At 52.2% G+C, this 69,847-nt stretch overlaps 10 protein-coding genes across 10 annotated transcripts; 6 read left to right on the plus strand and 4 right to left on the minus strand.

Annotated features, from left to right (window-relative positions):
• Positions 1-5,719: 5,719 nt before the first annotated feature.
• ColSpa_12028 (uncharacterized protein) lies at positions 5,720-6,251 on the plus strand (the record flags this gene model as incomplete). Its single annotated transcript, XM_049278240.1, has 2 exons — positions 5,720-6,175; positions 6,204-6,251. The coding sequence occupies 2 exons, from the start codon at positions 5,720-5,722 to the stop codon at positions 6,249-6,251; spliced, it is 504 nt and encodes a 167-aa protein (XP_049134197.1).
• Positions 6,252-19,016: 12,765 nt separating this feature from the next.
• Positions 19,017-19,345, plus strand: ColSpa_12029 (uncharacterized protein; the record flags this gene model as incomplete). The annotated part of the gene is made up of 2 exons (XM_049278241.1): positions 19,017-19,065; positions 19,101-19,345. The coding sequence occupies 2 exons, from the start codon at positions 19,017-19,019 to the stop codon at positions 19,343-19,345; spliced, it is 294 nt and encodes a 97-aa protein (XP_049134198.1).
• Positions 19,346-20,216: 871 nt separating this feature from the next.
• ColSpa_12030 (uncharacterized protein) lies at positions 20,217-20,795 on the plus strand (the record flags this gene model as incomplete). Its single annotated transcript, XM_049278242.1, has 1 exon — positions 20,217-20,795. One exon carries the CDS (start codon positions 20,217-20,219, stop codon positions 20,793-20,795), a length of 579 nt encoding a protein of 192 aa, XP_049134199.1.
• Positions 20,796-22,380: 1,585 nt separating this feature from the next.
• On the plus strand, positions 22,381-22,695 carry ColSpa_12031 (uncharacterized protein; the record flags this gene model as incomplete). The annotated part of the gene is made up of 1 exon (XM_049278243.1): positions 22,381-22,695. The coding sequence occupies one exon, from the start codon at positions 22,381-22,383 to the stop codon at positions 22,693-22,695; it is 315 nt and encodes a 104-aa protein (XP_049134200.1).
• Positions 22,696-23,562: 867 nt separating this feature from the next.
• On the plus strand, positions 23,563-24,916 carry ColSpa_12032 (uncharacterized protein; the record flags this gene model as incomplete). Its single annotated transcript, XM_049278244.1, has 3 exons — positions 23,563-23,920; positions 23,981-24,762; positions 24,800-24,916. The coding sequence occupies 3 exons, from the start codon at positions 23,563-23,565 to the stop codon at positions 24,914-24,916; spliced, it is 1,257 nt and encodes a 418-aa protein (XP_049134201.1).
• A 19,200-nt stretch (positions 24,917-44,116) lies between these two features.
• Positions 44,117-45,139, minus strand: ColSpa_12033 (ribosomal RNA small subunit methyltransferase nep1; the record flags this gene model as incomplete). The annotated part of the gene is made up of 1 exon (XM_049278245.1): positions 44,117-45,139. One exon carries the CDS (start codon positions 45,137-45,139, stop codon positions 44,117-44,119), a length of 1,023 nt encoding a protein of 340 aa, XP_049134202.1.
• A 3,873-nt stretch (positions 45,140-49,012) lies between these two features.
• On the plus strand, positions 49,013-49,466 carry ColSpa_12034 (uncharacterized protein; the record flags this gene model as incomplete). The annotated part of the gene is made up of 2 exons (XM_049278246.1): positions 49,013-49,416; positions 49,439-49,466. The coding sequence occupies 2 exons, from the start codon at positions 49,013-49,015 to the stop codon at positions 49,464-49,466; spliced, it is 432 nt and encodes a 143-aa protein (XP_049134203.1).
• Positions 49,467-56,174: 6,708 nt separating this feature from the next.
• On the minus strand, positions 56,175-57,803 carry ColSpa_12035 (baeyer-Villiger monooxygenase; the record flags this gene model as incomplete). The annotated part of the gene is made up of 1 exon (XM_049278247.1): positions 56,175-57,803. The coding sequence occupies one exon, from the start codon at positions 57,801-57,803 to the stop codon at positions 56,175-56,177; it is 1,629 nt and encodes a 542-aa protein (XP_049134204.1).
• Positions 57,804-61,954: 4,151 nt separating this feature from the next.
• Positions 61,955-64,063, minus strand: ColSpa_12036 (nephrocystin-3; the record flags this gene model as incomplete). The annotated part of the gene is made up of 1 exon (XM_049278248.1): positions 61,955-64,063. The coding sequence occupies one exon, from the start codon at positions 64,061-64,063 to the stop codon at positions 61,955-61,957; it is 2,109 nt and encodes a 702-aa protein (XP_049134205.1).
• Positions 64,064-65,570: 1,507 nt separating this feature from the next.
• On the minus strand, positions 65,571-66,513 carry ColSpa_12037 (protein SERAC1; the record flags this gene model as incomplete). Its single annotated transcript, XM_049278249.1, has 2 exons — positions 65,571-65,843; positions 65,893-66,513. The coding sequence occupies 2 exons, from the start codon at positions 66,511-66,513 to the stop codon at positions 65,571-65,573; spliced, it is 894 nt and encodes a 297-aa protein (XP_049134206.1).
• Between the last annotated feature and the right edge of the window lie 3,334 nt (positions 66,514-69,847).

Raw genomic sequence — 69,847 nt, forward strand, 5'->3', positions numbered from 1 at the left:
CGCAGTAGCCAGGATAGACTGATAGAGGCGAAGTTTGAGAGGTAGAGATAGAGAAAGAGAAAAAAAGATGAGAGTGAGCAGAAGTATGAAAATGCTGCCTTTTATCCTTCGATTTGCAGCAGAAGGGCTTTCAGAATGTTCTTACTAAGGGGTTTTCAAATATCTCAAGCCTCCTTTACCCTGCATGTACCATGGTATCTTGAGCGTGGGTATTAAGCCACAGGGATAGCAAACACCATAGCCATCGCCGCACCCAAGGTACACCGCCCCCTCCAAGACGTGGGTAGGCCTAATGACTCATGTGTCCCATCCTTGTCCATGGTTGTGTCTTCTCAGCGTGGTCTATCAGATGTCGTGAGATCATTGCTTTTCGTGGTCCCTCTGTGCCACAAATCAAGCGCTGGGCCTTGTGGCTGGCATTGATGGCCCTAATACCCTGACCCCTTGCCTTGTCCTTTATGGCGGATCAGCTGCGCAGCCTGATATGCAGCCATCGAAGTATCGTTGGCGTCTCATTTATCGTTATTGCATCTCTGTCCCTGGGACAGCTCTAGGCATCCAGTCTATGAGGCCGGCTTCGCTGGAAAACCGGGACATCACCTCCACCCTGCTAATTCTGGAACCAGAAACTTCTACCTATTTTCTCTCTGAAACCAAAGACTCAAACTGAAACTGCAGCTAGCATCTCCATTCCAAGTATTATCAGAAATATTATAGTACAAATCTTATACGGCTGTTATTTAGATAAACATTGATGAGAAAGACGCGTTTCCGATGTCCGGCGACGCTATGATCTGCTGTGCGGCCATCACGAGTACCCATCGCATGTGTAACCGAGACAAAACGCTGCTTGAAGGTCGCATATTAGTGTCATATGTACAAAAGATCCAATTTCTGCTGGGAAGACAGCCGTCAAGAAGAGAAGAGAAATGCCAGCACTTGTCGAGTTCTCTTTTGCCATAGTGCAGTGATTCCTCATCTTACAGAAAAGTACGTATCAGTTGAAGTGTGTTTGGTAGAGAGTAGTAGTACGTGTTTCGATCTCAGGTAGTATCCCGAAGACGTAACTGTGCTTGTTATGTTTTTTTTTCCACGGTGATAACACTAATGCTGTTATCCTGTTGCAATACAGTAACGTAATAATAAGGTCGTTATTTACGGAGGTAATTGGTCATGCGAAGGAGCAGCGTGCGCAGCAGGTTGGTAAGGCATCCTGCAGGCCTCTCCACAAGGTAGCTTTCAGAATCCTTTTTTACGAGATAGCCACGGTTGAAGGACAACGTATGACGAGACTACAAGAACGTCATGCCGTGGTTGGTCCTATATCGTCACGACGCAGACTAACCAACCGCTGTTAACACAACTGTTAAATCGTTTGCGGTTCATGTTTTTAACATCCGTTTGCTTGGGGTAGAAAACGGATTAGGTGGTAACAGATTGATGAAAAACTCCGAGGAATCGCCCCGATGTGGTAGACTCACGAAATTGGGTATAGGTTCGGAAATAGCCAGGCCTCGCCCATCTATATCAACTAATTGACCCAAGTTCCTTCATTTCCCCCGTCCTATGCGTTTAGGCACCGACTTCACCTAGCAATCTGTTTTCTTCCTCGACCTTAACATGGAAGATTCAACCTCAACCGAGCGCGAAAATGCGGACTTGTTACGCCGAGAGGGGCGGCGCTGGAAACGTGGTACGGCCGAGAAGCTCGACAAGTGAACCTCAGCAGCGCAGCACTCAGACCCGTCTTTCACCCGCTGGTCCCCAGTCCAGCCTAGGAGACGTACGGAGATCAACCCGGCGGTTGTTTAGGAGTCTCAGCATATGAGAACAGTACGCAGCTGGATGCGTCTGCGCGTCGTACTGCCCAGAGGGAAAGCAAAATAATTGTATGATCCAGTCTAGCTTAGGCATCAGGTGTTGTCTGGAACAGACTCCCGTTACTTGATATCTAGCCCGCAATAAGAGACCGATTCATCGCGTCCTTTTTCGCCGAAATATGCAGCCGTGGTACTCTTATCGGATAGGCCTGGGCGAGTACAAGTCTTTCGGAATGTGCTTTGAAGTCCGCGTGTGCTGGCGAGTGCCCTCGCTGCCATAAGCTGCGTCGCATCAATACTTGCATGTGGCACACAAGAGGAGTTGGATGCAATGCCGCTAAGGACCCAACAGGTGGGGAAGGCATTGGCCAAAGCACATGTAATTGGTTTAGAGTACTCCCCACCGTCCTATTTCTGACGACGAATAGGATTGCGGGTTTGCCGTCCGTTTGCTGCCCGCCAATCAGAATGCAGCTTGCCGACACCAATCCATGACCGATGCTGTTTGTCGTCAATAGATTGGAGGAATAGGAGAGGACGCAGGTTCGGCGCTCTCTGTTGACATATACTCGTGAAAGGGAACCGAGATAGTGCTAGAAGCCGTCTCCAGGGAGAAACTAAAAATATGACTACTGCCTTATAACTTACGCAGGGAGATGGGGGCTGTTGCTGGAGTTAAGCCGACGTTCCGATCTGCGTTTGTGCCGTACAGATTAGGAAAGACACTTCTTATCGGGTTCATGTGGGGAAGAAAGCGCGTGCCCTAAATAGGATGCTCAGTTTAGTCTGTCGTTTCCATTGAGTTCAGCAGTTATCACACTGTTCGTCATGATTCTTCATCTGGAAAATCTCCGTTTCTAAAGATCGAGAAATTCCTTCGAACTTTTTCGGCATCTCGGGGGCGAAGAGGAATCCGCTGAGGTTTATACGTATGATCCTCGCTTAAAGCAGGAGTAGGCTCGTTTTCTCCGTGGCTGGCTTGCCCACCATGTTTCAGGTCACCCAGATTACTATCATTAGGTCCGTGGTAGTTCGAGATGCAAGCGTTCTTCCCACCTTCTGTTGACTAATTCCTCCCATGGGGGTCCTGCTAGCTATGTGATAGTTCTGGCCCCATTCCTATGCATTAAGGTGACTGATTAATAGAAACTTATCAGCTTTGGTCGACAGTAATGGTCGCCTAGCGTGTCATTAAACCGTCTGATCACTTCCTTCGTCTTGTCCGCAATCCCAAATAACTCACACCGCGGCAAGTTCCTGCCCAACTGGGGAGGAGTGGTTGGACTCAATTCCAAGCCGGCGTTACCTTCTAAGCTCCCAGGGCGGGCTCAAGGCCACTCGTCTGCTATGTTCCGTTTTCTTGACGACTGTACTTCGCCCATGCTCGTGTCCTAAAAAGGATCCGTGAATGGTGGCCGCCTGAAGTCTTACCGTATAGATCGAACGGGCCTGTAGAGGGTTTGGACACCATGTAGAGACAGTGGCACGAGCGCGAGCTTTTGGTTTTCCGTTTGTCGTTCGTCCTTTTTAGATTAAGGGGTCTATCTAGTTTCATTATCTATATCCGTATCTAGTACTCGAGTGGATGGTTTCGGCTTGACGCCATGATTGCTTAGGTGTTACGGCCCAACCAGTTGGGGTATTGGCCGGCGTAACTATATAGTGCAGAACAGGGGATAATGGTGCAGGCGCATCATTACTGAAGCTTTTGCTTTGTGGTGCAGTTGGTTGCCCTGAGCTGCTCGTAACATTAGGTTAAGGGGGCTCCGGGTGGTTTGCGTATCTTGCTCATATGAACGATGTGCTGTTTGCTTACCTGTCTCGAAGACAATCCCGTCCCGGTCAGTCCACTAATAGTAGGCTCAACGAGCCACGCTAGAATGGACGGTGGCTTCCACATGGCTTCCACGTGGCTTTTGCATTATTACCTGGAAGGTTCATATCGTCGACATATCCTATCGTTGTAAATTTTTGTATTCACGGCAGCAAGTCTCTCGTAAAGGGTTGATATACAAACCATAAAGAGAACAGGACGAATTAGCTTTCTTGGACATCCCTACCCCGTGGTTGAATAGGTTCTGATCATTGTGTGTCAAGAAAACCTTGGTGATGTGGGCGCTGAGGAAGTTCTCCACCCAATCAAATAGTCTGGTTGTTGGAATAGCACTTGGCCTGACCGTACGCGTAGCAACCGCGTAAGGATGATCGGCGATAGTCATCGGAGTTAACCCGAGACTGGTCTCGTATCCCATTGAGTGAGGCAAGACGCCATTTTTGCCAAGACCGATAATCTCCACTTTATCCCCATTATTACCCCGCATTTAAAGGGATACATGACGATACAGTCATGTATCCCTATGCTCTTTTACCTGGCATCACCACTAAATCCACCATCTTAACCAATGCTGCGATGTCTTCTAGTGATTCTGATGATTCTGATGATTCTGTTACTTTGTCTGATGCCGAAAACTCTTGGTGGAGTTGTTTAGATAGATTATGAGGCCCGTACTGTATGGGAGCTGAAGCCACGCGGAATGCCATCCGCTGAGCCACAACAAGCCTCTTCCCGTGTGTGCTACAGCCGCACGGCCCCACCCTAATGAGTCAGCTTCCGTTGCCCCGCCAACTATCGTCACCACAGTACAGCAAACAATGCGTCGTGCATGATCGCATCATGTCAAATTCCCGCTCTTCATCCTCGAAATTGATGCAAAACAACAACCGGCGGCAGTAGCCGTAGCTGAGTATAACCCATTCACCGCCGCATATTCTCAGACTTCAGCTCAATGTGGGACTGTTCACAAGCCGCAATAGTCTCTGCCTGGCTCGAGGACGTTTGCGTCGCCAGTGAACGACAAACCTCCGTACCTCAATCTCCCAGTCCCTCGACTTGTCGAAAGCGAAAGCCGTCATCACCCAACCGAACTCGATTCAAATGCAGACTTTCGCTTTGCGACCCCGAACAGACACACATGGACGGTCCAAACACACGCAGCAGGAGTCGCAGAGGAGCCGCCGGCGGCCACGGTCATGACGTCGAACCATCAACACCACACAATACCACCAGCTCTAGCAGCCGAAGCATCGACGCGACAGAGTTGGGCCTCGGCTCGCCTACGCCCAAATTCAATGAAAGATTAGCAAAGGATGCGCGTAGAACGACGAGAAAGACGACCGGTATCGAAGCCCGCCAGGAACACGAAAACCTCGAGCTGCCCACCCGTTCGCTCTCATTCCCCCTGCCCGCATCTTCCATGTCTTCTTCCACCTCCGCCTCAACATACACGGCAGCCATCTCTCGCCGACCGAACCAGACCACGACGACCGCCACGACAAGCGTCCCGTCGCTACATCCATCCGAGTCCGGTAGCAAAAGATCGCGGAGCCCTATCAAGGGAATGGCGAGCATGGGGTGGGCCCAGCGCCCGGTCAAGATCGTCTCTTTGAAGCACGGCCAGGCACCCGACGACATCAAAACGTTGTGCGAGCAAATACAAAAAATCATCATAGGTGTTGCCGTTGTGCCCGGGTCGATACGCGAGCAGATCCATGCCTCGATGGCGGCATCGCGACCATTCGGCATACCCCTCGAAGACAAGAACTTTGATGACCGGGACCAAACGCGTAGCGCCTCCAGTCTCATTTCAGAGATGGCGGCATTGGATTGGGTGGTCAAGGATACGGAAAAGGCCATTGTGCAGAATCATTCCGAAGCGCACTGGAACGACCGCGTTCACTCACAGCTTCTCGCCATCGCCATCGAAAGAGACAGGGTGGAGGACGACTCGGACGGCGATGAAGACGAATGCCTCGTCAGCGTCTTAAACACGACACAAGCCATCATCGCTGCGGCTTGTGTACCGCAACACGTCAGTGACGGTGTCGATCTCGAGGCCAAGATGGTGGATTACTGCATGACCATCAACGATGCCGAGATCGAGCGTGCTGCCCGCAACGCCGTCAGACTCCAGAGATGGCCGGTAGACGCCACCCCCAGCAGCAGCAGCGCTGCCACATCATCGTCGGCCGCATCCTCCTCCAATGACGGCGACGTTTTCTCGTCACCAACGAAAGCGACAAGGCGGAGGAGGCTCCCTCACCCGCCCCAGTCCATCAACCAAACGGAATACGGCCCGCTGAGCATGTCGCCCATCAGCGTCAGCATCGAGACTAAGAAGAACGACGGCTCCGAGGACATGGCAAAGGCGCAACTCTCCGTCTGGGCATCCGCGCAGATCCTGCGGCTGAGACAGCTGATCGGCTCCGACGAACCGCTAGGTATCACCCTGCCTCTGGTTTTCGTCTTGGGGTCGACATGGCAGCTCCTCTTCGCCGTGGAGAGGAAAGATCGGATTGTGAGTGCACCACTTCTCCTATATAAAGGCTTTCTTTGGATCCTTGGCTAACAACTCTGCTCTCGAAAGGAACTGATTCAATCGCTGTCGTTCCGGATGGACGGAGCCTCCAATACCTTGCTTGGCTGTTATAAGATCCTGGCAATGCTGAGAGCCTTAAGGACGTGGAGTCAGACGGTATTTCGGGACTGGTTTCTTAGGACACTCCCGACTGCATAACAGAGCAAGCCTATCCTGAATACACGTAATGCTCAAAGTTTTACGTTCTGATGCATCTGATATTAAGGCAAAGCACCCACTTTTCGACCACCCCTGCCTTTCGACCACCCAAAAATGCCGCCCAGCCACCCCATTAACTACTATACCTAATTTTGTAACTATCACAACATTTTCAGTTCTTCATCAATCTTTATCATCTTTTCAGAATCTCTTCTTTATTATACAATGAAGCAGTATACCGAAAATGAGGTTATCCTGGCACTTCGGGATATAAAAAATGGTATATCTACTCGGGCTGCTGCCAGCCGATGGGGTATACCACGATCAACGCTTCTAAGCCGTAAAAAAGGCCACCAACGACGTCAAGATGCATTTGAAGACCTCCAGAGGCTATCTATAAGCCAGGAGGCCAGCCTGGCCACTTGGGTGACTGCCCAGGCAGATCTTGGGCTGCCACTAACCCATCAATAACTGAAGGACTTTGCCCAGCGTATCCTCCATGCGATGGGGGGATACCCGACCTCTAGGCAAGAGGTGGATAGATGGCTTTGATAGAAGTAATCCATTTATTCAGGTCCAGAGAAGTCAATCCATGGACTCAAGGCGCATTAATGGAGCATCTACTGAGGTTATCAGGGAATGGTTCAAGCATCTTGTGATGCCTTACATCACTGCTATTAAACCAGCCAACTGATACAATATGGATGAGACTGGTACTCTTGAGGGCAAGGGAGATAATGGGCTAGTACTGGGTAGGGCTGAGACTAAGTTAGTGAGGAAAAAGCAGCCTGGATTACAAGCCTGGGTATCTATTATTGAGTGTACTCCAGCTGAGGGCAAGGCACTTTATCTACTGGTTATATATAACGGTAAGGTAGTCCAGTAGCAGTGGTTTCCTCTGGATCTTGGCCTATATGATGGATAGGAGTTTATAGTAATAGAGAATAGCTGGACTACTGACGATACTGCTGTTGAGTGGCTAGAAAGGGTGTTTCTGCCTCAGACTGCCTGTCAGCCTTGTGAGGCAAGGCTGTTAATCCTGGATGGGCATGGGAGCCATACAGCAACTGACTTTATATGATTATGCTATACCCATAACGTTTATCTGTTATTCTTGCCGCCACATAGCTCCCATGTCCTCCAGCCACTTGATCAGTTAGTCTTCAGCCCTGTGAAATCAGCCTATCGCAAGGAGCTGGGATATCTCAGCCTCTGGAACGACTCTACTATCATCGGTAAAAGGAACTTTATTTCCTGCTATCAGAAGGCTCGCCAGGCTGGGCTGACAGAAAAGAACATCAAGAGTGGCTGGAAATACACTGGGTTATGGCCTGTTGCTATTGCAAAGCCTCTGATGAGCTCCCATCTACTACCAGATAAAACAACACCATCAACACCACTTAATAAGGCAAAAAAAGGTGGCCATATTACCGACTTTGGACGAAATATGGAGAGAAGCCAGAAAACTACGAAATCAGGGTCAGTCCATCGTATATGACGAAGTAATCTTTAACTAAGAACCTAAAAGATCACGGGTCTATCGAAAACCGCACTGAGGCAACTTCAATCGCATCATCGAGAAGATACCGTGATCTCCAAGAGAGTAGAAGCTCCTGCTGTATGAAGGTGAACGGCTCCGTTCCTAGCGAGGCCAATCATATCGAGGATCAGCCGCTGCAGCCAAGGCGATCGGCAAGGATGGCGGATCTAAAGAGATCAGATAGACCAGCATCCGAGAGTGCCTTGGAGGTTAAAAGCCAAGGGGTGGTCGAAAGCCGAGTCATGAAGCCTAATGCTAAGAAGGATCCAAATTATGGCAGAAGGGGAGCGTCGAGGAGAAGATAACTTCTATGTACATACGGTTAGTGCGGAGCCTTTACCAGTTATAATGAGGTCAACGAAGGCCTCTTTGGGGTTGATTATCACTAGCCTCTCCCAGCTGGGCCTTGCATTTGCGCCTAGCGATAGCTCTGGCTAATTCTCAAGCCTATTAGAAACCTTATGCGTACCTTCTCTTGCCGTGCCTCGTCTTAAGTGCCTGGACTGCACGACACCGCAAGACTCTCACGCTTACCGGGGATATTGCTGTAATCGACGGCTGGTCATTTGTTGTTTGAAGAAGTATATTCCACCCTCCCTTCTATAACCCCGCCCAGATAACGGGTCTTTGTGCAGGAATAGATGTGTTGCCTTTGGGAGTCTGGATGAACAGGCCTTTAGGTAAGCACGGGTCTTCTCATTATAAAGCTGTTGTTCTCAAGACCATAAGGGAAAAAGGTGCTCTTCATTGTCGAGAGAGGGCCTTGGTACCCTCGTCTTTTTATGACGGACAGGTAAATAACGGGTGCATTGCTATACAGTTGCAGATTATTCAACGGCTAGTACAAGGTATAAGACATGCGGGCAAGATAGCGTGGCAACGCGTCAATTGTATATTAGTCTCATTCCATTACGCCTTCCGATAGATCGTGACGAAAAGGCAAAAAGAAGAAAAGACAAATAACCGGCTCTCTCCGTCTCGTAGCTCCTCTGAACTATACTAACCACACGATTCCGCGTTCCAATACAAGCAAGCACTATAATAGCCGATCGGTATTACCAAGCTCCCTGTAGAGCTGATTTGGCATCTGACTGGTTTAAACCCTGGCATACACCTTCTCACTGGCGTCGATCCGGATCCTCCTGGAGAAAGAATAAAATACCTTGATGGGTGATGGAATGGGCGCTTGGGAAGAAACGGCTGACATGTTGTCCTAGTGACTCGAATAACCGAGAGTGGAACAGAGTGTGGCGGGCGTCTTGAGGGGCAGTGCCTAAGGATCGTACGGGGCAAAGCTGGCTTGCTGATGGCCGTCCGGCACGTCTTGTTTGAATCATTCTGTAGGTCCGTGGCGGGTGAACTGGCCCGTCAGGTGGCACCTGGCATGCCTTTATTATTATGCACTTCTAGACGCTAACCCTACGTTTTGTCTGTATCATGTCAGCAAGCAAACCTTTGTGACAAATTCGATGGCTATAGGTACCCGTTATTTCCTTCTCAGAGGTAAGAGCATACTCTTACCGATAGTCGCTTCACTTAAATTCGATTTGTTCTTTCTTAAGCTTATTATAATGTCATGGACGATCCCCTATGTTGGTTCACAGTCTTGGCTAGACCAAGTGTTTAAAGACACCCTCGCAAATCCTCTGCATATACTCGCCCTTATCAAAATTAGCAGTACGCCTTGCAGGTCTAAAGTCATACGTATGGTTCATATAGGGCGAAAAGACCGCATTCATCGACGTCGCTAGCCAGTAGGCTTTCTCGATAGCCGCTGCTTGTTGCTTCTTGCCCATGATCTAGAAGATAGTTACTATAGTTCGCGAAGGTACCTTGTAATATATCATCTCGTAAACATGGAACACGAAGTTCCGCGGGCCAATATATTAGAAATTAGGGGGTCGCGAGCCTCTATGGTGACGCTTAGAGAATAAGGTAAGCAGCTAACATGCCTCGTCGGCAGTGAAAGAGTTGGCCGTCGTAGCAACGCAGAATACGATTCTTGGGGGAAGTAGTTCGATAATCGGTCTTTCTTCTATTCGGAACGCTTCCTCAATAAGACACGAGGCTACTTCGTTGATCCCCCTATACAAGGATAATCCTGATAGCCTTATTCATACCTCTGCTTAGACATAAGTCAGGTTGCCCAAGGCGAGTCATTAGGCCTAACGAATGTGCTGGGGTAGTCTGACACTATCTAAGGCTTGCTAACCTGTTCCTTTCTAAAAAACTTAAAGTAGCCAAACGGCAGAACTAACTGCATGCCTAACGCAACCCAGAACCACGCCCTCGACACCCCAGGCATCATACCCTCTGAAAAATCAGGAAACACATCCCCCGGCCCAATCTTGTTTGGGGCCGTTGCGCGGGCCAGAATCGTCGCCACACTCCCCAGAATCTGGGCGCCCACCAGCGCCGCCGCCACATGCTGCCGCGTCAGCGTGAGCAACAGCACCATTCCGACGCCCACGCCCTGGATGTTATCCAGCACGCCCAGCCACAGCCAGAGAGCGCGCGAGACGAGGGCGCTTGCCACGGGGTTTCGGGCCAGCCAGGGCAGGTAGAGACCGATGCCGGATGTGCCCCAGAGCATTTGTGCCCAGCGCGGGGCGCCGAGGCCGAGGCTGAACATGGGCACAAGCCATGGGTGTGTGACGCTAAAGCGAGAGAACGCCACGAGGAGAAGGACCCAGACGCCGACGAAGAAGCCGACAGCGAGTAAGACGGCCGACCAACCCGGTAAGTATTTCGACGCGAATAGAAACTGCCAGTTCCGGCCGTACGGTGTGCTCAGCCAGTAGTTTTGCACAATCACCGCCAAGAAGAACCATGGAACAATGTTCCGACGGATCAAGCTTGTGTAGAAGCTCGGGATGTATCCCGGCGCTTGGCGGTAGTAGTCTGGCAAGCCGAAGAACAGCGCGAGGCCAACGGACCATAGGATGAGTGCGATGGGGACGGCGATGACAAGGACCACAGGTACATGACTGTCGGCTATCGTCTTATTATTCAGGCTGGCGGTGCCAGTCTGCGCGCCGCCAATAACGGAGCCCCAGTACCACAGGCCGACGGTGTAGATTTGCTGGATTCCTTGGATGATGCAGGCGCGGAAGAGCCAGATGTTGATGGGCGCGCCGCCTTCGTCGCCAAAATTGACGGCAAAGTATAGGCTGCCCGTGGACGAGGCGGCTGCGTAGAAGCACGTGGCGACGACTTGGACGGCTCCGCGGCCGCCATGAAGAGGGAGGAATGGCGATATGCCGAGCAGGAGGAATCCCAGGCCGTACAAAAGGAAGGGCAGCGTAAGAGTGTACAGGGCCGCGAAGCGACGGAAAAGAATCCACCACAAGATTGAAGTGCCGAAATAGACGCTGGCAATGAGATAGAGCCTGTTTGCAGTCTGGGTGGTGTTGCCGGTCAGGAGGACAATTTGATACGAGTTGGCCGAGAGGATCTGGCCGAGAGCTAGGAGGAATGAGTAAATGGGCCAGTCGCCGCGACGGATCTGAAGGAACCTGGACAATGTTTAATTATCAATCAGGCTTAGGTGTAATGTGAGCGGGGTGACGAGATAATACCACTTACTTTTTCAGCCCGGTGGGCGCCTTGTACTCCTTGCCTAGCAAGAACTCATCATCCGCAGGATCTTCAACGTTGGGATAATTCCCACCATCGTCATCATCACTATACGCCTCACTAGGCTCAATGCTGTGGTAGCTCAAGTTTCGTGAATGGCCCAGGTGGCGTCCTGGACCATCCATCATGATACTCGTACGTCCACGTGGGCTCTTGGACCGGCCCAGCTTGGCATCCCGGAAGCGCTTGCTCCAATCCCGCTCACTCTCGATGAGATATTCTTCGATGCACATCTCGCTCTCGCTATTCTTGGCCGTTAATCCGGCCAGCTTTTCCTCAAAAGCCTGATAGTACTCGTTGGTGCTGTCGTTGAAGAACGGATCGACCTTTTGTAAGGCGTAGTCGGTGCGTGCACCGAGGACCTCGTTGACGGAGAGGAGCGACGAGTTGCGGTGCTTCCCGAGTGTGGGCCGCAGGCCAGACGGCATGCTGCCTGGTGTACTATTGTCGGGCGCCATCATGGTTGACAAGCTGTCTGAAGACGAGTTGTTTCCGGTACCTGCGTAGAACGGGTTTGAGTTTGCGTGAAGCGGATTAGGTTGTATTACCGGCAGCGAGCTATCTTCAGCATCTTCATCTCCCGTAGGTCCATCAACTCTTAGCTGTGGAGGCTGAGAGACAGATCGGGCATGTGGACGAATATCAGCCGCAACAGGTGGTGAGTCCAAGTATGGACTTGTCGTCCGTGCTGTTCGCGGGCGCGAGCTAGGCAGCGACGAGTCCAAGTACGGGCTCGGCGCTCGTGACGTTTGAGGGCGTGAGCCAGAAGTAGAATCCCGGGACAAGGTCGAGTCTCTGGACTGACGACGGGCCAGGTGAGTTCCAGCAGGGCTCGAAGACCGAGAGAGAAACGAGGACAACGATGGCCGTGGCGATGTTTCGGCGGAGTCGTAACCGTCGCGTCCGCGTCCCCGCGCAGGGACAGTAAGTAGAGGCTTATGCGTGAAGCGCTTCTTCTTGGAGGCTTCCTTATGGTGTAGGCGGATGGCTTCAGACTGGAGAGTCTCGAGGTCTTCTAGCCATTGCTTGACGGGGAAGCGCTGCTTGGCGGACCACGCGCGCATGAGCACGCGGGTCGTTGGCTTGGACTCGAGAGCGGCGACGATGGAGCTGCGGAATTGGTGGAGGAGATGGCTTGTGGCGGTAGATTCGATGGTGTACCAGAAGCCGGGCACTAGACGAATAGATGATGCGTTAACGAGCTCTACTTGACTTCTTCCTCAGTGCGGATATGTGGAGAAGAATTTCTTACTCTGTCCTAGTCCACCAACTCTCGCACCGACGCCGAGAGCTCCTTTACTTCCAAACTCGACAGCAACGAGTCCAAACGGCTCGTCGCGAGAAGGGATCAGAGCAAATTCCGCGCCGCTGAAGACATACGGAGGCAGGGCCGTGAACTCGGGCTTACTACACACCCTCCCAGGGTACATGAGAGCCAACTTTTCCAGCTTGAGCGCGGCAAACCTTCCATAGAGATCAATGCAAGGGCCGACAGCGATAAGCTGGGTAGTGGGGTATTTCTCCAAGATGGACGGAAAGATGTCTGCGATGAGGTCAACGCCCTTTTGGAGACTCCACCGTCCCACAAAGACGAAGAGTTCAGCATCCGGGTTGACTTCGAGCCCAGCCCACTCCTGCGCCTGCTTCCGTAGCTCACCGCGCTTCGACTCCTTTTCCTCGTCCACCCCGACGACCGGCTGCTCCAGATTCTCGGGGTTCCACTCGGCTGTATCCGCCGGGTCCGGATTCGGCAGCTGGCCGATCTTGGGCAGGCCCCAGAAAATCGGGTACCGCGCGAAGCTGCGGTCGCCATACTTTTTACTGACGCCGACTGCACCAAAGCCGCGCTGGTGCAGGCGGAGGTATGAGGCACCGGCGTGCAGGAGGTTGAAGACAGAGCCGAATTGGACGTAGTCCTTGACGATGGCCGGGTCGAGGTTGAAGACGGAGGCCACCTCGGCGGACTCGACGGGCGTGCGCATGGGCCAGAGACCTTGGAATTCGGCATTATGCAGGGAGAGGGCGCACGGGATGGTGCGTTCAGGCAGAAGATAAAGGGGCGCTGCAGCGCCGTGATAGTCGTTGATGTGGTAGAGGTCGATGGGGAATCTGTTGCGTATCTCCAGTCAGCATGGCCCATGTTCGTAAAGAGGGAGAGGGAGAGTAAGACAGGTGTCTATGAATGGTATCAAAGTTTCAAAGTCGTGATGCCTACCTCTTGATCGTCTCCGCTATGCAGTAATTCCACGCACTGTAGTACACAGCTGAGTCCATATCGTCCATGCGTGGTGGGTACGGGTCGGCCTTGCTGCATTGTCGGAATACGGGGGCGTCGAGGAGCACGTAGGTAATGTTATTCACTTTGTGGTACTGAACATGGACCTCGTATTCTTTGCCCTACTCACAATCATGTGGTGAGCAAGGTCAAGCAAGACCCTCGAGGAGACAGTCTTTGGTTTCGGAGCTCAACTCAGAACTTACCATAATCACTGGATACATGGCCGGTGCGTTTTCGTCGACTGGGTAGTCGATTCCCTATCGTATAGTGTCAGCAGGTTATTTGTAAATAGAAAATCTGAGTATCGGTAATGTCGATCGATCTGGGGAAGCGTGAAGCAGCATTGTGGCACTTACACCAACACACGGCACCACCCATACCAAATCCTGATGCTCCAGCGCCTTGCCCATCAACTGAGCCATCACACCCAAGCCGCCAATCTTGATCTTGATGTTCCAATCATCGATATTATACTCCATCGTGGCAATTAAAACAGTCCGCCTCTTTTCCATCAGAGCGCCGGCTCCGCCATAATCGCCTTTCTCAGTATTGGCATCATTTCTTCGAAAATTATCAAACGACAACGTTGACAAGTGGTTCGCAGCCCTATAAAAAGGCGATCTGCTCCTACGCTTCTTAAATCCGACCTTGTTGATCTTGACTTTGTAAAATGATCCCATAAAGATCCACACCGCCGCCAGCGCCGTCACAATCGGCACCGTGGCCAGCAGAATGAACAACAGCAGCTGCTGCCTCCAGTCGCCCTGAGGGACCAGCTCCAACCCCAACGTGGCGTCGTTGAACCGCAGCTTATAGCTCAGCGCCAAGCCCGGTGGCGGCACACTCGCGTTAAAGAAGTTGGGCTGCACCGCGTTGGGCGGCAGCCTGTCCGCCACGCCATCGCCGTCGACGTCTCCCAGTACATAGGTTGCATCGGGACGGCCGTCCGGGTTGATGCCCCAGATGTTTAGCTGCAGAGACTCGGGCCATTCTGCCATCAAGTGCATCTCCCAGATACCATCTTCGTCGGTGCCGTGCTGCGACATTTTGTTGTGGATCCCAGCGTCGAAGCCGAATTGATTGAATTCACCTTGGACAAAGACGTGCGGGAAGCGGCGTGCTTTCCGGTCGGTTCCATTCTTGCCGTCTGTCTTCCTCTTCTCCAACTTGTCTGTGTCGGACGATAATACGTCGCCTTGTTGCATGAGGCTACTAGAGCCGAGAGGGGCAGACCAGTATTGTACCATGACGTGGTCCCCAGACCAAGCCTGCAATGCTGTGCCCGTCCACAGGAGCTTTTCTATCTTGTCCTTGCCGCCTGAGTACGGCGTCCAGTCGTTCCAGCTCGATCCCCAGTTCGTCGAGTACCTCCAGGACGATGCTCCCGCCGCTTGGTGGTTGACAAAGAGGTCGCCACCGGACTTTGTGAGCAGCATGCTGGAGTAGCTGGCGGATATTGGGAATACCACAGGGTTTTCCGAGGTGCCGAAGCGGAGGAGAAACTCGTCTGTCGATCCGGTCGAGGTCCCTGCAACGGCGGAAGCATTGATCACTTTGATGGAGTGGACGCCGTCCGCGAGGTTCTGCAGCGTGGCTGTCCAGCGCCACTTTGAGCCGATGGCGCCGATGTAGGGCGGTTTCTCATCGTCTGTCAGCTTCGTACACTGGACACTCATCTCGTCGACCGTGGCATTGCCACCATGCCCTTCGACCGTCGACGTTACCGATATGGCATTTGTCACGGCCTCACAATCCATCTCTTGGGAGAAGGAGAAGCTAATGTTGGTGGCGCTTTTGGCATCCGCCGAGTCAATGGAGACATCGTGTCCCGGGGTGAACTTTGTGATCATTGGCGGCGCTTCCTTCCACTGAGCCTTTGGCACATAGGCGCGGTACTCGAAAGGGTCCATGCTGATATCAGAAATGCACCCTGACGCCTTGTCGGATCCATCAAACCCGAAGAACTGCGGCGATGAGGCCAGGGTGAACTCGTCATACGGGTAGAATAAATTCTTCACCGTCAAGCCGGCATCAAAGGGTGCAAAAAACCCCGTATCGTTTTTGCTGCAGTCGAAGCTGTATTTGGTCGTCTCATTCTCGTTGTGGTAGACAAACCACACCGGGTCCTTGGCGAACTGGTCCTGCACGAAGCCCGGGTAGAGTGCGCGCGCGACGCTCCAGATGCCAAACTCGGTGGGCACGAGGCTGCCGTTCAGCAATCGGTACTCGGTCTGGTTCGCTAGTGGTTGGATGAGCCAGCCCTCAGACAGCGTGGGGTAGTTCTCTCGCATCGTAAACATGGCTTTGAGTATATTGCGCATGGGATGGCTAGGATCGCGGTGGTCGCGGGACACACCTTCGTCTGTGCAGCCGTTCCTGGCGGATTGGAGAGGGAAGTCGACGTAGGTGGAGTCGCCCATGGTGTAGCATCCGTGGAGCATGGATGACGGCGCGGGTGTCATGGGCTGACGGCCGTAGACGTAGTTTTCCGCGGTCGAAGTCAACACGTAGAGACCTTGTTCTTGGCCATAGTAAAGTAGTGGGATCCCCGGCATTAATAGTGTCGTGATGAAGAAACCAAGAAGTTCTCTCTCAATGCCCTGGCTCAAAGCAGGCCACCTGAAGTTGTCCTGGTTCGTGACGCCATACATGTGCCGTGGGTCGACCTTTTCCGTGTTTGGGTTGACCAGATCGTTGGTAAGGAACATCTGGCTGACCATGCTGACCCAGTCCGTCGGAAGATCGTAACCGCTCTCGAGACTTGGACCGCTTATGCCCAGAAATCGGACAAGAAAACGGAATACCGAGTAGTGAAATGCGCCAGAATCGAGTGCGTTCTGTCCCGGATCCCGGATATATCTTGTATCATTACCTGTCGCATTAAGGGCCTTGTCAAGCTGGTCGAATTTTGAATTTGCCTCCAGTCCCCTCCCAAGGTAGATGGACCCAAGGTTATTCCCAGCCGTGATCTCACCGGGTAAGAAGAAGTTATTCTTCCCGACGCCGGCAGCGCATTTCCGTATCGCTGCTGAAAAGTTACCCTGGGCATCAACTGTGACTTGAGCAGCTTTGTCGAAGCGAAACCCGTCGATATCCAGCATGGTAATTTGCAGACACGAGAACACCTCCAAGCGCTCACGCACCGAAGGCACCCATTCCCGGAGGCGGTCTTGGACGGAAGCAAACTTGGACAACTGCCTCTGCCAGTCTGGGTGGAAGCCAAAGGCTTCAATGTCGCCGTACTGATCAAAGTCGCTGTCAAAACAGCCTTTGAGGGCGCTGATGTTAGCTGCCGGCACGCGGTCACCCGCAGCTCCCCAGAAGCGAGGGTACTCGCAACTATCGTTGTAGTCGTTACCAAATTCGAAGTCGTGGTATTGACGCTCCGTCTTCCAGAGTGCTTTGTATTCTCCTTCCTGGAATGGAGCCGTTGCGTTCAAATGATCTTCAAAGCCGATCAAGTCCCCCATAGTGGCCATTGTGTTGTCCACTATCACGTACATTCCCCTGGAGTGGATCTCATCGATGGCATTTTGCCAGAGTGTGATGTTGCCAAGATGGGCATCAAGGAGTGTTAAGTCGAGTGGCTGGCAACATGGTCAGAACAATAGCTTCCCAGGGGTCGCAGAATTGTGTTTAGGCAGAGGGGGTCCAAATTTAGGTTTCTTACTGAGTACATGTCATAACCCCACGGTTGATTAATGAATGGGGATCCGGCTATGTATATCCCCTGAATAGTATTAGCACACGCGGCCAAAATCTCAGTCTTATCAGTCGAGAGTATACCCGGATGCCAAAGCCCTGGATATAATCCAAGCTATCGATCAGACCCTGAACGTCTCCTCCGTGCCGTAGTTGTGTACTCAAGATGTCCTGCTCGAATAAAGTACCGTTCGCATTGTCATTAGACGGGTCCCCGTTGACCCATCTATCCAACATCACTGTGTAGAACGGAAACCGCCAGTTATTAGGCGATGCCGTGTAGTTGTGCCCCGAACGCGTTCCTGTGTAATCCAGAGGATTTTTTGCTTGCTGGTTAGTGTTCAGATTCCACCCCTCAAAGGCCAAGTCGTAACGAAGAGCCTGTGCCAGGCTGGCTACCCCCAGCAGTAACACTGAGAACGCCATCACGGCACTGTTGCTTGGCCCCAACTGGACAGAAGCAAAGACAAAATAACCAAAGAAGGGAATTGCAGATTAATAATGAAACGCTTGGGCTACGCAAGTTATGGTAAACAGAGAACGAGGAGTAGATGGGAAGATGATACTGCACATCAGCTGAAGCTGTCTGTCTGGAGAGGAAGCAAGCTCATTTAACATTTTTGACAGCTTATACGTCAACGGCTCAGCAGCGAGGCATAACAGCGGCATTCCCGTCTCACGCCAATGCACCAAACCTGCTTCCAACCGATAAAGAAGTGACCTCTGCAGAAGGCGTTAATTAATGACAAGGGATATAGACCGTAATGCATAGCAGCAAGATGATGAGATATCAGATATTGCTGTCGTCATCTTGATAGAGTATCATCCGGTTTCCTGCAAGAGTTCCAGCTGCAGTTGCAAGATTATCTAAAGTGACTGCTTCGCCTTAACCCCTCCTGTTGGCCATAAGACGAAGTGGACCGGGCTATGGCGTGTCAAGCTTGCAGTAGGCTATCGCTCTCATCTAAGCCATAGGGTTAGGACTCCAAAAGAGAAATGACAGACCTTTGGCAATTCAGACGGTTTCTAGGGCTTATGCACCTGCAAACACGTTGGATCAGCTTGATATGCACCTGGAATATAACCCACTCACACTGTAACCTAATTCATGTGGTCGTACCATCTAAGCTGTCAGGTCAAGCTTGGCGACGAAAGCCATTCGTCGCATTCTCACAGATAAGCAAGCAAAGCTTTTGTTCCACCCCGGACGGAACATATCGCACGATGTCAACCCTAATGCACCTGTGCTGCGTGCAAACGTTTCATTGAATGGAAGCCGAATCATTTAGGCTACTGGGGAAAAGGCCAGGGTCTCGGCCTAGGGCTGGCAGCATGTCAAGCGCTCACGATTTTGTGTCTGCAGGCCTCATATCAGCAGCTTTAGCTCGGAATTCGCCGATTATAATGTGACGTTACCCTTAGTAACCACAGCTATAGATGCAGCGCAACCAAAGTGTGCTGGCAACATGGCTACCCCTTTCTCCCAGCCGACAAATCAGCGTCAGGCAAGGCAAAGTCAGTATCGCATACTATTAAGTCCCTGTAAACAGCTCGCTCTGAGAAGTACAAGCCTGTGCGCATTCTCATGTTCTCATGTAGAGAGGAGCTATTCAGAGAAGAGTTCAGTCGACGTGACGCCCGGCGCATGCTGCGATCACCAGAGGATTGGGGTATGCAGAACATAAAGTCAGCCGTCATCATTCTCAAGCCACATCCTGCAGGCTCAGCCACGGCTGACAGGTTACGTGTGAGCGCTGCCAAGTCTGCAACCGTCCTCCTCATCCTCATTGACTAAACCCCGCGAACTGTAGATAAGCGTGCAGCGGGCTGGCCGGGCGCAAAGAGAAGAGATGTCGCGTGACTGCCTATCACATTAGAACGTATATACCTAGGGCCTGCAGCTACTCTGTAAGTATAAACGCTGTGTTGCCTGCGCTTCTACGTCCCCTAGGGGGTTGCTTACCCTTACCCTTGTTTAGGGTTACCACCGGTCAATCACTGTCCGGGCCTTGGTATAACTAATCTGCACCTCCCGGGGTCGGTGGTCCGTCCCCCCACGCGAACCCGCGCCTGATTGTGACACAATCGCCGCCGAATAGGGCCCAGGGCCAGACACAACCCTACACAGTTCACTGGAGAGTCCACCGAGCTGCCATAAGCATAACGGGATGGCCGATGCCAAGGTGCCCCGCCTGAGAGGTGCAGAAGCCCGCTTATCTTTCACAGCCTAGACGGCTTCTCGAATGCCTCGAGTAAATGTGCGTCCATGGGCAACACCTCCCAACTTGGACAAATTGCCTATTGTTGTTACGATTTTATCGCCGTTTCTATGCAGTGGGCCTTTCATCGGGCATCACGTAGCAAATCACGTAGCAAAGCTATATTCGCATCATCGCCGACCTAGCTTTTGATGTGACGCCACATATGCAAGCTTCTCAAAACATGATGATGGTTGTTGGTGAGGGTTTGTAGCACTGTTCAATATGCAATGGCCAGAAAATGATATAAAGAGAAGTGGTATTTCTTCACTTCAACACTTCTCTTTACTCTCATCACCACAAATCAGCTTCATTACAAGTCTATCTCATTGATACACCTTCAGACACTATTCTGCAAATTCCAAACACCAACACCAACTTTCAACTTCATTCTCCATCACAGCAACCATGACCAAGCGTACCGCCTTCGCATCAGTCCGCAACAACACCGGCAGCCCCATCGTCGCTGTGTCCCTCGTGCACAAGTATAGCGACGACTACAAGCACCAGCAGCAGTGGGGCATCCTCGACAACGGCGAGCTTGGCGAGGAGCAGCTCGAGGTCGAGTACAACACGGGCGCCTTCACCACCGGCCGCGACTGGTGGACCGTCACCTGGTACAGCCCAGACATGCGCACCCGGTACTACTCCGACCCGGAGAACTTTCGCGACATCATCGACGCTATGGAGAGCGTCGCGCCGTCGCTGCTGAAGAAGGCCGCTACTACCCTCGCCGGGCTGTCCTCGCTCACCGGCCCTGGGCTTATTGCCGCCCGGATCGTCGCCAAGGAGGTTGCCGCCGCCACATCAGATGCCCTGTTTAACTCGGAGAGCACAGACGGCTTCAAGCAGCACATCTTGAGATCTGAGGACGAAGACGCTCTCACTGAGATTGTCATCAACAACGACAATACCATTACTTTCAAGTCAAACTCGGGCAACTCTGAAACTGCCGTCTCTGAGGAGGCTGTTGATCTAGAGGAGTGAGTGGTGATATAGCTAGTTAGTGAGGTATATATGGCTAGTCATAGACGGATAGATTTCGCTACGAAAACGTGACTGATATCGATGAGCTATGGTTGGTTTTTATGAATTCCTTGACATCGGGCATCAACAGATTGATATATATCTAGAAGATGAACACATTTTTTCTGAAATTTTATCTTGTCAGACTACCCCAGCACATTCGTTAGGCCTAATGACTCGCCTTGGGCAACCTGACTTATGTCTAAGCAGAGGTATGAATAAGGATATCAGGATTATCCTTGTATAGGGGGATCATACACTCATTATATAGATATGGGGGTTTTCCCATACCCATTCATTCATCATACTCATCAATATACACACAGTGACCCCTGCCTGTCTAACTGATGCTCGATAGATAGTAGGGGGCTCCTACAAGGCATATAGTTACCTATGATATTATACACCTTAATAAACATGTCTTGTTTTTAATATGTTTTATATATTATAGGGACCCCTAACAGGGCTAGACCTGTTGTTAGGTTAGGGCTATACTTTAGTATTAATATTAAATTTTCTTAGATACGGCTGGCCTTATAACTATTATCCTTCCCTAAAAGAACAGAGTTAGGGTTAGAGTTCGCACTGCCCTGCATTTAGGTTGCTTTCCGAACAAGTATAGCCAGGATAAGGAGCGTCCTAAGGGCCCTTAGCTATATCGTAGTTAAAATATTACGGCTTCTCGTTCTACTAGAATAGATCCTCTATTACTAACGCTACTTAAACTAGCTTAGCCTCGCCCTATTGCTTTCTATATATACAAAGTCTACATAGAGTTACGTAGCTATCTACTCTAGTAGGCATAGTAGTAATTAGGTAACCTGTATATAATAGTAAAGGAGTATATATATTACCCCTATTTCTGTCTCTTCTATTTAGTGTTAGTACCCTATCTATCTTAATAATAGCTCTGTCTTCTCCTATATAACTATACATATTATTAATAGCCTGTCGTGCTATAAAGTAACCCTAGCTAAATAATATCTAGAATATAGTACTAAGGGTACTATTTATAGTAGCCCTAGTATTATAGAAGGATTAACCTATCTTAGAATCTTACTACTAAGTGTTGTTTCCTAAGGCTCCTGTAGTTATATTACTCTAAAAAGCGAGAAGTCGCTGCTGCTGCCGCCGAATGCGGTGGGAAGTGCCGCTGTTTTTGGTGGCATTAGCAGTGAGGGGAGACAAGCTTTGGATGACAAAGCCGAGTACGAAGTACTTTGCTGCACTTGGAGAGCGCCGCGCAACCTGTTTATGAAGGTGGGCCCGCGCCGCCGTCATTTGGCTCCTAGCGCCTCCCCCTTGCCCATCGGTCTGTTAACTGCTCTAGGTCGGTGATCCTGCTTCGTGTTGTTTCCTCTTACCAACTACCTGGGCTCCGCCGTGCGCAGAGCCGGTTCTTGCTCCGGAGGATGATCAAGACTTTTTTCGCCAGAAAGACGAATGCCCGCTATAAAGCGCGGCTTCGCGTCCGGCTCTTTCCATCGTGCTGCAGCGAACCGCATTCCATACTCCTCCAATAGTTTTTTTGACGAACCTCCGAACGATGTCGAGACCCAGGCTTCTAGATTGCCACCCTGTACAAGACAACGCTAGCACAGACTTTGTCAAGCGGTTCACTAACCAGGAGACGGAGGAACGACGGAAAAAGCGTGCGGCGTCGTTCACTGCCGAGGAGCACGATGCTCTCCGCAAAAAGTTTAAGACCGTCCACTACATCAGTCCGAATTTTGCAGACGAGACCAAGACCAACATATCCGTCATTCGCAGGAAGTGGAAACGGTTCGACTTTTGTGGCCCATGCTCAATCATCCTGTTGCTGATGTGTCAAACAGCTACTGCGAAGAGCAACACAAGTTAGAATGCGAGAAGCAGAAAAGAGGCGAGTGTGACGAGCTGCTGTGGGGTGACTGGCAAGCGGCGTTGAAAAATGTGACTAGAGAGACGATGATGGACTTTTTCTTGCGACTTTGCGAGTGGTCGAAAGGCAGAATCAAGTCCTGGGGCACCACGCAGGTATACATCCGTCATTTTCAACAACTGTACACCTGCGTGGTCGGTCGTTACGTTGACCGGAAAGACATCAAAGAGCTTTATATTGTAAATGCCCCGTCCGCTGGAGTCGAATTTCTGCATCACTCTGCTAACGTGAGCTGTGCTAGTTTCATCACCGAGTTCTAGTTCCCCGCTTCGACTTACGAGCACCCAACATCAACGGAAAGCCAGTCGTTGCCGTGGACAGTCTATACGCCCTTTTGGTATTCAACATTGCGTATGATTTTGGTGTTTTTCGGTCGGAAGGGCAGCGCATCCAGCTGGCTGGTTGCTATCAGTTCCTTTGTTACACTGGCGCACGACCTGCAGAGCTGGTGTATTCCGAAAGAAAGACATCGCAAGAAGATGAGGATTTTGCCGACCGCGATAAGGCCGCGAAGGACGACAGGTCTCTCTTGCTTGACGAACTGTTGCTACAGGAAACTGTTGGGCGAGGGCGTCCCAAAGCCTTGTGCTACGAGGACATACAGATGATGATTGTTCGCCATCCGGTAACCGGACAGGCTATACCGGCCATGGCGGTTAAATTTATCCATCATAAGGGAGCCGATAGGAAGCCCAAGCCGTGAGTAATCGCGATGTGCCGCATCTTCCACCGGCGCCGCGTCCCATCACCCTAATTCCCTCTCCTTTTGATTCAGTTTGCTCTTAAACAAATGTGCGTAGGCTAATCATGTCAAGAACTGTATTCTACTTCACGCCAGCAAAAAAGATTATATTTTGTGCCGTAAGCACTATCATCGCCCTAGCACTTCGCGATCGGGCTTTCGAGGCGGCGAGCCTGACAGATGCGGCGGCAGTTCTAGGGGTGAAGGTCCCGGATCAGGTGGAGTCTATAGCTCTGAGATGGAAGGACTCGATGCTGAAAATCCCGCTTTTCCGAACATTTCACGGCAGCAATCTATCTACGGATGAGGCCATGACCTATGCTAAGCTAAGAGATGACATGCGCAGACAAAGCCTCGATGCCGGTTTTGAGGAAGCGTGGACGCCCAGGTTTGCTCGGAGAGGAGCAGCGAACGCGGCCAACGGTGAGTGAGACGAGATGAGTGGCCATCACCACGGACGGATGCTGACAGCTTGGACTATAGGTAATGCCCCTGATTCCGTCCGCGACCAGATGATGCGTCACGATCCTAAGTTCGCCACCTTTCACGGCGCTTACCTTAACGAAAAGGTCAATTTCGATCTGCAGAACACTTTCCTCGAAGAAAACACCGAGGGGCAGCTCTACAAATTGTTCTCACATGTCAGTCTCACACGCGATCCTCGCGCAACGAGAGATATGGTACCCGAAGAAGTTTGGAAGAACTTGCCGGCCGATCCGGAAATCATGGACTTGGAGCGACAGCGACAAGAGTTGAAGGGAGGTCAATATCGCGTTCAAGGAATGGAGAACGAGGCCAAAATCCGACAATTGACCGAGAAAATCAATACCAAGCGAGACCAGCGCGACAAGAAAGTTGTCAAAGCATACCGCAGTTATTATTTCTACAATCGCTCAACTTGGGACATCGAGAGGCAGGCATGTGGCATCGAAGACGAGGAGTACGTCGAACCGGCCATCAGTCTGACAATCCCTGAGCGGGCTAGACTGGCCAAGATCTTGTGCCATCAACCCGCCGATGGCACTCATGATAAAGTGATGAAGTTTCGGGTCGAGGCAATTGACCTGATGGTAACACTTTTCGGCAAAAGAGAGACGGTCAGACGTGATCGTATTCGCGCCGAATGTCGGCCTCAGCCTCACACCGAACAACAACCTCAACCTAAGCCCTTCCCCCTCATCCTTGATCGCAATCAGTGTCCTGATTGTGTCGGCGACGAGAGGCTCACCGTGGAGGAACGAACATTCAAGTACTGCCGACCGACAGTTAGGAATGACCATTTCGATGACCAACATCTCGTAGAGCGAGAGTGCGCTGTCCGGCGTGGCGATGTTATACGGTGTAATCACCCTCAGTGCCGAGATGATCCGCGATTGCAGAGAATGGAGACGCTGGACGCGTTCAGAAATCATGTGCTAATTAAACACGGCGTCTCACTGAGGACTTCAGATCAGGTCATGCAGAGGAGGACTAAAAAAGGCCGGCGGAGAACAATGGTTAGAGAAGTGTCTGCCTGAGGGTGGTGTTAATGGATCGTGCATTGTAGACTAGAAAAAACTCACAAACCGTTCTGAATCCGTAAATCCCAGCAAGACAAGTCAGGCAATAGTAATAGTAGCATGCCTCATAAGGCAATGAACGCGGCTTAGGTCTCTCATTTGGCAAGCGTCGTCCTCTTTCAATCTCTTCCACCTGTGCTCCTACTGAAGATACTAGCCTCAACTTTGAGGGGCCTTGCAAGGTTATACTCGGCTTGTCAGCCCGCACATTCGGGAATACTGAGCCATCGACATAATGACGCTTAACCCTCCGTTGGGTAATAATCTTTCGGGAACGACAATTCGCCAGGCTGTCATTTGCAAAGGATAGCTCCTGCGCCTCAAGTGCCGCACTATTTCTGCCGGGTCCATATTAATAATGAATTAACAATATTTCTGCCATCGTGAATGTCATACTAACTCCACTATTTTCTGCCGACCCATCTTTTTTATTCTGCAACAGTGCTTTCTGCCGTTTCCACTCTTGTTTCTGCCGTTCCCATTCTTTGGGTTCTGCCGAGTCTCCTCTCTGCCTTTCCAAGACGAGCTTTCTGCCGCCCCACGCTCTAGTTTCTGCCGTCCCACTTCACTCTGTTTTCTGTCGAGCCTCCGACTTTCCGAAACAAGTTATCTGCCGCTTCCACTATTTTGTTTCTGCTGTCCCCACTCTGTTTTCTGCCGTTCCCATTCTTTGGGTTTTCTGCCGCCTCACACATCAATTCCCACTTCACCACTCTTTTTCTGCCGGGCTTTTCTGCCGGTTTTCTTTTCTGCCACCCCACCACGAAATCTATCTAAACCTTCTTTCCCTTTTTTTCTTGCCGTCTACACTTTTCCTCATTGTCTCCACCCGTTCTTTTCTGCCATTTCCACTTCCCTTTCTGCCGTCCCTTGGCACACCGTACTACTATGGTGTGATGGGTAAGTCTTTCACCCACAACAGGTAGTTCTTGGTTTTGACTACACAGCCAGCGAGGAATCACGACCCAACTGGCTGGACACTCACCAAAGCGTGCGAAGTACCAGTGCTTAGATCTGCCTGCTTGCAAGCCACAAGATACCTGACAGAAGTAAAAAAACTTTGGCCTAGTACCATAGCAAATGCACAAGCGCAATATTCCTTCCAACCACCAATACCTTAGTCCTCGCAGTAGAAGATACCACGGAAATTCTATTCGGCCTATTTCACGGCAGCGGATTTTGTCAGGTTCGCATTACATATTAAGCCCAGTATACGTTCAACACTTGGATTGTCGAGTTCGTCTGTGTAAAAGGACACAGTAGCTGCATTTGATGATTTCCACGAACCGGTGATGATGTCAAGGGTATCGCGAGTCATGGCTTCGCCATAACCCCTTTTCTTGCGGCGACGCGCCGCTCGCACAGCGCGATCTCTCTTTCCTCTTCTTCGCGTTACGTCTTGTACCTAGACCTGAGCCTATGGGTCATCAAATCCATCTACTGCTTTGAATCTGCTTTCTAGAGTCGTGACCCTCACAGATGACGACTAGACAGAAAAAGAAACAGCACCCTTCTCAGGGAAATGTGCATGCGTTCTCCCATGTTCCACATCTTCGCAATGCCTTCACTGAAGCTGACTAAGACAAGAAGTCAGTGAGGGTTGGTCCGGGCGTCATCGGGTCAGCTGGCATCCTTCGGCACGGGAAATGACTCTAGACTGGTGTCCTTTCCTAAGACCCTTGTATGGCTTAGCCAGGGCGTAATAAACTCTGTATGTGTGTGTGGTGTACTGTATGTACTTTTCCCGCGCAAGATGACGTGCTGCAACTTAGGCTTTTCGCTGGCAAACAGCATTTTCCATCAACCTAGGGCATGTCATGCCTACTACGCAGCGTGAGCCAGACATGGATGTATGAGGATACTGCCCCCAAACCTTCGTTGGTCTTCTCTAGACTGCTGTTTGAATCTTCACTTTCAGCTCTGTAGATCTGGTTCCGTTGCAGTCCGCTTCAAGCACCCAGGGAACATCGTAAACAACCACTTTTTGGAGGTTGCCTCGAAATCCATACAGAGGAACTTGAAATTGGATTCCATGTTCTTAGAGTGGGACGACAGGTTTCGGCTTATAGCACTTATCACTGCCGTTTGTGTATCTTGAATCACACCAGCGCTCCCGTTAAAGCAATCAATCGAATTTAACCTCGATTCCAATTGGCTAGTGGAAGGGCAGCTTCAATTTTGATTGGCTAGATTGGTTAAATTGATTGATTGAATTGCTTAAACGGGAGCGCTGGATTACACCACATGGGTTTGAACCATGAACACAGTGTAAAAGCAATTTCTGCCTTTTCTGCAAGGTCATCAGGAAAGTGCTTTCTGGGTCTCGTTATGTATCCTGTCAGCGAGTGGATACACAAACGTCTGCGCGGAAGAATTTATGTCGTAAGAACATGGAATCCAATTCCGAATTCCTCTGTACAACAACTGGGATCTAGGTCAGAACCTGCTCCTGCAGAAGCTGGACATGTATTGTATAGATAGAACACGTGGTAGAGCAAGAAAGCTCCTTGTTACATGGCTGGGAAGACTCTAGACCAAAAGCCAGAAATGACTTCCGCGTCATTGTCGCAGGTGTGCTATGCTACACCTGGCTTTCCAGGGCATGGCTTTCCACTAGTTACGTTAATAGGAGCCGGAAATGGGTCTTTGCGGGGACCATACACTGCACAGCAAGGTGCTCGCTGTGTAGCTTGGATGACTCATTTTGGGATCCTGGGGTCCAACAGGCTCTCAGCATGTTCCGAACTTTTCAATATAGCAACTGGAAGCCAGATATGGATCTTGTAGTCACCGTAAGTAGTAGAGAAAGAACGCTCCTTGTTGCGTGGCTGGGAAGACCAGCCGGAACCAGCTCCTGGCAAGAGTCAGATATGGAGCGTGTAGACAGGGGAGGCGGTGGGACGAGGAGGACCCTTGTTGCGTGGCTGGGGACGTGGCTGAGGACATCCTCCGTCAAAGGCCAGAACTGGCACCTGCCTCGTCGTTGCGGCGACGTTGGAACTGGATCTCTAGGTCTCGGCATCCATTTCTACATAACAGGGCAAAAGCCTAGTCGCGTGGCTGGGGAGATCATCTCCCAAAGCTCCCAAAGTCGGACCCAAAAGGTAGGAAAAAGCTTTCTAAAAGCGCTAGGTTTGGATCTTGCAAACAGGGGACATGACTCAGCAAGCAAGATCCATGTCGTGTGGCTGGGGACAATCTCGCTCTAGACTCAGGCGGTTACACACACACACACAGAGTTTATTACGGCCTGGCTAAGCCATAAAGGGCTCTAACGTCTATCTTACATGCTCCCCTTGTTGAGTTTTTACCCTGGTCTCAAAATAAGCCCCATATATGAAATCCACTTCCGTCTGCGTCATCTTTGATTACTTCTTCCGATGATTGCGATTTCTCGTGATGTAAGTAGCAGGCCATCTTGGAGCACTTCCTCCAAGTGTTCAGGTCCCTGTCTTCGGCGGCTGAAGCGAGTCCTGCTATCGGTGGCACGAGGGTGCGTGAGGGGTTAGTCGGTGATTAGTGTTGGTGCTGTGATATTGTGCTGTTGTTGTCCTATGTTTGGTTGATTTGCATATCGAGTCGTCCTGTTGCCATGGCAAACTTCACTGTCTCTCTTACGACGTCCATGCATGGTGACCAGTCGTCAGGGTCTGATGCGGCCTTCCCGCCTAAGTAAAATGACAGGTTACCTCTGTGCGTATCAGTTCGTTGGATCATCGGTGCGCGTTGTGCTGTCCATTGGGTGCAACGGAAGAGAAAATGCTCGACCGTCTCTGCTGCTTGTCCGCATGCACATTGATCCGAGGCGGCCGCCCCGATCTGGTGCAGGTACCAGTTGAGCCTTGCCATACCCGTCCGCAGCTGGGCCAGTATGCTGGCCTCCTTCCATGAAAATGAGTCGTACAATTGCCGTGTGTGCTTTCCCGGCAGGGCAGCGTCAATCCTTTTCGAGAACTGTCCTACCCCTTCCGGTAACCTGCAGTACTCCTGTACTCTCCTCAATGCGTTTCTGAGTGTGGTTGAGTAGGCCCTGGTTGGCTTCTTCCTCGGCGTCCTTCCTTGTTGCGTACTCTCTTTCGCCGCTGCTTTCGCCTTCACCTTGAGGTCGGACTCTACTTCTGCCGGAAGCCAGAAGAGTGTAACCTTATTGCCTTTACTTGTCAGCGTCTTGGCTGCCTCGTTTATACGATGGATTTCTTGTTGGCCTGATTGTTGTCGCGGTCTCCTTGCTGCTAAGACGGCCGCTTTGTTGGTGGAAAACACATAGATAGCACGATGATGGATCACTTTCGAAAGAGACTCCAGCACCGCTGCTATCGCCATGAGCTCCGCCGTATACGGGCTTTGCTCCGTCCTAGGGCCGACGGTGGTTGATCCTGTCGTCGTGGAGCCGCCTCTCCTGTGTGATAAAGGGAGCAGTACTGCTGTTCCGTAGCCCACGACTCCGTTTCTTGCCGAGCTGCCTGTTGCAGCCCTCACGGCCCACCCAGTCTGGGTCGCCTTGCTCGCCCTGTCGCCGTCTTCTTCCACTATCGTATGGATTCGGCTTTCCCACGGTGGCTGTGGAAACGCTCCGATGGTCTCAAGCCTGTCCACTGGTAGGTCTCGGTATGCTGCGGCCATCTTCTGGAAAGGTGAGATGTGCCTCTTGAAGCTCCGAGGTCTGGTACGTCGCAGCGGATGACTCGCAGGCAGAGTCTGGAGACGCACCCAGAACTTGATCGCTTTCCTTTCGAATCGTTCCTGGGCTGACTGTATGCTTGCTTCTGCTTCAGCGACCGCTGTGGCCACTGTATTGAAGGTTCCGATGCTGGCTTGGGCTCCAATCCTCTGTACCCTGTTGATGACCCTCATCTGGGCTGTCCTGCACCTGTGTTTCCAGACGTTCGATGCGTAGTCCATTGTCGGTGCTACCGCCGCCACGAAGAGTTGCCTTGCCGTCGACGGAGATAGGCCCTTAAGTCGTCTGAGCTCCAGCACGGCTTCGAGGCCTTTCGTCGCCGCTTCTGCCACATGTTGCTCGAAGTAGAGTTTCGTGTCCATGATCACACCTAAAACCTTTACGCGGTCTTTGGGCCTGACTGTGTCTCCTTTGATGTCGAAGGTTGAGTACTCTTCCGGTTGTCGCCAGTTACGGGTGAAGTGTATGATGGCCGTCTTGTCTGCTTCGAATGTCGCCCCGCTTCGCCTTTCCCAATCGAGTGCTCTATCGATGATGGCCTGGATCCCTCGTCGGTTCGCTTCTCGCGATGGTCCGGTGACCCATGCCGTATAGTCGTCAACGAATGCTAACGAACCTCCATTTTCGTCGATCTGGTGCTGGACCAAGTCGGCGTTGAAGAAGAGAAACAGAACAGGGGACAGTGGTGAGCCCTGAGGTAGCCCGGCTTGAGGCAGGGAGCGGACCTCCGAGCACTGGCCGTTGACCTGGATGCTTGCTGTTCTTTGTGAACAGAAAGCGTCAACCCACTTCACCAGCTTTTCCGGTATTCCCCTTGCTTTGAGTCTCTGAAGCAGTCTTTCTTTGTACACCCCATTATACGCGCCTTTGACGTCGAAACTGACCAAGCTGAGGACTTTTCTCTTCCTCCACGCTCTGTAGATGTACTCCTGAAGCAACACCAAGGCTTGTTCTGCCGACCGCTGCTTCCGCGCACCGAAGTGGCTTGTAGGCAGGAGCCCGCATGTCTCAACCGCGTGTGATATCCTCTCGGCCATCACCGACTCAAGCACCTTCCCTAGTGTTGACAGCAGCGAGATCGGTCGCCAGGCTTTCGCAATAGTATAGTCGTCCTTGTTCGGTTTCTTCAGCGGGATGATCTTTGCGTGTCTCCACTGCCTAGGCAGTTCTCCCGCATCCACCGAGGCTTGGAACAGCGCGTGGACCCGATGTTTTACTGCGGGCCACGTCTGCTTCCACACGGCTACCGGCAACCCATCCTCTCCGGGTGCTTTCCACGATTTCGCTGCGAACAGCTGTCTCTCCACCTCGTCTAAGGTGATATCGGGGAATGGTACAGGCGGCCGCTGTGGACGCTGCCCCTCGTCCTCGATGTTGTCTGGGAGCGGGGGGAAGAAGGTAGCTAGCAGTTCCTCCGCCTGTTCTCCGGCCTCTTCCGTCTTTGAACCGTCCGCTCTGGTAAGCTGGGGGATCTTGTCGAACGAGGCACCTTTGTCGCTGCCTAGATACTTGGCTGCCTTCCAGATGTTCGTGTCATCGGCCAGGAACTCATGCCAGTGGTGCTTCTTCTGTTGTCGGATTGCGTCGTGGTACTGCTTCGCCGCTGCCCGTGCCCGCTCCTCAAGATCCGGCGGACAGCGGCCGGCCCGTCTCTCCGCCCTCGCTCGGTTCCTCCAGAATGTGTGGATCCGGCGCAGCTGAGTGAGGTCTTGCGACCACCACCTCTTTGCATACCTAGACGGTTTAGCTGTGGGCGTCAACGCCTCTACTGCTTCCACTACTGCCGACATGAGCCTGTCCGTCTGCTGCTGCACGGTACCTCCCGAGGGAACACGTTGTAGTGTGGTTTCAACCCTGGCATTGATCGCCTTCCATGGAGCGTTCTTGAACAGAAGTCGGGCCTTGCTGTCAGTGTTCGGCGTCGCAATTTCAAACGCTGTTTCGATCGCTCGGTGGTCTGAGCCATGGTCTGTCTCGTGCACCGCGCATCGTATCATCATCCGCGCCAACTCCTCCGACGCGATGGAAAGATCAATCGTCGTTGCTGCGTCGTTCTTCTGCCACGTCTTCGTCCCTCTTGGCAGAAGGCTACTGAGGGAGAAGTCACTCATCAAGTCGATTCTCGGGTCTGCCTCCCCCTGCCTGCTCGCCGAGATATCGTCCCCTCCCCTGCCTGCAGCATAATTGTTAAGGCATATTGTTGCTGTTTGTTTTGAGTAGAATATAAAATGAGTCGTTGGTCTAGTAAAAGGCTCAGGTCGCACCAGAGATAATGAATCACACTTTCTGAAGTTTATCCAAATTGATGACATATCCGATAAGATGTTCCCAATGCTTTTGTTATGTACATAATAATTTAAACGTCTTACAGTATATAGTGGGACAGGTAACGTATTCAACGTACTACGGGAAGGAAACTGCGCCTAGTCATCAGTGCTAGATTTACTAACGACACACCCTAGCTCTTCTGGTTTTTGAGGAGAATTTGGCAAGGAACAGGGGTGACTAGATCCATGAGACTGGCTGAAATCGGCCAACTTGGTCTGATCCTCATACTCTGCAACGGATCTGTTGTGCTTCCGATGATTGAAGAAGCCCATCGCATCTTTCGCCCTGTTAAACAATGGTCGTAACGCTGGAAGGCTGCCACAAATCATCGCTAGGTTAATCTCAAGGGTTGACCAGATGACGATTTCGACGTTGTCCCCTAGAAGAATTTAGCATTATACAAAAACAACCGACGGGTTGAGAAACACTTACAGGTCGCATCAAAAGTGTTGGAAAATGAGACCAAGTACTTAAGACGAATCATGCTTGCAATGCACGCACTTTGTACGGTCAGCTTTCGAGGACATTACTTCATGACAGGTCCTTAATTACTTACAACGAGCCCAAAGTTAACAAAAAGATCGGAACCAGTTTCTTGCGCTTCCTGGTACTTAGCTTCAAGAGTTGCGGCATTGGCAGAACTATGAGGATAAAATCATAAGTGAGGGTGAGAGCCGCCCCTGCATAGCCAATGGCAGTAATGTTGAGACAGGAACCGGCGATGGACCGATCCCATATCAGCTGAATCGGCGTGCACTGAAATATTACCAGGAACAAGAACAAGAAATGTTGAAAAACAAGTGATACCAGGAGGCCAATCACAACCAAACGGGACCAGCGGGTGACGAAAATGCGAAGGTATAAAGCGCAAATGGAAGCTTTCGCTGCGACCCTAAGACGTAGTCAGTAACATCATCTCTCCAACAATGACAGATGGGAAACTCTTTACTGCTTCATGACATAGAACATCTGCGTTGCATAGAACAGCTTTGCAGAAATGTTAGTGACAGGTATACGAAGAAGGGTCAAGAGGCTACGTGCCTGAAGAATAGGCTTTGCATTCCCCGGTTCCACGTGCCAGTAGTGGAGGCCAAACCCGAGCTCAACATCTGTAGATCGCTGACTCAATAGCGGAGCTTATGGAGAGGTCACAATTTTAAGAGAGGCCTTACGTGCAACACCGCAGCCAACTGTAAGGAGCAGAAAGAACTAACTTTGTCAGTCTTGATCCCACGCCGCCCAGTGCATAGCATCTTTCCAGATAATTGACTTACCAAAGCAACCAATGCCGTCCAGTCATCCCACCAAAGATGTATTTTGGCCATCCTCCTTGCTACGCATCTAAAAACAACGACAATCGCTGTTATTGCAGGCAAAGCGACGAAGAATACTCGGCAGAAATTGCGGCGTTGTTCAGGGATCGGGTAGCCGTGACAAAAGTCTCGCGATGCTTGGGCGGTAACTAATTTGACAAGCCCAAAAACAGTCAGCTTACTACCTTCAGAAGTAAATATAAGGGCAGTCAAAACATTCTCCCAACTTACGGATTTGTTCCTTGAAGCTGCAAGACGTCTGTACACATTTCGAGGCACGGGCCTGGAGGGATATGTTCATGCATACGCAGTCTGATAATGGCTCGTTGCCACATCCTGCTGTTTGTAATACCTCAACAAAACACGGCAACTATCGGACAGATAATACGCGTCAGCAGTGCGTCTCAATACAATCAGGTAGCGGTAAGATCAAGAGTATGAACATCAGTGGGAATAGGAGTGAACTGTCACCTACTGAGCATTGTGGAGTTTTTGCGATAAAATCTGTTGGTGAGATCGCTCCTGGTTTTGGAGATGATGTTGATGCAGCAGTGCAAACACCTACCAGCAACAGGCCGCTTAGGAGAGACGGTAGCATGATTTCCACTGCGAAGAAGTGGACGAGACTGTGTGCCTGTTGGCGTCCAAAACGGGGCAGCTGAGGAAGGCAGGGTTTACCTTCATATGGAGTCGGGTAGACACCTTGCATGGCTTTACTTGGATATCGATGTCACGCAGTGCCACAAGACAGGACGAAAACAGACAAAAGGATATGAGTTGGGGATCTAATGGACAGTAGTTCTTTGTTCGCTTGCGCCACATCAGGAGATCCATCCCCCTTCTCTTTTGAGGAGGTACCAATACGGCATATAGATCATCTCTTGGATGGATTCGAGAAGCAGAATTTGTATCATTCTGCCCTTGAAAAAGAATTCTCATGCACTACAGTACCCAGAAAACTCCACATTGCTTCGGTTGATCGACTGTATTCAGGGTTATACAATGCTTATACGTGGTACGAAGGTAGACATAATGATGTTGTGGTCTCAGAATCACCGGATTTGGCGTGGTCAACATAACACTAGTATGTGGGCGCGGGGTCTAGCCGAGGCTTCTGCAACAAAATGAAGCACTGCTCTGTTTTCTTCGTGTTAGTAGTTTATATGGGGAGGCTAGCTCTAGCTGCGTAGGTAGTTCGCCATGCGCTATTGAAGACTTGGGCTAGATTGTCTTGCGGCTTGACACCATGACTCGGATCCTTACCTCCATGAAATCGTCTTGATTCCCATCGCAGAACCCCGGTTCTACTTTTACAAACCGATGCTAACGAGCTGGCCACAAGCCAAGGTAACTTGGAGCATCGATTGCTCAAGCTGTTCTTTTTATCTGTCGATAGTGTTGGTTGGTTTGTTACTGAGCATCTGTTGTCAAAACTCGTACTGGTTGGTTTTTGAACATTGCTAAAATTGATCTGTCAGGCCAAACCCAGCACATTCATCATAGCACTTCCCATACCAGACTTGACATGCGTTTCAAGGCAAGCATGTCCAATCCAAACCATTTATACGTCTTTGAAGGCCTTTCTACTCGTCCCAACGTATTTGAAACCCGAGTAGACCATCACCATGTCTTCCCTCGAGACTCTCTCCTCAAAAGTGACTTCACATTGTTTACAGGCAATTGGATCAAACGCATAGCGAAGCTCTCTTCATCACTGACGAAGCTCATGAAGGTGAAAGCATGGCTGACATACGAAAATCTAGATCGTGGCTGACGGCACAAGAGTGCTGAAGGCACCAGAAGGGTGCCGGAGCTGGCGATGAGTACTGAATATACCAGAGTGTTGAAGAAGCCCCGCTGCCCCGGCCCGGGGTAACTCTGGGTTGTGACAAAGGGCCGAAGGATTGTAGGGTTACCGGCGAGCTATTAAGAGAGACACGGACTAGCCCTGGGACGAGTTCATTAAGGGGGATGGCAAATTGCCAAGAGAAAGGCAGTCTCCCACAAACAGCAAGCGCAACAGTTCTAGGAGTCTGATCATCGCGGAACAGCTAGCGCACTCCCGGCGTCACTCTGTTTGTGACTATTGGCGGACTCTGGACCTGACACAAGTGGCCGAGGGAAGCCTCTAGTGTAAGCGCCATCGGGGTTGTCCAGAACGACAGGTTCGAGCTTGTATCGATCTCCGGCATCGGCAGCGCCTTTGCACAGCCGAAGTCGGTGGCGGAGTCTTTAAGTCAGGATACCCACTTTCGGATCACCCCACATCCGGATCACACAAAATGCCGCATCTCTGCTCCCAGCCTCCTATTTATAACTATCGCAACTTTTACAACTATCATCCAAATAAGCTCCTTTTTTCACTTTATCTTTTTTTTGACCTTATGACCCAGTATACAGAGCATGAAGTTATCCAGGCGCAGGAAGCTGTTGCCAGCGGTATCAGCGTGCGCAAAGCAGCCCAGACCTATGGGATCCTATACACTACCCTTCAACGCCGTCTAACTGGCGCGTAGTCTAGGGCAGCAGCTTTTTCTGACTTCCAGAGACTCTCTGTTAGTCAGGAAGCTAAGCTGGCCAGCTGGGTGCAGATCCAGGCTGATCTTGGGCTTGCGCCAACACATCAGCAAGTCAGAGAATTTGCCCAGCGTATCCTGAATGCGATGGGAGATACCCAGCCTCTAGGGAAGAGATGGGTGAATGCCTTCATACGAAGAAATCCATCTATCAAGGTCCAGAGAAGTCGATCTATTGATTCTAGACGTGTTAATGGGCATCTACTGAGGTTATCAGGGACTGGTTCAGATATCTCGCGATCCCAGCCATATCAGCCGTCCAACCAGCCAACAGATATAACATGGATGAGACTGGTATCCTCGAGGGTCAAGGAGCAAACGGGCTGGTGCTAGGCAGGGCAGAGACTAAGTCTGTACGGAAAAAGCAGCCTGGATCGCGAGCCTGGGTATCTATTATCGAGTGCATCTCAGCTGAAGGCCTGGCACTATATCCTCTTGTGATATATAAGGGCAAGACAGTCCAGCAGCAGTGGTTTCCTCTAGATCTTGGCCCCTATGATGGATGGGAGTTTACGGCAACAGAGAATGGATGGACAACTGATGAGACTGCTGTTGAGTGGCTGCTAAAGGTCTTCTTGCCGCAGACTGCCCCCTCCCAGCCTGATCAGGCCAGACTGCTGGTCCTGGATGGGCATGGGAGCCATACAACGACAGAATTTATGTGGCAATACTACATCAATAACGTCTATCTGTTATTCTTGCCACCACATACCTCCCATGTCCTCCAGCCACTAGATCTATCAGTCTTCAGCCCAGTCAAGTCAGCCTATCGCAAAAAGCTCCAGCCTAACCTCAACCAATGGAACGATTCAACTATTGTAGGCAAAAGGCACTTTATATCCTGTTACCAGCAGGCACACCTATCTGGGCTAATAAAAAAGAACATTCTAAGTGGCTAGATAAGTACAGGATTATGGCCTGTTAATACACACACACACACACACACATTTTATTACGCCCGGCGGCGAAGCCGAAAGGGCACCTAAACTGGTTACACATACATTGCTGAGCTTGTGTCCTTGTCTCCTTGAAGCCCATAAGTGATGTCTCCGTTTCCTGCTTACTCCATGTCTGCCGTCTCGCTTCGGATTCCCATGGTTTGGTTGTATTTTTAGCATGCTATCTTGAAGCCTATTCTCCAAGTGTTCAACGTCCTATCTACGGCGGCTGAAGCGGTGCCTGCTGTTCGTGACACGAGTTGTTAAATGGTCAAGGTTGTGTCGGTTTTGATGTGTTAAGGGGTGTCCTCCAATCCCGTCCCTTATCGCCTTGCGTCTAGACGGCCCGTTGCCAGCGCAAATCGTATTGTCGCTCGAACCGCTTGCATGTTTGGCTTCCATTTCTCATCGTCTGAGGGGCTCTTGCCTCCTAGGTAGAAGGAGATATTGCTTCTCTGCGTCTCGGTGCACTGGAGCATCTCAGTTCGGAACGTTGTCCATCTAGTACATCGGAACAGAAAATGCTCCACAGTTTCTGCTGCCTGTCCACATCCGCATAAATCCGAGGGTGCTGCGTCGATCCGATGTAAATAGTAGTTCAGTCTAGCCATTCCGGTTCTAAGCTGTGCGAGAGTGGTCGCTTCTTTCCAAGTAAGCTGGTCGTACAACTGGCGGGTATGTTTTCCTGGAAGCGCTTTGTCGACTCTTTTGGAGAATCGTCCGACCTTTTCGGGCAGCACGCGTCCTTGGGACACTTTTGCTCGTGCCACATTAAGCGTCGTTGACTTCATCATGGGGAACTGTACTTGCGGGGTGGCGCCGTCTTTGGTCGCTTCGCGCGCTTGTCTCTTTGCTTGCTTGAGCAGTTCGTCTTCCTCACTTGCTGCCACCCACTGTACTGTGATGGTGTTGTTGTCCTTTCGAAGTTCCTCCACCGAATCGTACACACTGCGTATGTACGCTTGTCCGGATTGCTGGAGGGGCTGTTTGAGTGAGAGCACCGCCCCCTTGTTGCTCGTCACCACCGTGATCTTCTCGCCCGTGACCCCTCGCAGAGACCGTCTCAACATGTATGCTATCGCTGCCAGCTCTGCGCTGTAGGGATTCTGTTCTGATCTCGCACCTAGTGTGAAGGAGAAATGCTCAGGCTCGCCGTCGATTCTCCCCGACCGTTTCTGAACAGCACCGCCGACACCTACCACCCCCCTCTTACTGAGCTGCTGACCGCCACGCGGACCGTGCTGGTTGTCTCGAGCACTGTTGTCTCTTCCTCACCGATTTTGACTTGGAGTCTTTCTCCCCATGGTAGCAGCGTAAGCGCGTTGACGGTTTCGATCCTTTCCATCGGTATGTCCTTTAGAGCCTCGGCCACTTGAAAGAGCGGCGAGCGGTGGGCATTCCGGAACTTTCGCATCTTGGACGTCATCCTACGGAGGGGATTCGTCTCCGGTAGCGTGTGGATGTCCGTCCACGTCTTGACTGCTTTCCTCCAGAAGCGCTCTTTCGCCGTGTGTATGTGGGCCTCGGCTTCTGCCACGCTTGTCGCGACTGTGAGAAACGTGCCGACGATCGCCTTAGCCCATACCCTCTGTACTCTGTTGATCGGTCCCATGAGCTTGTCTTTGTACCGGTGCATCCACACGTTCGAAGCGTAGTCCACTACCGGTGCGACTGTTGCCGTGAACAGCTGTCGCGCTGTTGCCGGCGTCAGGCCCCTAAGTCGCTGTAATTCGAGTGCTGCCTTGAGGCCCTTTGACGATGCTCTTGCTATGTGTTCCTTGTACTTGAGACGAGTGTCGATGATGACTCCCAGGATCTTGGTGTGATTCTTCGGCTCAACGGGCCGTCCTTTGATGATGTACGGTTCATGGTCGGACTTGTGGTCATTGCGGGTAAAGTGGATGATGGCCGTCTTCTCGGCCTCGAACGTCGCGCCGCTCCTCCTTTCCCAGTCGATGGTGTCTCGTATGATCGTTTCGATGCCTATGCGGTTATCTTGAGCCGTCTTCCCCGTGACCCAAGCTGTAAAGTCGTCGACAAAGGCCATCGCTCCTCCGTTGCTGTCAATGCGTCTCTGCACTAGGTCTTCGTTGAAGAAGAGGAACAGTATCGGGGACAATGGTGACCCTGAGGAAGGCCCGCTTGGGGTAGGCTTCGCGGTTCAGACGACTGCCCGTTGATTTGGATCGTTGCCGTGCGGTCGGAGCAAAAGGCCGATACCCACCGGAGCAAGTCATCTGGGATGCCTCGCACTTTCATTCTTTGGACCAGCCTTTCCTTACACACTCCATTGTATGCCCCTTTCACGTCAAAGCTGACGAGGCTGAGAACACGGTGGCCTCGCCATGCCGTGTAAACCTGCTCTTGGAGGAGCAAGAGCGCTTGCTCGGCCGATCGTTGTTTCCGAGCTCCGAAGTGATTGGTCGGCAGCAGACCATAGAGTTCGACAACATGTGATATCCTTTCCGCCACCACCGACTCCAGCACCTTACCCAGTGTGGCCAGCAGCGAGATCGGTCTCCATGCTTTTGCCAGCGTGTAGTTGTCTTTGCCCGGTTTCTTGAGGGGTATGATCTTTGCGTGCCTCCACTGATGGGGCAGTTTCCCTTCGTCCAGAGACGCCCGAAAAATCGACAGCACCCAGGCCCGCACCACCGGCCAGGTCTGCTTCCAGACCGCTGTGGGGAGCCCGTCTTCGCCGGGTGCCTTCCACGACTTTGTCGCGAATAGCTGGCGTTCCACTTCTTCCATCGTAATAGGCGGCATCTTCACCGCAGCTCTCTGCGGTCTGTCTCCCTCCTCGTCAATGTCTTCGGGGAGGGCGGGGAAGAAGGTGGTGAGTAGTTCTTCTGCTTGTTCTGTGTGGTTCGTTGTCGTTGTTTTGTCTGCCCTAACCAGCTGCGGCAGCTTGCCGAAAGCCTCCTCATCGCCTGCTTTCAGGTACCTAGCAGCCTTCCATATGTTGTCGTCGTCCGCTAGGAACTCATTCCAGTGCTTTCTCTTTTGCTGACGAATCGCGTCGTGGTACTGTTTCGATGCCGCCTTTGCCTTTTCTTCCAGGTCCGCCATGGCTCGTCCCACCCGCCTTTCTGCACGCGCTCGGTTTCTCCAGTACGTATAAATCCGACGAAGCTGTGTCAGGTCGGTCGTCCACCATCGTTTTGAGTACGGCGACGGCTTGGCCTTCGGTGTCAGGGCGTAGATCGCCTCCGTTACCACCGCCATCAGTCTGTCCGTCTTTTGTTGCACCGTTCCTTCACCAGGTGTCGTTTCCAGCGCTCTCTCGATCCTGGCGTTAATCTCTTTCCAGGGCGCGTCCTTGAAGAGCAGGCGCTCCCGTGGTGCCGTTGTAGGAATCGAGGCGTTGAAAATCGTCTCAATGGCCCTGTGATCCGACCCATGGTCCGTCTCGTGGATCGCACACTTGATCAGCGAGTTCGTCGGATCTTCAGAAGCCAAGACGAGATCGATGGTCGACTGGTGTTCCCCTCTCTGCCACGTCTTCGTGCCACGCGGTAGTAGGCTACTGAGGCCGAACTCGTTCATGAGGTCGATGATCGGGTCCGCCTCTCCCTGCCTGACCATCGATATCTCGTCTCCTCCCCAGAGCCGGTCGTGTCGGTTGAAGTCGCCGGCAATGACCACATCCACTACCCTGTCCGCTCGCTGTCTAGTGTCCAGCACGACTTGTCGCAACTTGTCACATATGCTCCGCAGAGCATGGCTTTCACCTCCCGGCACGTATACCGACACCACTACCACCAGCCGCTCCTCGAGCCGGACAACGGCCGCCGTCACGTCGGGCGACTCCACCAGTATCTGTTCCGCTTCCACCTCCTTATTCACCCACAACATGCTCCTGATCGCCCATCTACCCTCCCTACACGTCGACGGGACCATCTTCGTCCACCCCTAGTGTCCCATCGAGGTCGTCAGGAGGCGGCCTTGGATGACCCTCGCCTGCGGCTCCTGGATCGCCAACACCGTCGTATCCCGAATTGCTTCGTCGTTCATCAAGCTCTCGTGTATCTCGCCCCTTTTCATCACGTTAAGTTGCATCATCCGGAACCTTTTACTCATGTCGTGCGGGGTACAGTCTCCTGCAGTTTCTGCTGAACGATTCATGCGGCCCTCCGCACGGAACGCACTTCAGGATCGTCGCCCTGCATTCGTGATGGCTGTGCCCTTCTGCAGCACATCTCGTACATACCTTGGGCTTGTTGCATTGGTAGGCCTTGTGGTCGGTAATTTCTTGACAGTTGTAGCACTGATTCGTTCGTTCTCGGCGCTCGAAGGGCCTCGTATAGCCAGACTCTCCTCCCGCGTGGAAGAAGCCTTCGCCGAGCAGCCGGCGTGCATCCGCCGCTTTCCTGAGATACACTACCATCGATCCATACGCCTTCGCAACGTTTCTGTCGCTAAGCCACGCTACCTTCGCAACCGAGGCGTCGTTCTCCACGCCAAAAGCCTCCGCTGCTCCGACGCGGACGTCTCCATCGTCGTTCAGCACAGCTGTGCGGTTGACACTTCCCACTCTGATTGGGTAAACATCGTCTCGAAGAATCCGGGCTCCTCGCGCTAGGTTCGCTTCCACCACTCGCTTCACCATCGCGTGTTCATCGTCGTTTCTGCAAGCAATCCTGATGCGATGGGGGTTCCTAGGGTCCTTCGTCACTGCTCGGCACCGCCAGGACCCGGCCTCGCCTTCTCCAGAACGGATCTGGCTCTCCACCATCGTTCGGATTGAGCCGACCGACACTTGCTCGGCGGCTTCGCTTTCGGCATGGGATGTATCGATTGTGCAGTACGGCGTGTCGGAGAAGTTGGACGGCGTCGTGTTAAAGGACGAGAGCGTTCGGAGGTTAGTCGGTTGGGATGACGGGGCTGATCGCGCAACGTCGGCGTACGACATGGAGGGGGATTGTGTGGCGTTTGTCGCGATAGTTTCGAGTTGTTCACGGACCAGCTTCAGTTCTTCGCGGGATTGCTTCAGTTCTTCGTTCATCTGTTTCGTGGTTTCATCCATCTTCGAGCTCAAGTCGCGTATCATTTCGTCCTGTTTCTGTACCACCTCCATTTGCCGCTTGAGTGCTTCCTTCAGCCATTGGGACTCTTTGCGGGGTTCACCCAGCATCTCCAAAGCCTTCTGGAGCATTGCCCGGCCATCGTTGCTTCCGATACTTCCGCCGCCGCCATTGCTTCGTCTGATGTCGCTCGCTCGTTCCGCCGTTCCTTCAATTGATTCTGATCGCGTCGTGTTCCGGGTCGTTCTCTTCGGTTCCTGCGCTGCCTCTTTGTCCTGTCGAGTCGTGGTTCGAATTTTGGTGGTCGGCTTCGCAACTCGAATCGGGCGCTTTGGCGTCGAAAAGGGGGCGTCATCCGGTTCCACCACAATCTCGGCCTCCATTGGTTCCGCCATGACGGGAGGCTAAGATACCTCCACTCACACCACCAACCTTTCTTAAACAGTAAACCAACGACAAGACTGAGTTGAGAGTTCCCCTCGGTTTCCATATTCTTGGACAGAAATTCTTCTCCGCACAGACATTTATAGATTTGTTTACTGACGGGGTACAAGATGAGGCCCACAAAGTACTTTTCTTGATGATCTCCGCAGTAAAGCCAGAAATTGTGTTTACACTGTGTTTATGGTTCAGACCCTTGTTACATAATCCAAGATCTACAAACGGCAGTGATAAGTGCAAACTTGATTTTATGCCACTTGCTTATGTTCACTGGATCGCATACATACACACCTTGTGCTCATGCATCCGTTTGTTGATTACTCCATGTCCAAAACAGTCCTTAATATGGCTTCAACTTGACAACATTGAAACTGTGGCATTAAAGTGTCTGCTTTAATGCCCGGTTTCAGCTTAGAACTAATCGATCACGTATTTCGGCTTCGATCAGCCAGATTATTTCGTATAACTATGCTTCACCCCATGCCAAAATGCCAAAGCGGTCATGTATATCAGATCACGCCTGTGACGTTGCGACTGTGAGCAAGCCATCTCAACACGCGTGATCATTTTGAAAATGTTTCATTGACAAGAACCCGGCCCTAAGACTTCTTGTATCCCATTTACAACCCTTGCCATGCATTACCATATTTCAATGTACGCAAAGCACAACCGGACAACCGTCACACCATAGCGCCCGACATCGCTGCATCCCAGCACAAGCTGATTCGGGACATGATTCTTACCGGGGACTTTACCAATGCAAGCATAGCCAGGGCTGCAGGATGTAGCGCGCGGACGGTCTACAACGTACGGGCCAATTTCGAGTGCTTCGGAGACGCGAGAGCCCCCTTAACGGAGTCAGTCGGCCGAGCAGTATTACGCCAACAATGCTGAGTGCTTTGTGTGGCCGCTTGATCGAGAAGCCCGACCTTTACAGAGACGAGATGATCGTGTTTCTCTGGGACAAGTTCGACACTCTGGTGATGGCCTCGAGCATCAACTATTGAGTGCAGCCGCTGTGCACGTACGAATCAACTTCCTAAAACGAGCTCTTTGTCTGGCTGGTGCCCCGGTCAACTGCTAGCCTATCCTGAAGCAAGGATATCTTTGCGTACCTCAACATTCGCATCACTCCGTACGCCCGCGATGTTCGTCTTATTCACAAATTGGATGGTCATTTCACACGATTAGCACGTCCCATTCAAAAGAACAATCACGCTTTTTTATTTAGAAGCTCCATCTGAGACCCCGAATAGCTCTGTTTGGCTTACGTCACCACGAGCAACGTTGATGCTTGCATTCTGGACTGGGCAAAAGCCCTACAAACTGTCACAACCAGAAAAGTCGTTGGGACCGCTAAGCAAGTTTCTTAGAAGTGCCCGAGTCCCTGCTGGGGACATTGATGGCAGTCTTGTGTTCCTTGATCACAATGCCTGGATATGTACCTTGACCGATGACGGAATCCTCCGGGAACATATGTTTCTACCCCCAGACTGGCTGAATCCCGACTCTCTCGACTGAGTTGAGGTCTCAAAAGACGGGTCTTATATGTTCTGAAATGTGGTGAGGTTGGGACAACTCACAACGGGCTTCAGACGACGGTTTCAAGACAGCATCTCCCGCAAATGACGTTGCCAGCGGCGCAGAGCGACAGGACGCGTCCGACTTAGGGTAGGTAAGCTAAGTCAACATAGCGCAAACGGACTCATGGCTTAGAAACTGATGAAGCACATCTGTTTTGCGCTCAATACGGTGTTCGTTAATGAAGAATATCCAGTATCTTTGCTAAGCCCTGTGCATCGCCTGCCAGCGTCCCGGCTTTCTCCTTGTCCACCCATCCATGGGTATAACTTCCCCCAAAGTCGATGATCCAGGCATTGTCTTCACGGTCGATGAGGACATTCTCGGCTTTGACATCGCCCCAGATGATGCCCTTCTGGTGCAGCTTCTCCAGGGATGTGCTGATCTGTGTCTTCCAACGTTTCCGCAGATCGGGTGAACTCTTGTCAGCTCTTGCTTTTGACAACACGCCCTTCGTGTCGATCCAAATAAAGAGCATGCCAATTAACTTGTCTCCGTCTCGAACAACTCCATGTAGGCGGCAGATCCATGCTTCGGGGGGAGGAGGTATTTGCGCCATGGCGATTGCTTTCAACGTGGTGAGTTCCTCCTTCGCATGCGTTGGACCAAATGAGAGCCCAAAACGTTTGAAGTGACATTCAATCCCACCACCAACAAGAACCTTGTTCGGTCGTTTGATTAACACGTCTTCAGGGCGATTGTATATTATCTCAACATCCGATGGATGGTAAGACTTAGCCCACTGGTCGAGGTCTGTAAGGATGTCGTCCTTTACAGCTAGAGCCGGGTCGGCCCAGCCGTGTTCCCGAGTCTCCGCCTCGTACGGGCGCGGGACTTCATCAGCAGCATCGAGACCGCAAATGAAATACGGAGGGAACAGATACTGGGAGAGAGTCGGCCGGCTATCCTCAGGAACCGTTGAAGACGATGGCGCTAACTGGGCGACGAGAGGCTCGAACAGCTTTGACAGCCAGTCGTAAGCATCTTCTATATAGAAATCGTCCTGCTCTTCTTCTCCAGATCGCAGTAAGTGTAGGCACTTGAAGTACTGGTCTGTGAGCTTGGGTGATCGATGAAAATGCGACGGAGAGATTGTGCAATAGAAGGCTCGTCCGTTATTGGTTCGTATGACGAGATTGCAGTCGTCTTCAGTTTCGTGTACCTGCCATCGAGTGATGTCGTATAGCGGTGGATTCGCCATGTCGATTGTTGTGGCAGATAGCAATGAATTGGAACGCAAGCAGGAGAATCCGGCTGCGTTCTTAGGCCGTGGAGGGGGGTCCTGGTTGAAATTTAAGTCCTCCGCTGCGCGCACCCTAACAAAAGTGCTGTTAGCGAGTGTGGTCCGTGCTCCAGGCCTTTTTGTCGGCAGGCACTTATAACAGGCTTGTTATTGGGCGGTGGTGCCGACGACTTGATGTTCGCCACAATGGCTCACCAATGACGGCCTAGCAATCACACTAGTCCTGGGCGTCTCGCCTGGCCTAATTGTGACGGCCATTTTGCCAGCAATACGCCCTATAACAATCTCTTGGCATTTTTTTTACTGGTAGGCACTTATAACAGGCTCGTTATTAGGCGGTGGTGCCGACGACTTGATGTTCGTCACAATGGCTCACCAATGCCGGCCTAGCAATCACACTAGTCCTGGGCGTCTCGCCTGGCCTAATTGTGACGGCCAGTTTGCCGCAATCCCTTGGCTTCTGTCCGGTTTGAAGACCCGTGCATAGGACTATGATCTGTGAAGCTTCCTGTGTATATGACATTGTCATTCCCGAGACACAAAGCATGATGGCCCACGCTATCTAGCAATTCTATCTAATCATTCAAACCTTGCACCTGAACATCTCTATACCACTAAGATGTGTCGAGCATATAAATATACTTACTCATGCGGGCACCAATACGGAGAAAAGTGGTACGAACCCGAGAATGCTGAAGATTGCCCCGAGGCCGTGAGCGCCAATCGTCGACACAGTCGACGTGGGACTCTGTTGCGTTGCAGTCCCCTTGCAACCGCCACCGTGTCAGCCCAGGGCATTTGTGACCGAGACAAGTGCTACGCTAAGGAGTACCTCATACCCTACGGGTGGTGGTGTCACCATTGCGGTACGATGAACGCAGCTGGGACAAAGCACTGTACGAATCCTCAGGCCGGTCACAGTCAAAGGCCGTGTCGCCATGATCCTTGTCGAAATTGCGAAGCCCACGACCCTGCCGAACCACAATACTGAGCAAACCACCTTGAGAGCATTACATCTCGTCTTCTACAACTTTCAGTATAGGCACGTGCGGCTCAAAGCCTGGAGGGTGTGATGTGTGCGAGAAAGTCACCTGCATCATCGACCTAGAAAAACTACGCAGAGCCTAGCTTCTTGGACGCACACGAACAGAACAATCAGGATGCAAGAGTGGAAACAGGAGAGATGGGATATGTGTGAGAAGCACCAAATAAATGACTTAATGGGTGGCTTAGCTGAAGGGCCGCAACGGATTCAGTCCCGTCTGATCGTCTCCGGCGCATATTAGCGATCGGACCCATCGGCCTACCCGTCATCTTCGCCGAGCTAGACCACCCCTGGAGTACACCAGAAAACCCAATCAAAAACTCGATTGCTATCATGAAGTCGTTCTACTAGATATTGGCGAAATGAAGCTGCCTATAAGCGCTCATTGAACGCTTGACCATCTTGCTTGCCCATAACATTGTAACGGCACCTGGCATTGTCCCTTTGGTGGAATTGCAGATGAAACTTCTTAATCATGCCACATGTGACGCACTCGTAATAAGCGTTCTAAATCCTGTCAGCGCAGGATCTCCATCGCAACCCCCAAGTCCTGGATCTCCTTCTTCAGTCTTTCCCTACGCTCCCTCGTCCCACGGGACTCCTCCGCCAGAACAAGCAGCTTCTCCGGGTCCAGGCAGAGGACCCATCGCTCCGAAGATAGCCTAAGGGGGTTCTCTGGGCCAAAAAGCAGCTTGTAGTCAACCGCCTGGCTGAATATATTATAACGAATCGCTTATAAGCGACATTATACTAGACCTCGAGGGTTTCATGGATGGTTTCCGTGGCATGTGCTGCGTTGCTCTTGTTCGTGACTGCGTCAGGAACATCACTCAAATTGACGATAAGCGGGTCCGGGCCCCACTTAGAACTATCTCTTAGGGCCTTGGGCCGCAGCGTTTCCTTGATCCGGGAGCCATAGCTCTTCTACTAGTTATGGTTGAAGTAGTGATTCAGCGTGTACAGCATTAGCTGCCGCTAGACGTTGACCAGCAAAGTTGCTTGGCCTATGCTATTATTGCATTTTGCGCGGAGGTCGTCCAAGATGGCAGACGAGACGTTCTGGAGCACCTGAGTGTCTGCACAAACGACCTCTAGTGCCGCCGAAATGAAGCGATGAACAACGAGTATGATCTTGCTGAGGTATTGCTTCGAGATCCTCCCCCACCTCGCCGATTGCTTCCGAAATACACTTGGGAGAATGCCGTGGCTGAGGTAGCCCAAGTCAAGACTACGGGAGTGGTGATGAACACAGCTGAAATCCACTTCATGATGCCCTGTTGTGGAAGGTCAATAGACCAATCTGTGATGATGGTATTGTCCAAGTCAGTAAACGCTCCAGGAGTATGAACGTCAAATGTATCAAGCTGAAGAATGCTGCTGTCATCCTCAATCATGTTCTTTTCACGGAGTTGATCGATTTTCTGCCAAGCTACATCTTGTGTGGCTTTCTGAGTCCGATTGCCATTCCTCAAGGTCCTACTGATGGTGAAGCGGGACACGTCGGCATCATAATGTTCGCGAAGAGAAGCAGCCATCTATCAAGTGTCAGACACGGATCAAGGGCAAGTTGGCTGCGCAGGGCGCTCAGCATAAGAGGAGTGATGGACTTGGGGCGGCCGCGAGTATTTGTTGGGATATTCGCAGGCCCAAACAGAAGCAGTTTCGAGCGAATTCGTCGCACCGTCCGTGGATTCCACCCGAATAAATTGGCTATGCTGTCATCAGTGGCAGTTTCACCTAGTACGGCGAAGCGGAGCAGATGAATCGGCAGACACTGGAGCTAAGGAAGAAGGTGCTGAGACCAGAGAATCCCTCCACACTCGGCAGCATGAACAACTTGGCACTCGTGCATCGATCAGGGGAAGCATAGCGAAGCGGAACAGATGCATCGGCAGGCACTGAAGCTGAAAGAAAAGTTGTTGGGAACGAATCATCCTTCGACGCTAAGGACACGACATAACCTCGAAGCTAATTTGGAGACTTATACAAACGCTGGTTTAACGTCTCTGACAGGCTGACTTTTCTCCCATATATGTCGCGTCAGCTCGCAACTTCAAGTAGGAATATTCATCTTAACCTTTCTAAGCGGCCTTGCCAGCTTGTACCTGTGAGCCTTCGGCTAGGAGCTATCGACTTTTGCTCGTGAATTCAGTAAATAATATGTGGTCGCTTAGGGATACTCATTTATACACTCGAAAATGTACAAGGAAGTACACATAAGCAGGACGGTTCAGCCAATTCTTGCTGATGCTCTTGCACAAGTCATTGTTGGCGTGGAGGCTAACGATGAACTCTGAATTAGGTTCAGAGTAACCTGTATGCATAAGTAGGACTTGTGTATGTCAACAAGCAAACATAAGCAAGCGGTATATACTTAAGTCTGCACTGATCATCGCCATTTGTGGATCTTAGATTATATGACACAGGTCTGATCGATTAACACAGTGTAGAAGCTCTTTCTGGCTTTGCGGCGGAGGTTACTAAGGAAGTACTCTATGGGTCTCGGCATGTATCCTGTCAGCAAACGGATCCATAAATGTCTGTGCGCAGAAGAATTCCAGTCTTCAGAACATGGAAACCAATTTCGATTTCTACAGTACAGCGAAGGAATCTCGCTGAAGGACCACAGTAATCTCGCTGAATATACCTAGATTCGGGGATCTCAGCTTATTATCATATTTTGTTGTTGCTGTTGAGAGTCAGTCGGGTGTTTTGCGAAAGGGGTGGTATTGAGACGCGTGGCGCGACACTAGTGGACCCACTTTCGGCGCGTCCCGTCGTGAAACATGCAGGCGGAGTCGGACACCATCAACGTCGCGTCCGACTCGGGGGAGGCCAGCGGAACGGAACGGCCACCGCGACGGATACGCAAACCGACGACCAAAGTCCGACTGAACGAAGGAAACAAAGAGATTGCCGACAATGGAAGCGCAGAGGCGAACGATCTCGGAGGAAATGGGGTGCGGAGGACTACCACCAGGGGCGCGTCAGCCGCGAGAGGAAGGACCAAGACGACCGAGGACGACGACAGAACCCTGCTGCTGGACATGGGAAAGCAGATGAGGGAGCTTCACGCATCCCTCCAGGTGGTTTTCAATGCATGGAAGAAATCAGAACTGCGCAACAAGGACATCCAGGCCGAGCTTCGACAAGTCACGGACGAACTTCGGACGGCGAACGAGGAACTCGGGTCAATCAAAGACGAGTTGCAGACGGTCCGCGACGACCTGCAGGCGTTAAAGCAGCAAGTGGAAGACGATAACACGAAGACACGCGAAAAGATCGAGGCTTTTGCGACTCAGGCTTCGGCGCAAAGCGGCCCCAGTCCGTCCTACGCCGCCGTCGCCCGAATCCCCTCAACCAACCAAACCAGCGATGCACGGACCCGTACGTCCGGCGTGAACCCGACCAACGTGGCTGACACTCTGTACTGCACGATCGATACCTCACGAGTTGAAGCAGAAGATGACAACAAGCCCAACGCGGGCGCGATCAGGGCGGCAGTGGAAAAGGAGATGCGAGCGGACGGCCATACGGGATGGCGGTGTCAGGCCGTCACCGTGAACCCAAGAAACGAGAATCTCATCAGAATCGTCTGCCGAGGCGACGCGGAGCACCAAATGGTCAAGCAAATCGCGCAGACGAAGATTGCCCCAGGCATGCGCGTCCGAGACGACGATCTGTATCCGATCAAGGTAGACTTTGTGCGATGGTCGGCGGTGTGGGAGGAGAAAGGAAAGTACAGAAGTGAAGCGGCAGAGGAGTTCAGCAAGGAAAACGACACCACCGTCGCCAAAATCGTATGGTTAAGCGACCAAGAAAACCCGAAACAGTACGGATCGATGGCGGTCTACTTGACCAAAGCTAGTGACGCCAGAAGGCTCATCTCAGAGGGCTATTTCCACGCCAGTGGAGAGTCTGGAAATACGGGAGTGTTCAAGCCCCAGTCTCGGACACATCAGTGCTTCAAATGTCAGCAGATCGTCCGGCATAAGGCAGAGAAATGCGAGAACAGCCTAGTATGTGGGCGGTGCGCCCAGGAGGGCCATCACCACAAGGAGTGCCGCGAAACAGTCCTGAAGTGTGTTCCCTGCGGAGGTCCGCACGAATCCTTCAGCAAGAAGTGTCCGAAGCTCTACCCATCTCTCCATGAGTAGAAACCTTCAGACCCTTCAACTGAATGTAAGGAAACAGGATGCAGTGCACGAAAGCCTGATGAACGATGAGCAACTGCGAGACTTCACAGTCATAGCGGTGCAGGAACCATGGGTGTGGAAGAGAGAGGGCAAGATCTTGACGGTGCCGATGCGGCACAGCAGGTGGACCAGGATGGTTCCGACGGCGTGGAGGGAAGAAGGACGATGGGGGATCAGGAGCATGTTGTGGGTCAACAAGGAGATCGAAGCGGAGCAGGTGCCGATACCGTCACCTGACATGACGGGAGCCATTCTTCGACTCTCGGGTCGCCGAGTGCTGGTTGTGTCGGTGTACGTTCCGGGACAGGAGCCCGAGATGCTCCGTCGCACGTGTTGCATGTTACGGCAAGCAATCGCGGACGTCAGGAGTGGCGCGGGCGAGGTGGTGGATGTGGTCTTTGTGGGAGACTTCAACCGACACGACCAACTATGGGGAGGGGACGACATCTCGGCGAGCAGGCAGGGAGAGGCAGACCCGATCATCGACTTGATGAGTGACCTCTCCCTCTGTAGCCTCTTGCCGAGGGGGACGAAGACGTGGCAGAAGAACGACGCAGCAACAACGATTGACCTGGCCATCGCGTCGGAGGAGCTGACACGGATGATGATAAGATGTATTGTGCACGGGACAGACCACGGATCGGACCATCGGGCGATTGAGACTATGTTCGAGATTGCGACTCCGGGCGTGGACGGCAAGCCTCGACTTTTGTTCAAGAACGCCCCATGGAAGGCGATCAATGCCAGGATTGAGACAGCAATGCAATGCATCCCTATGGGAGGCACTGTGCAGCAACAGACGGACCGGCTCATGTCGGTAGTATCGGAAGCGGTTGAGGCCCTGACGCCCACAGCCAAGCCGTCTAGGTATGCGAAGAGGTGGTGGACGGAGGACCTCACTCAGCTCCGTCGGATCCACACAGTCTGGAGGAACCGGGCGAGGGCAGAGAGACGGGCTGGCCACTGCCCACCGGATCTGGAGGAGCGAGCCCAAGCCGCGGCGAAGCAGTATCACGACGCCATCCGACAACAAAAGAAGAAGCACTGGCACGAGTTTCTGGCCAACGATACGAACATCTGGAAGGCAGCCAAGTATCTATGCGCCGACAAAGGCGCCTCTTTTGACAAAATTCCTCAGCTTACTAGGGCGGACGGCTCAAAGACGGAAGAAAACGGAGAACAGGCAGAAGAACTACTATCTACCTTCTTCCCTCCGCTCCCGAACAACATCGAAGACGAGGGGCAGCGTCCACAGCGGTCGCCTGTACCCTTCCCCGAGATCACGTTGGAAGAGGTGGAGAGACAGCTGTTTGCAGCGAAATCGTGGAAGGCGCCCGGAGAGGACGGGTTGCCAGTAGCCGTGTGGAAGCAGACGTGGCCCGCAGTGAAGCATCGGGTTCTCGCTCTGTTCCGAGCTTCGATGAACGAGGGAGAACTGCCTAGGCAATGGAGACATGCGAAGATCATCCCGCTGAAGAAACCGAACAAGAACGACTACACCATCGCGAAGGCCTGGCGACCGATCTCGCTGTTGTCGACGCTGGGGAAAGTGCTGGAATCGGTGATAGCCGAGAGGATATCGCATGCTGTCGAAACATACGGGCTCCTGCCCACGAGTCACTTCGGGGCTCGGAAGCAGCGATCGGCAGAGCAGGCGCTGGTTCTGCTTCAGGACTACATCTACAGAGCATGGAGGAGGAGGAAAATCCTCAGTCTGGTCAGTTTCGACGTCAAAGGCGCGTACAACGGAGTGTATAAAGAAAGACTACTTCAGAGGCTCAGGGCGAGGGGAATCCCGGAAAAGCTGGTGGCGTGGGTGGATGCGTTCTGTTCGCAACGGACAGCAAGCATTCAGGTCAACGGCCAGGACTCGGAGGTTCGCTCTCTGCCCCAAGCGGGCCTACCTCAGGGTTCGCCGCTGTCCCCTGTTCTGTTTCTGTTCTTCAACGCCGACTTGGTCCAGCACCAAATCAACGAAAATGGAGGTGCACTAGCATTCGTAGACGACTATACGGCATGGGTCACCGGACCATCACGAGAGGCGAACCGACAGGGGGTCCAGGCCATCATCGACCGAGCCCTCGACTGGGAGCGACGAAGCGGAGCGACCTTCGAGACAGACAAGACAGCCATTATACACTTTACACGGAACTGGCGCCAGCCAGAGGACTGGTCCCCTTTCAGTATCAAGGGGGACATCGTCCGGCCCAAAGACCAGGTAAAGATTCTAGGCGTGATCATGGACACCAAGCTCCGCTTCAAGCAACACGTGGCAGAAGCGGCATCGAAGGGCCTCGAAGCCGTGCTGGAGCTCAGACGACTCAAGGGCTTGTCACCGTCAACGGCGAGACAGCTCTTCGTGGCGGCGGTGGCCCCCACGATGGACTACGCATCGACCGTCTGGAAACACACGTGTAACGCAGCCCAGATGAAGGTCATCAACAGGGTGCAGAGGATCGGGGCTCAAGCAGTTGTGGGAACCTTCAACTCGGTGGCTACAGCGGTTGCCGAAGCAGAAGCAAGCATACAGTCAGCCCAGGAACGATTCGAAAGGAAAGCGATCAAATTCTGGGTGCGTCTCCGGACATTACCGAACAATCATCCGCTGCGACATATCAGAGTCAATACCTTCAAGAGGCACATCTCGCCTTTCCAGACGATGGCCGCGGCCTACCGTGACTTGTCCCTGGACAGACTGGAGACCATCAACGCGTTTTCGCTGTCACCATGGGAGAACCGAGTGCAGACGGTGGTTGAAGACGATGGAGACAAGGCAAGCGCAGCGATTAAGACAGGCTGGGCCGCAAAGATCGCGACAGCTAGTTCGGCAAGAAATGGAGTCGTGGGCTTCGGGAGAGCACTGCATCTCCCTAAGTCACACACGGGAGGCGGCTTCACGACAACGGAATCATGCACAGTCGGTCTCAGGACGGAGCAGAACCCGTTCACGGCAGAGCTTCAGGCGATGGCGACGGCAGTAGAGTCCCTCTCGGAGAGGATCCGTCACCTTGTCATATACTTGTTTGCCAGCAGCAAAGCCGCCGTGCTAGCAGTAAGCAGACCCCGACAGCAATCAGGCCAGCAAGAGATCCGTCGTATCTACGAGGCTATCAGTGTCCTACAAAACAGAGGCAACAGAGTGTCACTATTCTGGCTCCCGGCTGGGGTAAAGTCGAAGCTCGTCAAGGAGGCCAAGGCAGCGGCAAAGGAGAGTACCCAACAAGGGAAAACACCTAGGAAGAAGCCAGCCAGGGCTTTCTCAACCACGCTTAGGAACGCGTTACAGAGGGTACAGGAGACGAACCCCGGAATACCAGAGTGGGTCGGAAAGTTCTCAAAGAGAGTCGACTCGGCTCTGCCAGGAAAGCACACACGGCAACTGTACGATTCATTTTCATGGAAGCAGGCCAGCACACTGGCCCAGCTGCGGACGGGGATGGCAAGGCTCAACTGGTACCTGCACCAGATCAGGGCGGCCGCCTCGGATCAATGTGCATGCGGACAAGCAACAGAGACGGTTGAGCATTTTCTCTTCCGGTGCACCCAATGGACAGCACAACGCGCACCGATGATCCAACGGACTGATACGCACAGAGGTAACCTGTCATTTTACTTAGGCGGAAAGGCCGCATCAGACCCTGACGACTGGTCACCATGCATGGATGTCGTAAGAGAGACAGTGAAGTTTGCCATGGCAACGGGACGACTCGATATGCAGGTCAACCAAACATAGGACAGGAACAGCATAACATCACATCACTAACATTAACCACCGACTAACCCCATACGCACCCTCGTGCCACCGACAGCAGGGCTCGCTTCAGCCGCCGAAGATAGGGACCTGAACACTTGGAGGAAGTGCTCCAAGATGGCCTGCTACTAACCTCACGAGAAATTGCAATCATCGGAAGGCGTAATCAAAGATGACGCAGACGGAAGTGGATTTCATACACGGGGCTTATTTTGAGACTAGGGTAAAAACTCAACAAGGGAAGCATGTAAGACACATAGACGTTAGAGCCCTTTATGGCTTAGCCAGGGCGTAATAAACTCAGTGAGTGAGTGAGTACAGCGAAGGGAAGACAGCAAGAAATCAAACTGCCTGCTTCCATTCAGCCACGGTTAAACATACAGCCAGCCAGTCATATGCAGGTAGGGTGCTTTATAAGGCACCCCGGTGAGTTGGTTGTGATACTACATCACTTGATTTGGAAAGTGTCACGGGGAGCCATCGTCACTTGGTCAAATCTTGCCTCGAAAATGCTTCTTCCACAAGCGTATCGACTTCTTCCTCATCACTTGCTTCATCCAAGCATGCCATTCCTTGTACGTGTCTTCCCAGTTGTTGGACTTGAACCTGAGGGTGTGGATTGCCTAAAACCATGCATCTTCCGAGAAAGCCTGCTGCAGCCCATAGCCCGTCACAGCCAAAGGATAGAAAACGACCAATCGCCTTCCGAGAATTGCGCTCCATCCTCGTTGTGACAACAGTAGTGATCATTGGCTCATTCGTGATTAAACCACTCTCGTTCTGGTATCACTCCAGTCTGCCTGACCCGTGTGGCTGTCAAGAGAAGAGTCTGCTAGGACTTGATAATATAAATTCACGGTTGGACACACAGGCTATCACCTCTGAGTTTGTCTCTCTTGCCGTCTTCTTTCAAAACCACGCAGCCCATTGTCCTTTTACCAGCGCACTTCTCTCATTCTACTCGTGCTAACTATATCACTCCCACAAGGTTGACATACTGCAATGACCGGCCTCCGCTACAAGAACTCGACGACTGCTCCTTGGGTCGATCGGGTCACAGCAACCGTTGGAGTGGTCGCCTCCTGGTTGAAGACTTTACGTGCGTCGAGACCATTGTTCTGTCAGATCGAAAGCATTCTGATCTTTACCACAGTTACCCCACTCAAGAAAGTCACAAAAGGCTTCAAGGCTGCTAATAACAGCCCCAAAGTAAGTGGTAACACTTTACCTTTTGCCATCGGTTCAGGTTTGACAAAGGTCAGGATGTCCCTCCGCAGGAACCCCCCTGGTGGGAACTCAATGGTCCGGCGCCTCCAGGGCTTACCCCTCATGGTACACGTCAGAACTTTCGCTGAAGGAAATATGTCTTCTGTGGCATCCTTGACTAGGACGTCGACTCCTTGTTGTATACAAACTTAACGTATCAGTTATCACGTCCAGTATACGACTGGCAGCGAACATGGAAGACAGTTGATTCGCTTCTCGCGTGGCTTGGCGGCTCGTCACTTATCGATACATGCTAAGACTTCCAAAGACCTTCGATCATTGCTTCTCCCTCAACTTTTCTCACCAATTGTACGAGCACCATCGGGATACAGGGTGACGCCGGTGGACTGCGAGTTCTGCGGGGAGACGTGCGTAGAAACCTGGCCATTTCTATGGCTGCGGCTGTCTCATGCCAGTGTCCTTTCGGGGCATGTCAATTTAAGGAGAGGAAAGCCGCGGAAGGTAAACGAAGTGAGTCTGTAAGATATTTGACGCATACTTGGCGCAAAGGCTGTATGGAAGAAAAAGCGTTACAGAGGGGTGAGGGGAATGAAAGGTTGGTTGACCACAACCCGTCTCAAACCCCTTGATCGTCGGATTCACTGCGGGACTCATCGAGATCTCACAACGTCACATGTGAAGAGTAGACGGTAGACATTAAAAAGTGCCCATTACGGCGAACTCAAGCTTCCCACGCCTTCCAGACCAGACCGCGAAACCCAAACCCAACCCTGGCTACCAGGATACGACAAAACTTGCCCAGTCATCTAGCGAACGACTACACAGATGTCTCCATTGCTGAACCCCACCTAGAAAGACAAGCGGCTCAATGTTCTTGTGCGGGATGTTCGCGCCAGTCCACCACGCAGTGCTGTCGCGAAAAAGAGTCGACTCGAAGGCATCCATTACAAGACTTTTCCACGAGCGGCAAGACTCTTCCGATGGCTCGATCGAACGCAGGCCGTCTTCGCGCATCCGCTCCAGGAGGCTTACCACCCAGTCAACCTGAAGCTCGATGAAGGGCGGTGCGTTGGTTTGCGTTGTCGGCCCTTGCGGCCCGTATAGCACGAATGCGTTTGGCATATTGGGAACCATCATGCCAAGATACGTGCTGATGCCGTTCTTCCAAGCGTCCCGTAGCCGGACGCCGTGCTTGTCGCGGATGTTCATGTCAAGCAGGCTACCCGTCAAAGAGTCGTAGCCGGTGGCCATGATGACGATGTCCATATCGTGGTGTGTGATGGCGTCCGGGGTCTTGCTAACAATCCCCTGCCTGTCGAAAGACTGGATCGGTGTCTTCTTGAGATCGATCAGTTTGACATTCGGTCGATCCAGCATCTCGTAGTAGTCCATCTCAAGATTGACGCGTGTCGCTCCGAACCATTCGAACTGATCCAGAGGCGCGACGATGTCCCTCTTCTCGGGATCCGTCATCCGGCTTCTCGTTTTGCGGACCCAGAAGTCGTACAAGCATGCGTTGGCCGTCTTGTCAAACGCGATGTCACGATAGTTCGACTGTGTGAGACCGAGGCCACCCCTATTCCACAGTCGCTCAAACAGGCCCGCCCGTTCTGCTTCAGTCGTGCAGCGTAGCAAATCCGTATTGTGATTGTAGGGCAGCGCCGAAGACGAGCCGAATTTGGCCTCGGTAAATATGGCGTCGTAGTAGTTTTTCATCTCTTCCGACTCTCGGTTCGATAGCTGTCTTTGGTGCATGGGGATCGCGATGCAGGGGTTCCGAACGAAGACTGTGAGTTGGCAGTCCACTTTAGCAAGCTCCTGTACGATCTGCAGACCGGACGCTCCCTGCCCGATGACGCCAATCTTCTTGCCCGTAAGCTGGAGATCGCTGGGCCATGCGGACGGATGGATGACGGGCCCACCGAACATGTCCTGGTTTGGAAAACGAGGCATGTACGGTTTGTTCATCGGGCCGCATGCGAAGATTGCGTACTTGGAGGTCGCGCACAGACCCTTTGTCGTGCGAAAATGCCAGCGTCTGCCCGCGGGGTCGTACTTGACCTCGTCCACTCGGGCGTCGAAAATCGTATCCTTGCGCAAGCCGAGAGTGGCATCGACGTGATGAAAATATCTGCGGATTTCTTCGTGCCCGGGAAACCGCTCGGTAAAGTGGAAGTCGGACCAGACTTCGGACAGGCTGAACTGGTAGGAGGGCGTGTCGGAATCGACCCTGGCTCCGGGATACCGATTGAAGTGCCAAACGCCCCCAAAGTCGTTTCCACGTTCAAGAATCTTGGCCGAGTACCCCGCCTGTCGAATCTTGAACAGTGAATAACAACCGCTGAAGCCCGCGCCGACAATGATGGCGTCTGTTTCAAGCGCGTCTGCCCTAGTTCTTTCCATTGCAATGAGGAAGCGAGAAATATGAGGTGGCCGATTGCTGTGGTCGCAGGTAACTCAACCACCCTGCTTCCCACGCAACCCCGCATACCACGCAGCCCAACAACGCGTCACCATAAAACCTACTCCTCTTTTCTAACTATCACAACATCTTCTATTCTACCCCAAACAACGCCATTTTTTGAGGATATCTTTTTTACTATAAGATGAAGCAGTATAGTGAACATGAGCTGCAGCGGGCACTTTGGGATATTGCTGACGGGCTTAGTATCCGCGGGGCAGGTCGCAAATGGGGCATCCCAGAGGCGACTGTACGACAACGTCTCCATGGTACCCAGTCTAGAAATACTGCCTTTGGTAGACTGCAGCGGTTATCTCAGAACCAGGAAGGTCTACTTGCTGAGTGGATATCTAAGCAGGCTGCCCTAGGCTCTGCGTTTTGCCATCAGCAAGTCAAAGGGCTGGCTGAGCGCATGCTGGGCGATGGGCAGCGACCACTTGGGAGGAAGTGGATGCAGCGATTTCTTCGCAGAAACCCATCTATCAGAACCCAGCGATGCAGGGCAATTGACGCTAGGCGAATTAATGGGGCAACTGCTGACATTATCCAGGAATGGTTTCATCGCCTTGATCTGCCAGCAATCCTGCCCATCAAGCCAGCTAATAGATGGAACATGGATGAGACTGGTATCCTCGAGGGCAAAGGAAGCAATGGGCTAGTACTAGGATCGTCAGAGACCAAGTATATCCAGAAAAAACAGCCTGGATCGCGGGCATGGGTATCTCTGATCGAGTGCGTCTCTGCCAGAGGACGCGCACTTCCGCCTCTTGTTATGTATAAGGGCAAGTCAGTCCAGCAACAGTGGTTTCCTCTAGATCTTCAACCCTATGCTAGCTGGAAATTCACAGCAACAGAGAACGGCTGGACAACTGATCAGAATGCCCTAGAATGGCTAGAAAAGGTCTTTATCCCTCAGACTGTCCCAGAGGACCCTTCAGATACTAGACTACTAGTTCTAGACGCCCATCATAGCCATACAACAACAGACTTTCTGTGGCGATGCTTCCGGAACCACATACACCTCCTGTTTCTGCCGCCGCACACATCACACGTCCTCCAGCCTCTAGATCAGTCAGTATTCCGACCTCTTAAGGCAGCCTATAGGAAGTATCTAGGGTACCTAGATATACAAAGCGATTCAACTGTAACAGGCAAGAGGAACTTTATAGACTGTTATAGAAGGGCACGTCTAGACGCCTTGACTATCCAGGTTATTAAAAGCGGCTGGAAACACACTGGGTTATGGCCAGTTGATGTAGCGCAACCTCTATCTAGCCCTTTCGTGTCTAAGGCATCAGCCAGCCAGCCAGCCAGACAGCTAGACGGCCAGACAGCTGGGCAGTCAGGAAGTCAGCAGTGGGATGGAGCTGTATCTATAGTCCCATGGTCAACCCCGCGTAAGTCTGCTGATCTTCAGCGTCAGCTGCACCTATTCAACCAGCTTACGCAAGATACCCGAGAAATCTACACCCAACGCCACCTATTTAGAAAGGTCCAAAAAGGCTGGGACCAACAGGCCTATAGACTGACAGTCCTAGAGCGTCAGGCCCAGGCATTCCAGGCCCAGACGGATAGTCAGCAACAAGGCAGGAGAAAAAGGGTCCAGACGGACCCTAACACGACGTTCGCTAATATCGAGGATATCCGACGGGCGCAAATTGCTGCTGGCGAAGCAGAGAGTAGCACAAGTGAATCCAGTGGATCTGAATTATCTAGTGAAGCAGAAAGTTGCATCTGGGTAGGTGGTAGGGATGAGGAATAATGGATGTTGTTGATGGGTATGGTGATATTGATGGGGGTTTGGGGCTGCGTGGTATGCGGGGTTGCGTGGGAAGCAGGGTGGTTGAGTTATCCGAAGCAGTGATAAAAGTTGCATGGGTGTGAACGAACAGTAGTAGGATCTGTAGATCCAATCTGCTTCACTTGACTTTTTTATTTCGTGCCTTTATATACGTGACTTGGTGTATGAACAGCCATGATGTCGTGTGTCACCAACGAAAGCGGCTTCTGGCTCTTTCGTACCGAGCATTCATGGCAAGGCATCCCGTGGGATGTCGCAAGAGAACGGCGGTGGACCTAAGTAGAAGCAGCGACATGCCATTTCGGACCATCACAGGGCTCGCAGCAAGTTGTTGTTGGCCGTATCCCGCCGCTGCGGCAGGAGCATTTTCCGGCGCACCAGTTTCCGGCGCACTAGTTCACTTGCTGCCTCCCGTGCACAAACGTCAGTGCTCGAAGACCCCTACCAACCCAGGAATGATGGGATGCATGGTTGGGCGAAGCCTGGAAAGGGCCAGATCTCAAGCGTCGGAACTGGCGCAAAGAGGGCCTGTTTTCTCGGGTATTGGCGTCATGCCCCCCGATAGGCAAAGGTTGGGGCCAAAACAGCGCCAATCTCGTCGCAAGAGAGACGGACATTCTAGAACTCTTTGTAAAAGTGGAGACCCGGTATCTACTGCTGCGAATGCTAATACCGACAAGCAATCAGACACTCGCGAAGTTTGGCGCTGCAGCTTTGTGAAGTGCGTGCAATGTCTCTATGGTAAAAATCGTCGGCACCTTGTCGGCCGGCGGATGGCTTGCCTGCCTCGCCGCAAAAATCACAATAGGCTTCCCTACCTACAACACACATCGATCCTTATTGATCAATTGCGCGAGACTGGCGTTCTTTGCATCAGGCGTTGTGCTTGGCCAAAAGCCGTGGTTTCGTCAAAGGCAAGCTCCGTAGGCGGTCAGCAGTTTGACTGCTTCTTCGCTGTTGTTCCGATAGGCAAAGAACAGCGGACGCTGTCCCCACTCCCCTGGGATGTTTGGGCCAGCCCCGTGCTGAAGCAGAAGCTCGGCGCAGGCGAGGTTGTTGTATAGAATTGCAACCCCAAGAGGCGTGTGCATGAACGGTTCCGCCGGGGCTCCGTCGGTCATGCAATACCCGTCATTTTGCGAATCGATCATGGATAGACAACAGGACTTCACTGACGACCCGAAACCGTCTGGCCCAATGTCGAAGAGCCGCTGGAGGATGTCGTAACCCTCGGTTTCCGCAGACAAGTTCGGCAACCCAAAATCGCCTGCCAGGGTATGCAGGATCGTGTCTCCGATAGAGTCTCGTAGAAATAGGTTCGTAGAACTCGTGAGGGCATGCTGTAACGCTTGCGTCTTCCGCCCACAATCGAGCTGATGCTGGTGCCAAGCATCCGTTGACACCTCCCGTCTGAACAAGCGCTCTGGCGTACGCACTAGAACATGGAAGATGAAATCGTTCTACTAGGTATGTCAGAGTACATCCAGTGATGGGTCCTTGCAAGTGGTACCAAATCTGTCCTATCGGCTTCTTGTTGTTCTTGATACCCATGCCAATCTCCCGATGAGGCAAGTGTCAAGTCGGTAGTCTCACTACTGCCGTCGAGGGCTCTCCAAGCCGAGGGAGACTCGGATGGATCTGGATATTCGTATTCCAGGTAAGAGAGCTCGTCCGTTGGCACATCCCGTGTTGGTGTGACACCCCGCTCGGCGAGACTGTTGCCGCTGGAAGATGGCGTGTTCACGCCGGACGACCATGAATCAGAAGAGACAGTCGTCTCTTCAAAGTCCAAAGAATACGGATTGGAATCGATCAGCAAGTCCAATGAGTGTTGGTCCAGATGCTCCATTGCGTTAGGCGAAGCTGTCGTCCAGCTACGGGCGAAACGAATAGTCTTGACAAGACAACCTGTCAATCAAGTACGTTCCTGATGCTGGAGCAGAGCGAGAGAGCATTTCATCATGACAGCTTGATGTTTAAAAGTGTGTCCGTCGTCGAAGCGTTTATTCAGAAAGCAGCAAATGGCTCTCATATCCAGGGAGTCTCTCCAAAAGGACCTCTCACCCCATCAACCACCATCGGAAAACGCCACAACGCAATTCGCGTCCGGCAACGGAATTTGCGCGCTATACTGTACAGGACCTATCCTAAACCGGCTATCTTGCGGACCCAAAAACTTGTTTTGGCCCTGTTTGGCACACCCAGTCAGACTGGCAACAGTGCAGCCATGCAGTGAGAAGGATCGAAGCCAAATTTCGGGTAGTGTTATAAGTACATCCACAATGAAGTTGCCTAAAAAATTGTACATACACTCTGCTTGGTCCAAAGTGGAGTGGATGTAGTGGTTCCGAGCCTTGAGTAGAGGAGGCCTAGGTTGTTAACTGTGTCAAGTGTTGACGTGTGGTCTGGTCCCAATGCCTTCTCGTAGCCTTGAAGAGCCCGCTCGTACATCTCCTCGGCCTCCTTGAGTCGGCCTTGGATACTGTAGAGGAGGCCTAGGTTGTTAGCTGTGTGAAGTGTTGACGTGTGGTCTGGTCCCAGTGCCTTCTCTTTGCCGTGAAGAGCCCGCTGGTACATCGCCTCGGCCTCCTTGAGTCGGCCCTGGTCTGCGTAGAGGTTGCCTAGATTGTTGACCGTCGAGAGTGTAGACGTGTGGTATGGTCCTAGTGCCTTCTCTTTGCCGTGAAGAGCCCGCGCGTACATCGCCTCGGCCTCCTTGAGTCGGCCCTGGTCGGAGTAGAGAACACCCAGATTGTTGATTGTGTCGAGTGTTGACGTGTGATCTGGTCCCAATGCCTTCTCTTTGCCTTGAAGAGCTCGGTCGTACATCGCCTCGGCCTCTTTGAATCGGCCCTGACGATAATAGAGAAAGCCTAGGTTGTTAACTGTGGAGAGTGCTGACGCGTGGTCTGGTCCCAGTACCTTCTCGTAGCCTTGAAGAGCCCGCTCGTACATCTCCTCGGCCTCCTTGAGTCGGCCCTGGTCTGCGTAGAGGTTGCCTAGATTGTTGACCGTCGAGAGTGTTGACGTGTGGTATGGTCCTAGTGCCTTCTCTTTGCCGTGAAGAGCCCGCGCGTACATCGCCTCGGCCTCCTTGAGTCGGCCCTGGTCGGAGTAGAGAATACCCAGATTGTTGATTGTGTCGAGTGTTGACATGTGATGTAGTCCCAATGCCTTCTCGTAGCCTTGAAGAGCTCGGTCGTACATCTCCTCAGCCTCCTTGAGTCGACCCTGGCTTTTGCAGAGGAGGCCTAGGTTGTTGACCGTTGAGATTGTTGACGCGTGGTCTGGTCGCAGTGCCTTCTCGTAGCCTTGAAGAGCCCGCTCGTACATCTCCTCAGCCTTCTCTAGTCGGCTCTGACGATAGTAGAGAAAGCCTAGGTTGTTAACTGTGTCAAGTGTTGACGTGTGGTCTGGTCCCAGTGCCTTCTCGTAGCCTTGAAGAGCCCGCTCGTACATCTCCTCGGCCTCCTTGAGTCGGACTTGGATATTGTAGAGGAGGCCTAGGTTGTTGACCGTCGAGAGTGTAGACGTGTGGTATGGTCCTAGTGCCTTCTCTTTGCCGTGAAGAGCTCGGTCGTACATCTCCTCGGCCTCCTTGAGTCGGCCCTGGCGATAGTAGAGGTTGCCTAGATTGTTGATTGTGTCGAGTGTTGACGTGTGATGTGGTCCCAGTGCCTTCTCGTAGCCTTGAAGAGCTCGGTCGTACATCTCCTCAGCCTCCTTGAGTCGGACTTGGATATTGTAGAGGAGGCCTAGGTTGTTGACTGTTGAGAGTGTTGACGCGTGGTCTGGTCCCAATGCCTTCTCGTAGCCTTGAAGAGCCCGCTCGTACATCGTCTCGGCCTCCTTGAGTCGGCCCTGGCGATAGTAGAGGTTGCCTAGATTGTTGACCGTCGAGAGTGTTGACGTGTGGTCTGGTCCCAATGCCTTCTCGTAGCCTTGAAGAGCCCGCTCGTACATCTCCTCGGCCTCCTTGAGTCGGCCTTGGATACTGTAGAGGAGGCCTAGGTTGTTAACTGTGTGAAGTGTTGACGTGTGGTCTGGTCCCAATGCCTTCTCGTAGCCTTGAAGAGCCCGCTCGTACATCGTCTCGGCCTCCTTGAGTCGGCCCTGGTCGGAGTAGAGAATACCCAGATTGTTGATTGTGTTGAGTGTTGACATGTGATGTAGTCCCAATGCCTTCTCGTAGCCTTGAAGAGCTCGGTCGTACATCTCCTCAGCCTCCTTGAGTCGACCCTGGCTTTTGCAGAGGAGGCCTAGGTTGTTGATTGTGTCGAGTGTTGACGTGTGATCTGGTCCCAATGCCTTCTCTTTGCCTTGAAGAGCCCGCGCGTACATCGCCTCGGCCTTCCCGAGTTGGCCCTGGTCGTAGTAGAGGTTGCCTAGCCTATGCGACATCCATGTATCTTCTTCCTCCGCTGCATCTGTCGCTGTCCTTGTGGTACATCGGTCCGCGTGTTGTAAAAGTCGTCGTTGTACCATCCAATACTCTTGCTGCTCATTGCTTGGGATATGCAATGCTACACACCTCATCGCTGTCCGAGACATCTCCTCATCCACTCCCGTATTCAGCACATGTATCATCCACGCGTGGACGCATCCATGCACACTGTATCCCCTTGAGTCTTCTCCGGACTCCTTGTTAGGAGGGTCCGCCTCAACTAGTCCGTGTTCGCAAAGAACTCTCATCGCCGCGTGGAAGTTGATCTCGTCTTTTGTAATCTCTTGCAGCCAAATCGGCCCCCTCGGCCTTTCCTTCCGCAGAAGCTCATACCATAGATCCTCATTGTCGAAGTATGCCCACAGTTGAAGGAGCATAGCTGCGCCTCGACTTTGCTGCTGAATATTTCTGAATGAGATTTCCCACGTAGAATACAATGCTTGGTCGTAATCTAATAGTTGCGGGCTCTCTTTCTGTAAACGCAGCCATGATTCGTTATACAATTTGAGATACTTGGCACAGGTTGTCGATACTTGGTCAAGATAGGATCCGGCTGTCGAGAGGGCAAGCGGGAGACCGTCGAGTCGTCGCGCAAGCGTGCGAGCATCAGGGTCTGCTTATTACCTCAGTTCCTACTCTTACTCTTAGTTTGAGCAACTTACCTTGACTCAGATCGCTGCGGTTGGATGTTGATGTAAGTATTGCTAAGCTTTCATTGACGTCCCCTAACTTACTTAGTCGGATTAACTGCCCGAGTTTCACTGTAGAGGATCGGGTCGTAATGATGATGGCACCGTGGTCGGTTTTAGGAAGATATGGACGGATGTCGTACGCTTTTGCACCTGCTGCTTCGGCTTGGCTTGACTGGCCGGAGATAGTCGTATTCCCCTCCGCGATACATCTAACACTTTGATCCGTGCCTTGACGGCCACTGAATCTGACTTCATCGTAATTATCGTAGATAATAAGCCAGTGGTCGTTTCTCGGCTCGTCTAGCCATCGATTGACCGCTTCCGCAGTCTCATCGAGTTCTCGACTGGCCATGGCATTCTTTATATACGCCACAGCCGGGTGCTCGCGTAAGATTCGATGGGCTGCTTGTTGAAAGCTCTGCTTGAGTGATGTTTCGTCTCTTGCGTTAAGCCATAGTGTTGCTGAGTAGTCACTGCGATGCCGTTTTGTGTACTCTATCGACAACTGAGTTTTTCCCATGCCACCTAAACCGTACAACACGGCGGTGCGGCGCTCACCCGTCCGTTTCAGCGCCTCGTGCAGACGTTCGAGTTCATCGCCTCTACCAACAAATTGATTCACGCTGGTGACTCCCATTATGGCGGGGACAAGTGAAAATGCGGCAGCAGTTGAAATAACCATAGTGCGTGTGCAAACAACTTGAAAGACGATTCTATTAGCACATGAAGCGTTTCTTATAGCTGCGAAGAATCTTCTACCGTACACCCAGTTTCAAGCATGGCTGCCCTGTAACGCGGCTAAGCGTGCCTGCAGTCCCGTATCAACCATAGATTCCAACCCGATAGAAATAGAAACAGCATTTAACTCACTTCTCTGCAGTGCTTTCTTGTACATGTCCTTGATGTTGCTTCGTACACGCTTGAGGTTATCTTGGTCTAATTCAGCTCCGCCAAATTTGCACACCGTGCTGTGGTCGGCTTTTAGCTCAACCACGTTTTCGCGATCGCCTGGCATGCCCAGCCGGGCGCTCTCTCTTGGAACAACCTGCGGCAAAGTGTCAGCAGGCACTACAAATAGGCACAGAAGCGCTTACATTGTCAAAACATCCCCAGAAGGAGACAATGTTATAATGCAAAAGCTGATGCCTCCAGTGCTCATGCATAATATCCGAGAAGATACTCCCTTGCTTCAATACTTCCAGCACATCATCGCCTTTCTGAAATCCTGTCGCTATGGCAACCTTGGCAGCCAAACTTCCAAAATTCACCAGCTTCTCGTCGCCGCCGTTGTGTGGCGTTGCGAAAAAGGCTAACCCGCTGGTGGCGTCCTTGATTGACAAGTAGTTGGGATTGTGGTGTGCGTTGATAAGTGCTTGCTTGATCAACAGCCCGCCCATACTGTGTCCCAAGAAGAGTATCGGTCTGGATTCAGCATCTTCCCGCTCTAACCGTATATCCTCAAGAAGATCGTTGGCTTTGTCAACAAATGTACTTCGGTCTTTACCGTAAACGGCGGTAGCGTTGTACTGGTAGAGGAAAATCCTCGAGTCGGGAACATGCTGGGGAAGGTCATCGCGGAGCCAGATGCGTCCTGCGGGCCCTGATGGGGTTCGCCAAGTATCCCATGCATGATCGTCATCTTTCTTGCTTCGGGGGTTTAGGCCGTGAACGGCAACGATGCTATGAGAGTTAACCAGGTTAAGAGAAAGGGCCATACGGCATACTCAATCTTGACTTCCCCATCATCGGCCTGATTGTGGTCAGGATAGAGCTGTCGCAGAGGCTAGAACAGAAATTAGCAAAAGTCGTACTTCTGCCTGGTGGTTCTTACCATCGTGTACGCGTCTTGTCTTGTCACTGGTCGTGGTCGTGACGTTTCACCTGGATCAATATCGGCTCGAGTATGAGAGAGAGGATATTGATAGGAGAAACCATTGAGGAGATGAGGGGCTGTTGGCGTCAAAACCGGCGTGTGCGGCTGAGAAGCGCATCACTGGCAAGCATGTGGGAGACCTTCCCACAGGAGTGTCTCGGCCCGCGGCAAAGCCGAGACGGTGCCGCCCCGTATCCAGTACGGGCCATACGGTCGCGTCGTTCGAGTTTGCACCTTAAGCCGGCCGCAACGGCAGTCCCGTCTCTGAACCGACCGACATGCGCCTCCGTCCTCTCGAGCCACCGTGTCGTCTCCGCAGGTCTCAAGTGCAGGGGCTACTGCGCCGGCGATACCACGTCTTCTTAGGCGCCCCAGGTACGAACTGGGAGTGCATCAAATGTACCGGCCCCGAACAACCCACTCCTTCCGGGAAGCCACTCGGCCGGCCGTGGCTACGCCTTAACGACCCCGTTAGCCTTTTGCTCCGTCTGGAGACCTTCCCACAGGAGTGTCTCGGCCCCAGGCAAAGCCGAGACGGTGCCGCCCCGTATCCGGTACGGGCCATACGGTCGCGTCGTTCGAGTTTGCACCTTAAGCCGGCCGCAACGGCAGTCCCGTCTCTGAACCGACCGACATGCGCCTCCGTCCTCTCGAGCCACCGTGTCGTCTCCGCAGGTCTCAAGTGCAGGGGCTACTGCGCCGGCGGTACCACGTCTTCTTAGACGCCCCAGGTACGAACTGGGAGTGCATCAAATGTACCGGCGATACCGCGTCCAAGCGACGGCCCAGGTACGAACTGGGAACGCAGCTCCCCCGCTGCCTTCTGGTCACGACCACGGCGCTACGGCCCACCGGAAACCCCGGGCGCAACCCCAGGTCCAGCTTCCCGTTACCGCGACTCGTCTCCGACTCGCAGCCGACCATGTCTTGCAGATCAGAGGCGCAGAGCAGCCATCACGCCGGCACGACTACTCGCACTCTGTCTACTAACCCAACCCATGTCCGCCGTATGATGTTCGATCGCGGTGCGCTGTGTCCTCGGGATCGGTCCGGCCGCTTTTCCTGTGCTCGAAGCTTAACAAGTCTGCTGATACCATGTCAACCCGTCGGTCTTAACAACTTCCATTACGCTCGACCAGAGCACGTAGGCTTGTTCCGAGCCCTCGCCGGGAGACGCGCCGATGCCTCATGATGCTCGACTCGTCCGCCTCCCGAGCCCAGAGCCGGATGGGCCGGAGGGTGTCCTGTCTCTTCATCGACGTCAGCCAATGTCAAGTCGGATGGTTTTCTTACGCCAGTATCCCCCGTGTAGCATGTTGGCTTCGGAAATGGCGTGGATGGTGCGGCGATCGTTGATCGCGTAGTCCGTTTGTAGGTTCGAGAGTGCCGATGAAAATTTTCACAGCACCATCCAACCACGGTTTTTCGACCGCGCGCGACACACCGCGCCACACCCACCACTCCTACTGACACCGGACACCACGAGAAGGTCTGCCACATCGTCCTACTGCTTTTTCAAGCAGCATCCAGTGTGCTCACTGGAGGCTGACCATGTATGAAGTGCAGTATGTATTTTAAGTTGGTGAGATGGCTGGCTGGCTAAGTCAAAAGTTCAGCCACTTTGACAGTACCGCCTTCCACCTGACAAGTCACAATAGATCTTCATGTTTTAGTTACACTACTTCATGCCATGCATTACAGTACACTGTGGCTTGACTCAACCCGGTTGAGTCAAGCCACAACATATATACTGAAGGTGCTGGCTTGGGCAGAATGAATCTCCGATCAGGAATCCTACGGTCATGATTCGTAATATACAATAGAGCAAAACGTTGCGACGGAAGTAGTAGAGCCTGCATGGTGTCGGTCCCCCCGAGTACGCTTGTTACGAAGGAAGTAAAGAAATAGGCGGAATACCTCTTTGCTTTTTCCTATTTCGGTGACAATCACGTAACGAACAGGCAGGTCTTCATGTTCAGCGTTAAACCCTTCCTATGTGTCCCACGAGTAACTTCCCGTCAGAGCGCCAGAGTGACCACTCCTCATTGCTATGCATCATGTGGAGGACAAGCGGTCTAGGGGCTGCACACGCCTTCAATGAAGAATGACCTGCCCAAGATAACAGAGTGCAACCTTGCCACTACGCTTCCAGACCGAGGCTTGACCAAAGAGGCAGAGGCGATGTTGCGGCAGGAACTTGGGATGAACGTGCAATCCTTGGGCGAGAAGCACCCCAAACCACCGTGGCGAGGCACAGCCTTGGTTGTGGGCGTGGTTGGAGGATGCGCGGACGCAGATGGTGGTAAAAAGCCAATTTCGACGGCAAGATGGGCAATCACATTACGCGCCCGGGGACATGTTTTCCAGCGCGTCGCTGGCGAATCACAATGTTGACGTAGTAGCTGCCAACGTACTTGGACACGAAATGCGGAGCACCCGCTCCAATGATATGCATACACTTATGCGTTGTGAAAACTCCAGTGCGGTGCAAAGCTACGAAGTATCGTTGGTGAGTGGTTACCGCACCGTACTTCGGAGGGTTGTCAGATCGGTCCCGGGTGTGTAATCAATGCCGTGCACTAGTCACTGCATGCGTGAGGAAGCAAAAAGCCTCAGCACCCGACTCGACACGACGGGCGATCGTGTCCCGCCAGGTGAAGTCACCTAGAGAACGGCAAGAACGGGTTCGATAGGCGCATCGAGACTGGCCTCGAGGGACTCTTCAGGGAAGCTGCGCGCCGGAGGGTCGAGGACACGTGGGAGAGGGTCCGGTGCATCATGTACATGTAGGTGTAGAGGTGCTCATCAGTGCGATAACTGCATGCTAACGAGACGTTGAAGACGGCCCGTACATTGTAGTGAAAATTCGGGCAGCCGACTCTACCCTCGCCGCATCTGTGGGAGCCTACTACGAGCCGAATCCCAGAGAGCGCGTCGTCTGCCACGGCCAACTCCCCGACAACGCTCCGACGCCCGCGTTTATCCCAATTGAGACTAAGAGTGCCAATGCCGACGGCGCCCTGGGACCGTCGGAATAGATAACAACATCCCGCTTTGAGAACGTCCCCAGTCTGTCTGTAAATTCGAGGGCTAGTTCTTCCTTGGCCTTCCCAGGGTCGTATCCGACTTTCCGGAGCACTGTGTGCCAGTCCGCTAAGCGCTCCCAAGGTGGTAGT

This window comes from Colletotrichum spaethianum (genome assembly GCF_022836535.1).
Source record: "Colletotrichum spaethianum MAFF 239500 DNA, contig55, whole genome shotgun sequence".
Lineage (NCBI taxonomy): Eukaryota > Fungi > Ascomycota > Sordariomycetes > Glomerellales > Glomerellaceae > Colletotrichum > Colletotrichum spaethianum.